The following is a 66,707-nucleotide window of genomic DNA, read 5'->3' as shown; positions in this document are numbered from 1 at the left end:
ACTCTGCTTTTTCTTTTTTTTTTTTTTTAACCTTGGGGTAGCTGATGTACATCAACTTCCTGAAGATAAAAGGAAAGGTAAAGAATACCTGCGGACACAAGAACAGTTGCAGTGGGACAGGAGAGAGATGCTGGCTGTGCATTAGAACCTTAGTGCAGTAGGACTTCATAATCTTAGGTACACCTAGGAGTTGGCTACCCTGTTATTTCATTCCTGCTGGCAGACCTGCTGGACAGGTGAGTTTGGGGATGAGACTGTGCAATGTGCACGAGAAACACTGATTTTTAAAATTTATATATTTATTTTAAATAATGATTTTGGAGGCCCGACTGTTCCATTTTGATCTATTAAAAAAATCAGTTCTCTACTTTTCACACTGTTTCACACACAGGTTAGTCTTTGTTTTCAACTACATTAAGGTCCTTCTGTACCTTCACCTTGATAATTTTATTGCATGATAGCACTTTTTTATTGACAGGGAAGTAGCTTGTTGTTGTTAATATTTTCAAGGTGGTGCACTGGAGAGGAATATTGACCGGAGAAGCATTAACTAGCTGTCCCAGAACCTGGAACAGAATCCCAAAACTTCACAGGCAGATATATAGGGCTGGTGTGGTCAGGCAGCTAAGTCCATCTGCAAGCCCTGAAACATTTGGCTACATTCCCCTAGCAAGACACAGAAAGAGGCTATTCTATGAGTTTCTTATGTAGATATTTAGATGTTTTTCTGTTCAAATCATATTCCCTCCTCATGGAAAATACTTGTCTCTTGAAAGCTAGGATTAATGCTAAACCTTTTGTTGTTCACATTACAAGGCGAGGTCTGCCAATTTAGCCAAGAATATATAATGATGATAATGATATACCTTCCTGTCTCAGAATTGGAAATGATGCCACCATGTTCAACGAAGGTAGAAGATTAAAGTATTTAATCTCCTTGGTTATATTAAATTATCTGATTGATGAAAGAGGCGGGGAAGGAAAATTAAGATCATGAAGCTGTCTGAAGCCATGCTAACGTTTTGCTTACTTGGTGTATTGACACTGCCAGAAGCTACATCCTCATTCCTAACTTTTTATGAGTCCACATTTTATAGGATAGTTTAACAGCTGGCTTTTTCAGCCTGCGTGTTTGCAGCTCTCTCCCTGACTTCAGTTTCACTTTGCATGCTCTCTTTCTCCCTTCCACGCCCTGCTCCTTCCCCTCAGTTAGAGATGCAAACACCAGATAACTGACAGTTCAAGAGCTTGTGATCACCACTGGCTTTCATGATTGGAGATCATTATTAAATGAGACATGTGAAATCCTTAGGCATGGAAAAAGTGTAGCTAGCTTAGAGTTCAGGGTTCTCCAGAGAATTTATGCCTGGAGACCTGAGATGGCTTAAATGCTGAAGTTCCTGTCATTTCTGAGTGTGAAGGTGACCTCAAAGTGATCACCACTCCTAACCTGCAGCTGGGCAAGTTTAAACAGTCCTGGTCAGAAGTGTGAGTTCTCTCTTTGATCTCTCTGAACAGTTAATTGTTTATCCTCAATTAAATATTTGCTTTGGACTTGTTTTCTAATCTAGGGCTTTATGCTGCACGATGCAGGTGGAGACTCTTGCCATTTTAAGACCACTGATATAATTTTCAAGATAAGCTTTAGTGTCTTAAAAAAAGTCTGAGGTTCTTGAACATGCAAGTAATTTCTAAAAGGAGTCTTGAACTTATAAGTCACTTTACAGAAAAGAAAACTATAATGATTAGACAGAATGCAGAATATATAGGAAGTTATGAGTAGATTTAAGGATTTAGCTTAAGTCAGTAGGCAGTTAACTAAAGCTAAATCAACATAGAAAATGCTATGTCTACTCAGATTATATCAGGTTAACATCAGTTTCTATACAAAATATAAGGCTTACTTTCCTAATACCTTTATAGCTGTGTGATTGCAACTTCACACAAGCAACTGCCCTGAGAAGCATGAACATGTCTTTCAGTGACATCATTGCTATAACACCATACTGCACCCTAAATTAGATAATGATTTGGTGTCATGCATTTAGATGAGAATACTGATGTGGTACAAGATAATCACCCATCTCTTCTGGGTATCCCGATGTTGTTCCCAGCAGAGTCCTCGTCACACGCAGACTCCCACGTTCCCAGCAATGGCACTCACAAGGAAACATTTGGACCACTGGTTTTGAAACAACCCATATGGCAAGGCAGGGCTGACAGCAGAGGATCTAGTGCCTTGGAGGATAAATGTGAGACACCAAGTCAGCTGTGTAGCACTGACACAGAACTATGGACTTGGAAGCTCAAGCTCTTGGTTATTTTCCACACCTAATGGCTGGACTCAGAACAAGCTGCACATCCCCAGTGGATCCAGCCTGCATTTTATCAGGAGTGCACTGAAAACATTGTGGTGGAACATTCTGGGGTTTATGAGTATTTGTTTTTTGATAAAACCCTTTTACATTGCAAGTTTCTCACTACTCTCTACTGTTCAATTTTCACAATCACCTTTTGTTATATTTACATAGTTTGTCCCAACATATTTGATTCGTTTGACTCTGACAGTGTTTGGAGACTGTCCCAAAATTCATTTGCAAGGAAAAATGACAAGAAAAAATTAGAAGTAACCTTCACAAATATTCTGAGGGCCTGAGTAGATAAAATTATGTATGTTAATGACACTCTTTCCTTCAACATCACATCACCTCACAGTGATTTTATGATTAAAATACTATTTTTCTCCTCATAGTTCTTGTTTTCTTTCTGTCTTTAGACAATTGCTTTTCCAAAACAAGCATACGCTTTTTATGAATTCTGTTCATCTAGCATGTGGGGGAAGACACTGTAATAATAGCATAATATATTATTAATACAATAAATATTTTAAAACATTTTCTATTTTATATTTGTGTGGTAGCATTTAACATATTTTCTGGTAAAAAAACATAGTATAATAATCATTGTACTGAAATATCAGTTGTTCTTGAGCTTGAGAATGTGTAATCTAAATAGAGGACTTCTAAAAAACATCTAGCTATTCATTTACTCACTGGGTTCTGATTCAGCATTTACCTTAATTCCTGTACAGTGAAGCATTTAATCTTAGATTAACTTAATGTTTAAATTCTTTTTTTTTTTCAAGAAAACACTTAAACTAAATGTACCCATTCTCAAACTGAATTGTAATTCCACATTAATCAGGACAGTCAACTGGGTTTAAAAAGAACCATGAAAGTCCTTTGGGCCATGTCTCCACCTAGAAACTGTACTTTTCTAATTATGTTCTTAATTGACGATGAAGACATATTGACAGTGAAGTGTTTATAGGAGAGCAGTTCATTACCTTAAGAGAAGCAGAACATTGTATCTGCTCTTTTTAGCTGCATCTTCCCTACAGGCTTTAGCTATATAGTTATGCTGACAAAAGTCATACCTCAGACCAAAATGCTAAACAGTCTCACTGAAAATGGCAAAGAAGTGAATAACATTATCTGTCAAAGACATCATGAGTTTGTGAAGATAGAGCTGGATGGAAAAATACTTGCTGTGCCTGAAAAAGCAATCCTACTGCTTAGTTAACCAAAAGGTTCCCAATTGATTAGGCTTTTTGGGGGGGTAAAGAAATCCAGCATATCGCTGTAACAAGATAAAATACATATGAGAATAGTAAAGTCTGAAGTAGGACACTAAAAGAGGTTACAGATTTATAACTCAATCTATATTGTCAATTTCTTTCATGCCTTGGTTTCTGTTTTCATTCACACGTTGCAAATGGCATGAACAGCAGACAGTAATTAAAGAAATGAGACAGGAACACGCTGCTAGGAAGCAGCACTGTAACACAGCAGCCTCACATGATAAAGCTGTATTCCTGCATCAGGTAAAAACCAGGGCATCAGCTAAAACCTAGCAAAGCACAGAGAATGCCTCTAACAGCACGTCTGCTGCAAAAGTTAGTAGACTGGATTAATATTATTTTTGAGAATTTCTCTTTTAGGGTTGAAATTTTCAAGTAACATCCCTTACGTTAAGGTGATTTACAAAGAGAAAATAATAATTTTTCTAATTCTTATGAGGCTCTGTAACTGAGAGGAATTCTCAGTGCTATATTTTTAACACTGGTTTACTTAAAGGACTCTGGATGTTTTATAGTACGATTTTTATTTCTATTTGATTACTGTAATCACTGGCTGATTAAATAATATGAGAGAATAGGAAAGAAGGAAACATGAAGTCTTTAACAAAGAATTTTTTCACCTTGTAAGTCTTTACGGGGCATTAGAATTATAAATTTGCATAGTAGAAAATGAGTTTTAAGTAGGCAGAAAAGAGTCCCCATCACTTCAGATCATCAGCTTCATTCTCCTAATTTGTTAACGTCCTATACCAGTGTCTGCTTACTGGTATGACACTTTTTCTAAAATGTTTATCATTCTTAAATTTCTATTAGTATTTTATTCCTAAAAAATAAACCAACAAGGTAGAGAATCCAGGTATTCAGAGGTATCCTTTTACTCTTTTTTTTTTCCAAGAAGAAGTGCTGAAATATTTTTTGTGTTAAGACTTAAGAAGAATATTGCAGGTTTTGGTTTGTTTGTTTGCTTTTTTTTTTTTTTTCCCTTGGCTTCCCAAAATTTCTTGGGAATCTTTGAAATTAAGACTTTAAAGGTGTTATGGAATTTAAGGTAAACATATTTCATTTAATCCAAAAGCAAATCAGTAAGAGGGAGATGTCCCCAGAGGATTAGTCTAGAGATTTATCAATTCCTAACAGATTAGTGTTCTTTTACCTGACAGGGAATATTCAAATATATAAACCTATAATACTATAACATAAATCTATGCCTACAGGCATATAGGAAAGTCACATTCATGGCTCTTAGTAGTAGCTCTGTGGTTCCTATGAGGAATTTGAAAAGTCTAAATATGCCATTACTGTCACCCAAACTTTAATCTAATACCTAAACACGAAGTATAGGATAACTTTTAAAATTACCTATCTTGGAATTCTCACCCATTTGGAAACTAAAAATCATGTTGGGAAACAGTTTTGTAAACTTGTGAGTGAGAGATGTTGTATTTTTAACATATGAATATCTGGAGGATGTTTCTGTTTTCATTGGAAATTGATGAAAATTGAATTCTCTACGGTTAGGTGAAGTACTGATCATTTCAACCCCTCAACTCTTCCCTGAACTGATCATGCAAAAATGTTTTTATTTTGTATTATACTACAGAAACTGATAATACTGACAGAGCTGTCAGTCTTAAAACCTTAAGCCACTTTATTTTTTTACCTCATTTGTGTAGGTCAGAACTGTTTTTGTCTTCTCTCTAAAGAAAAAAAGATATTAAAAAAGGTCAGTGCCAGAAACTGAGCACTCATACAACACTTTGCTAACAACTTGGTGCCAGTAAGTAGCCAGTGGGACTGGTGACACACTTCCTTTCTGAGCACTAATAAAGAATGTGAATAGCACATTGCATAACCTGGAGATTTGCATTCCAAAAAATAGAGCAAGAGTTGAAATTATTTACAAACTGAAATCCAAACACCCAGAGCACATGAAATCAGCTATTCTCAGAGGCCACTACAGGTTGAAAAAGAAGTGCAAGTCTTGCTGTCCTGCTCACTTTCTCAAAATGTGACAAGCAAAGACAGCTTTGTATGGATTCTGCCATCACATTATCAATTGGTTAAGCACTGTTACAGAAGTGAACACAGACAATATGCTATGTGCATATTTATATATAAATATATCTCAACATACAGATTTATAATTTGATGTGATAAAATCCCATTAGGGGAAATAAATACTGTAGAAAAGTTTTCAGATTCCACTCTTAACTGTCTATAATACACATAGGAATCCATCTGTGAATGCTAAATTGATTTAGACATGCAAATTGCATAACTGGTTGAACAGTTACCAGACGTGTGTGCTCAGGTGGGGGATTATTTTAACATCTACCTCAAATTGCGTGGATGCAGTGTAGGCGTTCTGCTGAGTTTATGACTAATATCCCTCAGGGGAGACCTATGAAAGAGGGAACATAATCTGTCGAGAACACACTTAATTTGATTAGTTTGAGCTTAAACATTTAAGCAGCCTTTGAACCTGAGCCGAGATAGTTCCAGGAACCTTCTTTAAGAAAAGCACCTCACTTTTGACTGCAAGTTCAGGATTGCCATCTCTTCCTTATTAAAGGAACATATTGTACATAAAAAGATATTATGCTGGATCTGGAAAATATTTTACAGGTGTGCACTAAGACTGTATTTAGGTACTTAAATACAACATACTCTACTTTCAGACAGTATTGTGTGCTTAGGGCATGACCCTGATTCAGGAGATTACATATGGCAGGGCTTGTTTGGTTTTCAGTTTCATTGCATTTTGTGTTTCTGCTCACCACTGTCTTATCTAATTGTTCCTCTTGCTTTACACATCCACTGACTGTGGGCTTCTTCTAAGAGAGTGTGGACAGTCCATCTCTATGCAAAGAAGTCCTAGTTGGTTTATTGGGTTTTCAGGGTTTTTCTAAAGCTGCTTCTCCCCATATGTTCCTTCTTTCTGTTTTAAAGTTGTTTCTCCCCATATGCTGGACCTTGAGAGAGGAACGTACCTCTGGAAGTAACCAGCACTCTTCAAATTCTTATCTAAAGGAATCCTACAGGAAACCTTGGAGCTCTTACAAAAATTTGGACTGTCTGTTATTTATCAGATTTACAAGGACACTAGTCTTTGGCTATCAAGCCCTCCTGAAGCCAACTGTTCTCTTCCTTCCTCCTTGCTTTTAACAATAAAGGTAAACATTGACTTAAGTTTGTTTTGTGCCATCTATCTGTAATAAAAAGGTTACCTATAAATGCTGACAAGATCTTAGCTCAGTATTAGTCCTGAATCCCTGACATCAGCGCCCGGTTATGTCAAGTTACAGGCTCTCTAGCAACTGACAACAAACATTTAGACCCAGCCTTTACTGGGTGGGGAAACTGCCAGAGCATCTTTCTCACAGTAACCAGTGATCTGCCATCATTTCCCTGGTTTGTTAGTCAGAGACTTTAATGGGAGCACATCTCCCAACATCTTCTCAGTTACAAAGTTCCCAGTATTAATTTTCTGTCACGTGAAAAGGCCCATACATTTTCTATATGGCTGGTTCTTGTGACAAGCCAGAAACTGAAGCAACCTCGCTTGAGTAACAACACAGAGTCATATTATAAAGCTATCTTTTTAGGTCTATTTCAATTGTGACATTGCAATTACATGCAGGTAAAGCACTGCACAAATATCCAATGCTTGAGAAAATTAAAAGGGATGGCCTGGCAGATACAGCTCATTCTAATGTTTGAGGAGCAGCTGGGTTTAAAAACTGTCCCAGGAGTACAATAATACAGTTTGGGCTTCTCTGAGGGTGGACTTTATCATCCCTCTCTGAGGAAACCTGGTAAGTGGTCAAAAAGGAAGTAAGTAAAAAATGTCAAAAATAACATTGCGTAGAATCATACAGTGTGTAACTTAACATTCTGTAGGTCAGATAGATTAGTGAGAATAATTATGACAGAGAATATATTCCAGCAGGAATAGGAGGCAAAACTTTCATTCCAATCTGGATTGATTCCCTGGCGCTTTTCTTGCTGCCCTATCCTTGCCTCCTTGTGTGTACTCTTGGTTTTTAAATTTTGTGAATCGGGGTAAATCACATGACCATATCACAGCTGCCTGTGAAAACACATTCCCACAACTGAGAGCTGTAGCTAGTGCTAAATAATACTTTAAAATTATTTGGAGACTATTAGGTAAAAGAAATATTCACCGTATTCTATTATTACATTAATTCAAAGAGCTTCTTTGAGTGCATTTTTGAGCTGAACTAATTTTTCTACATTTTCACCTAGAGTGATATCTTGCACACACTGTTTGGTAATAAACAACCACAACAACAGAGGATAAGTGAGTGGACAACAGAGATGGGTCTGCTCTAAAACTCCAGTTCTGAATGTATCTGAACTTCAGCAAATTCAAAGAGAAGTGAATGCAATGAAACTCAGCCCATTTTAGAATTTTTTTTTTCTGACTCCATGGGTTCCATTCATTTTCGGTGATACAAATTAGTTCTCACCTGGGGTATTTGCATTTGTTTCTCTGACAGACAATTTAAAATTGAAGCAGGGGCTGGGAGGAGCATCCTGCTAGCACAGAAAAGAGATCTGGTGGTTTAGAGACAGAACTGGTGGTTCCTCTTTTTCTTGCTGGTTGAAGGGGCACTCTTCATGCCACTGCTCCTCCTTCCTTCAGCTGGCGCCAGGAGACTTCCTCTCCTCTTCCACACTTCTGCAATTGCTGACACCCTCTGAGAGTACAGAGAGCCACAGTTTCTGTCCTTGAACAGAAGTGCTTTTCAGAACTTTGGCTGCAAAACACAGGAACCCAAAGAACTTGTATATTCTCTGACCTTCTTGCTGTAATTTTTTTTGTTGTTGTTCCTTAACATACGCCAATCCCTTGATAATTTCAATGTTTTTCTAGGGGAAAGGACACATTTGCTTTGTGAGGAAGCTACAAGGAGCTCTATACAAGAGATTCTCTTAACATAACCTCTCTAATCAAGCATGCACAAACCAATCTTTCAGCAATAAGATACAAGACACAGTATTTTTAGGCCTTGACCTGATCTGGTAGGAAGAAACTGAAGGCTGACAGGTTACAACCATTTGGCAAGTCAAATAATACCCAAGAAATACATAGTTCACTGGATGAAATTTCTCTGTTCTAATTTGAAAAGTCAGCCTTGGTCAGTATTTCTGCAGTTGTAAAGGCAATGCCATGATCCTTTGGTAATGCCAAGAGAAGTCCTGCTGAGGCTAAGGCAGTTTGAGTGAGATTCCCTCTGCTGCCACTCTCCCACTTCCAGCAGCATCCTCCTGCACCCATCCCTGCAGTAGCACCATCCTCCTGCACCCATCCCTGCAGTAGCACCATCCTCCTGTGCCATCCCTGCAGTAGCACCATCCTCCTCCTGTGCCTATCCCTGCAGTAGCACCATCCTCCTCCTGTGCCCATCCCTGCAGTAGCACCATCCTCCTGCGCCCATCCCTGCAGTAGCACCATCCTGCTGTGCCCATCCCTGCAGTAGCACCATCCTGCTGCGCCCATCCCTGCAGTAGCACCATCCTCCTGCACCCATCCCTGCAGTAGCACCATCCTGCTGTGCCATCCCTGCAGTAGCACCATCCGCCTCCTGTGCCATACCTGCAGTAGCACCATCCTCCTGCGCCCATCCCTGCAGTAGCACCATCCTCCTGCACCCATCCCTGCAGTAGCACCATTCTGCTGTGCCTATCCCTGCAGTAGCACCATCCTGCTGTGCCATCCCTGCAGTAGCACCATCCTCCTGTGCCCATCCCTGCAGTAGCACCATCCTCCTCCTGTGCCTATCCCTGCAGTAGCACCATTCTGCTGTGCCCATCCCTGCAGTAGCACCATTCTGCTGTGCCTATCCCTGCAGTAGCACCATCCTGCTGTGCCATCCCTGCAGTAGCACCATCCTCCTGTGCCCATCCCTGCAGTAGCACCATCCTCCTCCTGTGCCTATCCCTGCAGTAGCACCATTCTGCTGTGCCCATCCCTGCAGTAGCACCATCCTGCTGTGCCTATCCCTGCAGTAGCACCATCCTCCTCCTGTGCCCATCCCTGCAGTAGCACCATCCTCCTGTGCCCATCCCTGCCAGTAGCTAATCCCCAAGGCAGGAGCCGTTGCCAGCACTGTGGCTGTGGAGAGGAAGCTCTCCTGCCCGGGGCTGGAGCAGGTGGAGGAGAACCTGCAGGGGCCAGCATTCATTTGTTAGGCAGCACGCACCTGCCAGCAGGGGCATGCCCTGTGCATCTCCTCCGTGCATGCTCCGACATGCCCAGTGTCAGAGCAGGATTAGGAGCTGAGATGTGGGCATGCATTCTCAAGTGATGATTCCCTCTGACCTCCTCCCCTCTCACGTGGTGCAATCACTCGAGAGTCTCGCTGTTCCAGGCTTTTGACAGTCCAGAGGTCTGCAAAGGGTTGAGCCAGACTTGTTTTGTATTGCAGCTGAAATACATCTGGGACAATGGTTAAAAGGAGACCTGTCTGTCTGCAAGAGTTGGAGGATTTTAGAGGTATGGAGGGCTTCTGTCCATCTCCTATATAAATTGAATGTCTGAAAGAATAATTGGGCTGTCTCTTTTCCAATTCCAATTTCCAAAAGGCTTGTTTCTTTTTACTTGTCTCATTCCAATAACACTATTTTTTAAGCAATGTATTTGGTTCAGCAAGTGCACTTGGGAGCCTTCACCCATGTCCTCACAGCCCCTGTGCTCAGCTGAGCTCTTTCACAGCACAGCAATGCCCTGTGCCAGGCACCATCTGTGACACAATGCTCTATTAACCATCACTGCACGAGGCAGACACTCAAAACAGGAATATTTCTGAATAGAAACTGCACTGTCCAAGCATGAACAACATATAGAGATGGATCACTCAAACAGGACAAAGTGGTGGTATAAAACCTTTCTCTTTCCCCCACATTACTTGCAACCTTTATCTTTATAGTTCAGTAGACAGAAGGGCTTGGTGGTCTTTTCCAGAATGAGAAGAAGAAAAAAAAAATACCCTCACTTTTCCAAATGTAATCTTTCATTGTCTTTAATCAAAACTTGCCTATGTGTGCAGAAGTGTAACAAAAGTTATTTCTCACTTAGAGCCAACCTGAGCATTAAGTAGAAGCCAGGTGTTGTAGAAACCATGTGCTGGCTCTGTACACAGGGCTGAAATTCACTTAGTATTGTGCTGTGCACAATCTTTCAGGGAGAAAGTCAGTACAAGGAACAAAGAACATTCCAATTCTAGTAAATCTGTATTGTTGTATTACTATTGTTTTCCTATATATGTATCTGATTCAATTGTCTTCCCGTTTGGCCCAGCTAGTGTTGGTATCACAGCAGAGGCAGCTTACCCAGCTAGAAGGCAAGCTGGCTGCAGGACTAGCCACAGAGAAGATACCATGAGAAAAACCAGGATATGAGAAACTGCCAGAGCTCAATGGGAATAAGTGATGTGCCTAAAACTGCCCCCAGAAGAACAATAAATCTTTCAAATTTGGAGGACTTTCCATTATGGAGGACTTCATAACTCAGCTTTGAGAATGTGGCTGTTTCAGCTCTGGGCTTTGCATGTCACAGGTGGCCCATGTTGGTTTCAGCGGCTTTTTACAAGTGCCTAAAAGAGGATTTGTGAGTTCTGACATATTGTCTCCCTTATGTGAGACAGTACTTAGTGTTACAGAAAGATTCATCTTTTTTGTGCCATGCATTCCAGTTCATGTGTAACCGCCTACAATCACTTTTACCTACCTTACCAACATGGAATTAGCATAGTTTTAAGAAATAAAAATGTACTGGGAGCTATGGCTGTGTATTAGCTGCCTTTCTGTGGAGCTGAATTTTAAAGTCGGATCAGGTGTGCCAGAATCTCTTCTTCTACTCAGTCTGTTTAAAAGCAGGCATAAATGGTGTAAAGAGACTAACCAAAAAAGGCAGAGAACTGGATATGCAGCTTTGAAATCAGTTCAGGAGAATATCAGAGTAATTTTTTCCATTGTTATTTGAACACACTCATTACTGCACAGTACAGTGTATTCTTTGGAAAACGAGTGCATATGGGGGAACAGATTGGACAGTGTTACAGTCTGAAGTTATTTGCTATTCACTCTGCAAAGTACAACTGAAAACATAATTCACTGCAGGGGCTGACTGAAAGGTGCGTAGTGCTTGTGTGTGCATTGGCAAGCTGCCAAGATGCTCCTGTGAGCTCTTCCCTACCCTTGCTCCCTGGTCCTGAAGCGGGTGCTCAATTGTCCTGGAAAGCCTATGCTAACTGCAAAAGACACCTATGAAAAGACCACAAGATTATTTGATCTGCCTCCTTAGCAGTGCTAGATCCCATATTTTATATTATTCAAGGCCTTTTTCCCTTTTTTCTCTCTCTGCACCACTGTTTGAAGATATTCAATTCTTCTATCCACAGAGGACCAAATTCAAGCTTTATGTCTAAACCACGATCAATGTAAACTATATTAGATTTCTAACATGGAAAACTGCCAGACTCAGAGGAATGCTCCACACAGTGGGGACCATAAGGAAAGGTTCAGATTTGAATTGCATCTTAAAACTTGCAATCTCTGTTCAAAAACAGAGGACTTTGCATCAAGGTTAAATGGAGAAAAAACACTTTAGTTTAGTCACCCCAGACAGGAAAGCCAACTTTTTTCTGGAAAATAAAAATGATAGCTGGATTATGTGTGGCTGGAGTATCAGTGTGGCCCTGCTGCCCACAATAAGGCCAGCAAAGGCCTCCCATGGCAGCCAGCCTGTACAACACTTCCTGTAGGCTCCATCCCACCCTTTCTTCCAGTGGCAATAGCAGCCTCCCCACTGTGTCTTGCAGCTTCTACCATTGTTCTGTACTAATGACAGATATCAAAATCCCCTCTCTTCTTTACCTATGAACCCCAGCAATGTCCTTCTCACACTGCTCTGCTAACAGCTGGCAGATTTCCACAACATTATCATGATAATAGATATTCCAATTGTAATCTTCCCATGTTTTCCAAGCAGCCTGCCCTACAAACAGTCCAGGTATAAACAGAGGCAAAGGAATTTAATCTCTCTAAATGTCATACAAGGCATTTGTACACTCTGATAGCTGCAAAAAAAAACAACATACTTCCCACTGCCGAGAATAGATATTTGTTAGTCAAGGTATAATTGTGTAACTAGGGCTTTTCGCAGCATTAGAAGGAAATTGGGAGGCATGTCTTCAGTTGATACATGCAGGATTAATGATCTTGTCCAAAATGCTTGTAAAAGACTAGTGTTGAGACAAGCCCAGAACTAAATGAGGCCTCCTTTATTAAGCAAGGCTGCTGTATTTGCACTAGGCAGCACAGCAGAAGAAAGACTTCTCCAACAGCTCATTTATTTATCTGGCTTAGACATTACTTATATGCATGTTTTAATAGCTCTGTGTCGATTATCAGTTCCTTTAGACAAAATGGAAGTTGCATTGTCATTTGTTTATAACAGATACACACTGAAAAAACATACAACACAGTTAATGTCAACTGACAGGTTCTGGCCACTTCTCTCTAGTGAAAGCAGCAGTTTCTTCAACCCAGCTATGGAAAATGATGGTTTTGGTAGGGCAGAAGCAGATCTGTGATCTGTTGTAGACCTAGTACAATAATTTCAGTGAGACAGCCCAAGCTTGTCCATGTGGTTGTGACACAGCAGCAGCAATGCAAGATTGTAAGTTCCAGACTACTTTTAGACTTATCTTGGAAAAGGGGGAGTGAAGGGGTGGGGGAGTGTAGTTTCTGCAGGACACATTTCTGCACTCAGATATGGGCTGCGGTAATCAAATCTCTCTTAGGAAAATTAAGGGCTTCAGGCTTCTTGGTATATTGCCAGGGCAACCTTTACTTGGACAAAATGCTGCTGCTCCTCCTTCCCCTGTGAAAATTTCATCACAAAAGATGATGATGCAAATTGCTTTGTAGGATCACAGACACACCTTTATTAACTCTGATTGCCACTGAATTGCAAAAGTTAGGGGATAAGAGTGGGGAGCAGTGAAGCAAGGGTAGAATATGAAGCAGGCTCCCCAGCCTGGAGTCTTTATTGTTATAAGTACCCACAGTCAGTGAGAGTTCATGGCTGCTCAGCTGAATGAGCATTTGCAGATTGGTTCCATTATTTGCATACACTTCCTTGTTCCAAAGAAATCTTGCAAAAAAACACATGCGGGGAAAGCACTGAAATTTCTGTCTTGACTGAAGCAATGCCATTTGCAGAGTTCACCCATCTGCTTATTGACTTGATCTTATAAAATAAATGAACTAGCCCATTTAGTTTTTATTTCCTCCTCCTCCCCTTTTTCGCCTCTCTTTGGCAAAAGAAATAACTAATATTCAAAGGAAATGAGTTGTGAAACCTCTAACAGGCTGCTAACCATTAGTTTCTATAACCCATGTTGGCAATGCAGTATTCCCTGGGGATGTTCAGCCTCAGATGGTCCTCTTGAATGAACAAAAAGCTTGGGATGTCCACCTCAGTTTGGATGCCCTTAGAAAGCACCACAGCCTTTTATCTTGATGGGGTCAGTATTCCCTTCCTCATATTGTCTCTCTCCCAGCTGCTTCAGTGATTTTTGCAGATGCACAAGTGTAGTTATGAGTTGTGTATTCTTACACTCTGTGCCCTCCCTCAACCCTGCTTGTTGCCAGGCCTCCCCCAAACCTCATTGTTGGCACCATTGTGAGTCTGACCTGAGTTACCAGGACTTCCCCATGAGCTCCCAAAGGAGATCAGCAACATGGACAATTTGAGTCTGCTTCTATTCACTCGCTGCTTCTTCAGTTTCCCTGGACTGTGCTCCAGTTGTGAGACAGAATGAACAGAGCACTGCTGAGATGCTACACAACAAGAGGAAAACATCCAGCATCCAACTTGCTTTTCCACCTCAGTCATGGGTGATCTTGCACTTGGCTGTGACCATGCACACACATCCCTACGAAGTCACTGAGATCCATGAGCATGGTGCTCACCATGAGGCCTGGAAGTTAGGACTTGCAGGCAGCTTCTATGCTTAGAGCAATGACAGCACTCCTGTTGTTGACCGAAGCACCAGACCAGGTGAACGTTTTTCTGATGCTCTAACCCAGTCACCTTTGTGCCAAGTTACCTCCCAAGAGTCATATCTGCAAGTCACCTAGACTTCCTTGCTACTTTTACACTGAATTTTGGCATGTGGGAGGCACCACTGGAAGGCAGTAACACTGAAATCCAAGTTCCTCCAAAGTCTGTAAACACATCTCCTGATGACGGTCTAGGAGGGTACAAAGCTGAAGTTAAAAGCCACTAACAGCTTTGCAAGCCCTTCCCTTCCAGGACAGCTGTGGGAGTTAGTGCTCAGCCTTTGCTGTTTTCTTTCCCAATACCACATGGGACGGAGGAGAGATCACAAAGAACCATGTGACAGGGTAAGGGGCTGTGGAGACTGACTATGCCAGGAGCTCTTGTCTTCTTCCAAAATCCCTTTAAACACTTAAGGCAGAGGCTCATGCCTAGAGACTGCATGGGCCATGATCCTTCTTTCATTCCAGGACACCGAGCACAAAAGCAACTCGTGTCCACAGAAAACAAAAATCTTAAAAATCCGTATTCCTTTAACTGTATGGAGCCAGCTCTTTCACTTACTTACTCAATCTTTTCTTTCCCTAGATAAGACCCAATCTAACCTCACAAGCTGTTGCTGCAGGGTTTGGAACTGGAGAACAGATGATAAAAATATGATCCTTTTCAATGTTTTTTCAATGTATAGCTGTCTTCATTTGTTATCCACGAGGCTCTATTCACCCAAGAGGAGAAACAAAAAAGCCTTGAACCTTCCGTCTGCTTTCCCACTGCCAAAATTAATGTGCAGACTTTTTTTCTATAAAGGGAAGAGTTAGGTGGGAACAGCTCTTCTGACATGTTGACTAACAAAACGTGAGTGCTACACACCGTGCATGGAAGGGAGCCCAGTTTGGATTTGGGAGCTGCTCAGTCACATACAGGGCCCTTCATTGCACAACCTGGCACACAGACACACAGCTGTGCAACCCAGCTGCGAGACGGGGGAGGCCAACAGCTCCTTGAATTCCCCCCTGTAATCCAGCACTGCCACATTCAGGCAGTAACACTGGGGAAGGTATGCACTGCATGCACTGCATGACACCAGACTGATAAGAGTTAAAATAAACTGGTTTGAGAAACAAGTCTCAGGACGGTAGGCAAACATTCATCCATATTACTACACACAAATAAAATTTAATTCCTTCTTAATAACCCAAAAATAAGACTTGACAGTGATGTTTTATTTAACAAAATAACAGATTGTTGCATATTCAGTGACTGTTACCATGGTGCTCAGCTATCCTTGAGCATATTATCTAGAAGAGTAATGTCCTCCGGGTATCATGGTGGTAAAAGCCAGCCCAGGACTGACATTGTACAAGTCTGTCTTTTTTTGTAGAGCTGTATTCTGAAATGCTTGGATCACTGACATGAATGTCAGCATGAAGGACTGCCATAAAGCTTCTGGCACTACCAGTGAGGTCATGATGGAACAGAAAGAGAAGGCCAGAGTATTTCTTTTTAAAATATTTTGAAGGAAAAATGTTTAGTGACTGCTATGGATGGCTGAGGAACAAGGCAGTCAAAGAAACAGATGCAGAAAAACAGCTGAAATACCTAGGCTTCTTCCTGATACCGAGGCTTCTTCCTGATGAAGACATTTCTCTCGAGCACGGCAGGTACCTCAGTGAAAAACAGATGATCCAAATGCATACTTTTCTTTGAACATATTACAGCCATTCCACACAGGTATTGTACTCATCACCAGTTATTCATTAAGCGGCATGACTAACATCTGTCATGTGGTGTTTGTTCACTCATTATCTGCCCATGGGTAAAGAAGTCTGCTGCAGTGGTATGCAGGTTGTTTTGGTAAAGGTTTTTATTATGATTTACTATGTGTTACTGTACATTCAGAGGATAAAATGTGCTTTTGTAAATACTTAAGCCAAAAGGTATGAACAATCCCATGGAGAATTTTTGAACTTTCCACAAATGCCTCATATAAAATTCTGCATCATCTGCAAACCACCCTTACCCTCTCTGTGTGCACTGGACTGCATCAAAGAAGCAAAACTGCTCACAATAGTCACGACAGGGCACCCCTCAACTTAGTTAAACCACCCATGGCTTGATGCATAATACTTGAAGGAAACGTTGGAGGTGTCTAAATTTCAACAGTTAAAAAATAAATTAAAGATGCAGAGTTGACAGGCATTGAGAACAGTCATCAACCAGCCAAAAATAGGCTTCTAAGTGAAAAATGGCAGAGGCTTGAAGAGAGGCCCATAGTTCATACCCGGTATAACATGCAGTCTTTGCCACTACATGACAGGTTTCTTTTACCCAAATAATGTCTTTTACTTGCTCCATCTAAAACATTTTCTGACATTTATTCATTCATTCCAGGCTGCCCTAGGAAACATCTGTACAGCAAATGTGTCTTAGACATACAGCTTGGATGAAAGAGATTTCCTTTTGGACTGGACAGCCTGAAATAATGTCCTATGCAAATAATACAAATGATTGATATGTGTGGTATTGCTCACCACAGTGCTTTCTGCTGTTTCTCCCTTGATTTTTAATGAGATTTAAAAGCCTGTGAGTGAATAACCCCAGCCTTTTGATTAACTTAGCTAGCATGAAAAGCTGTGGGGCCTATGTGGCAGGTGCTGTGGGTTGACAATAGGGGTACTGTTTAATCCAAGGGAAACAAAGAGGAGAAAAGGGCCATGAATAAAAGGATATAGGATCTTTTCTGAGGTCAGGACAAGCATTTTAGATCAGGAGGTGCAAAGAGAGGCCAGCTACACAAAACATTCCTTCTTGCCACACTACTTGGCCAGCAACATGAAAGTGTAACTTGTAATTTGTTCTGCAAAAGACAATGGAATCAAAGTGAAATATCTAAGTGCCTGAAGTTTGTTGGTACTCAGTGGATCACCTCTACTTGCAAGAGTAGCCGGTTATGGTTCCTCAGGGAATAAACTATTCTTCTGGATGTTGCTCCTTACCAGGCTCACCTCTTTTAAACCCAGAGAAACACAAGGAGACAGTCTAACAAGTGCAATAGCATTTCAACACAGGGAAAAACGGTATGTGATTTACAGGCTTGTTTGTTTTTAAATATGGACTGACTCAGTTACTGGGAGTACTAATTATGCAATCAGTGATTGGGAGTTTAGAGTGGAAAGTAGAAATGTTGAATCAAAATCACAAACAAACTTTCTGTAAAATGCCTGAAATTGTTTTTGCTCTTGTCTGCGCTCTGCAACTGCAGTGGGTTCAGGGTCATTCGTGTCATTCCTTGTGCCTTTAAGATATTGTTTCAATGTATAAATGGGCCTTTAGAGACTTAAAGACAGATGGAGAAGAGTACAGTTTCAAAATTTAATCAAATACCTTCCAGTTACGAAGCACAGATGTTCAGGGTCAGGAACACACAAGCACAGCATTGCTGTAATGTACTGCTGCGGCTGTCGGAGTAACCTAACCACTTACAGGTGACTCAGAACAAGGTGCAAGAGCACCAAAAGGAAAATTATATCATAATTTGCCTACTGAAAGCTCTTCAATTCTTTCAGTCACTTGCCATAAGTACTTACATACAATTTTTTAAAATCGGCGAGTGAGACAATGATAGATGCTCACATTATTCATTTGTGGCCAATGGCTTTTCAAGTTTTGCAAAGGTCTTGGGCCAAGTGATAACACCTGGGAATAATTTTCATGTGGTAATTGTGCATCTTGAAATTCTTTTCCTTTTAATTAAAAGGAAATTACAGCCTTTCAACTTCATGAAGCATCCCCCATTTTTCCCTTAATAAAAAAATTAGCATAATTTATGACATTTAAAAAATGTTTATTGATGTTTTTTCCTGCTATTCCCTCTAATACATATAAATTATTTTTTTTAACTACTGCAGTTTGAAAATCTTTTTTTCTTTTTAATGCTTCCTTTAAACAACTGGAAAATCTTTTTTTCTTTTTAATGCTTCCTTTAAACAACTGGAAAATCCCATGCAAAGACTGATCACTTGATGTGCTTGTGGATTTCGTAGTTTCTCCAGTCCTGCTTTTAGGCTGCTAGGAACTTCTTGCAGATGTATTTTTATTGACCACTATATACATTAGTGAAAGGACTGCTTAAGGACCATGTGATTTTTTGGGGGCAATATCACATGAGTATACATTGTGCCTGATTGTTTTATATAGGTATCTCTAACCAGTGCATGTTCCTCTGCCTTATACTCTCCTTTTTGTTCTGTTATACTCTCTTGCATATTTTCTACCTCTCTCCTTTGTCTTTCCCATTCTCATCCATTCCCCCACTTCCCATTTCAACTATATCTGCACAGGTTTATCTCAGCCTTTTGATTTCTGTACTCCAACTGAGTACCTATACACCCCAAATCTCTTAGTGTTGATGCAGTTGGCATGAACTACTCTACTTCTTGAGTGTTTACTTCCTGTTGTGGGGGCTGAAGGAGAAGCAGAACAAGTTACCCTCACAAAAATGATGTTTGTAAGTCCACACCAGAAGCACTTTGCCAGTGTGTTAACACATCACTGTATCTCTCCCTGACCCATTTAAATTCGAACACAGAAGGGCAAGGGCTTGTGCGTGGCTGTAAGTGGCCCCAGAAGAGGGTTTCACAAACAGGATGAGCTTCAAGAGAGCTTCAGCTTGGAAGATATTTTGAGCATCTTATGGAAAATCACTACCCAGTGTTTCCCCTCCCTCCCAAACACACAGACAGGGACATAGCGATATTTATTGAGGGTACCAAAGGCATGTAAGAAATGGAGATGCAGTTTCTGCTCCTAGTGAACTGTAATGCCCACGTGTGGTCGTCTCAGGAAGGGTGAAATCTGCCGACGAACATCTTTTCTCCTCAAAGCTCCTGCTCAGCTTCCCCTCATGCTTCCACACATCCAGGAAAGCCACAGGTCTCATTTCACAGCCTCCCGGCGTCGAAAACGAGAAATTCCGCTGAACCTGCCGGCATGAGGGAACAAGTAAAATAAAACTGAGCGACGTTACTCCTTCTTACCCTGACTCTGGGGAAAAGACAGAGAGAGACGCACGGACAGCTGCGGGCGCAGGGACCAAGCGCGCTGAGGGAGAAGAGGCCGGGGCCGGGCTGCCCTCCCGGCCCCACACCGGCTCCCGGCAGGCAGGGCGGGAAAAACGGAGGTCGCGGCCCCGCTCCCCTTCCCCCAGGCGGCCCCTCGGGGGCTGGCGATGGCGATGGCCGGAGCCCACCGCCTCCCTCCTGCGCCGCGCGGATCGCCCGCCCCCGGCCGGGCCGCGGGCCGGGTCCCGCCGCGCCCCGGCGGCCGCTCCCCGGCGGCAGCGCCGCATGCGCGGGCGGGGGTAAGAGAGGAAGCGGGAGAGCCCCAGATTCAAATCGCTATTCTGGAGGGAGGAGAAAACTAGGAGAAGGAGACAGCCCGGGGGGAGTGGAGGGAGGAGGAGAGAGTGGGAGGGGAGTGTGGAAGGGGAGTGTGGAAGACTCTAAGGGAACGCGGCAGAAGTCGGGAGTGGAAGCACGGCAGACGGCCGGGGTAGGAAGAGGTGTCAGGGGAAGGACAGGGCGGCTTTGGGCACCCACGGCCGCAGCGCGGGGCACACGCTCCGGCTCGCCCACCCGCCGCACTCCGCCCGCCCGCCCTCCTTGCCCGCCGCCAGCACCATGGTGGACAGGGGCCCCTTGTTGACCTCGGCCATCATCTTCTACCTGTCCATTGGGGCGGCGATCTTCGAGGTGCTGGAGGAGCCCCACTGGCGCTCGGCTACCGACAACTACAAGCGGCAGAAGACGGAGCTGCTCAAGCAGTTCCCTTGCCTGGGCCAAGAGGGTCTGGACAGGATCCTGCAGGTAGGTACAGCGGGCGCCGCCGGGGCGGGAACCGGGGTTAGGGCCGGGGGTGCCGGAGGCAGCAGCAGCAGCAGGTGCTGGCGGGCGCCCTGGAGCGGAAAACCCCGCGCCCGTGGGCGAGCGGGCTGAGGAAGCAGCCGGGACCCGGCACAGCTCAACCGTGTCTATGCCTTCACAAAGCCCGGTGCCGAAAACCTGTCCCTGGAGCGGGAGCGTAGGGAAACCTCTTAATCGTTCCTAACTACTTAATGACAGAGCTTGCTCTTTCCCTCTGAGTCCTGAAGGAGCTGGGGGTTGATTTTCAGCGGGCCGGCCCAGAGGTGCCGCCCGGAGCGTGCTCCCGCCCGCTGCTCAACCCGGCGCCCGTGAATGCGACTCTTGTTTAACACCCACGGTGGCTCCTTCTGCCTCAATGGGTGTTGTGTTAAGAGGAAGGGAAGGTGAAGCCAAGCGTCTCGATCCTCTTGTGTTTGGTCTGATTTTCTTCCCTTTCGCTTTTTTAATTTCTTCCCGTACTAAATGCTGGAGAGGTGCCTGGGGGTCCCGCGGGTCAGTCGGGGTAACGGGAGGAAAGGGTGCCCGGCTCGCACGGAGGGATGCTCGCAACTCCTGCGCTGTTATACTCTAGGAGACTGACTTTTTCCCAAGCCATAAGGAGTTGATAATGGTCCTGTCTCGCTCATCCGGCAGAATGCTCTTCAAACCTAATTCTTAATCGATAGCGTGTATTAAATCCGAGAGCTATATAAACTTACTGCCTTCTTATGGATGTGGAATCTGTTAAAATGTCGTGATAAGCAGTAGTGAACGATGAAACACAGACTGCCCAGATGTGTGGGGCTCCAGTGGTGAGAGTGAGCCATTTGGGACTTTTATTTCAGAAATGTTTATACCGAGTAATATTTTCTGTTCATTATGTTTGGATTTTTAATAAAATTATTTTATTTTCAAATTCACTAAAAGTCGATTAAAATGCTCAAATACAGAAGAATGGCGAAGTGGCTCATTAGTTTTCTTGGTGTAATCGATACTATGCAAGCTTGGAAGAGTATAGATTCTTTATCCTAAAAGTTTGTGGTTAAAGTTCTCTTTCTTCGGTTGGTGGCTTCCTTCTGTCTGCTTCAGATAGCAGAGCGTTCTGGTGGCAATGACCTTATTGTTCCCGTCTTAGTGCCCTGCTAAGTGTCCGTGGTATTTTGTGGAACAGGTGGATAGAGGCTTGAAACTATAAGGAGATGCTGGAAAATGAAAGACATGTTATGTGTTTGGAGTAGGTTTTTGCTGTTTTGGAGTCTTAATGAAATCTTACTCTAGGTTATATCCCAAACCTGTTTTAATGTCCTCAGGGAAAAAAGCATTGTTTGGATTGAGATGTGCCTGGCACACTTAACTTGCTGCAGACATAATGCAGGATCTACATTCTGCCTTAATTTATTATGAAAATTATGTTGGTATGAGGGAATCATTAACAGTGTTTTATGTTTTGTTGTTTTTTCCCTTTATGAGTATCACAATGAATCCTGAAGTGGTAGCAAGTTGGGGGTCTTTTGGTTTTGTTTTTTTTTTTCTTAAAATACAAATGATAATGAAAAAGTGTGGAGGGCCTTTCCTCTCCAATGCATTAGCTCCTGCTGATAATATCATACATGGTTTGAGGTTTCCCTCTGCACTTCTTCCAATCCTATCCTACTTTCCATGTCTAGTCTTGTTAGTCTGATGATCCCACATAGATATTCTGTTGTCATCCTAAATTCAGGTTTGCTCAAATGTAAATGCCTTTATTTCATAGTTATTGGTAACTGCAAACTTTACTGCCTGCTGTCTTTTAGAGTTGTAGTTTTGTGCCTGTTCATATTCAAGTTCTATATAAGAAGTGATGGTAAAGAGGGGAGTGTGTCATATTTGCCAGAGGACAATGGTAGGGTGAAATCTAACCTAGCTGAAGCTAACTGATTGCGGGGGAGGGGGGAATCATGTAAGGACATCAGGATTCTGTCCTAAATAAGCTGTAAAGAATATCAGAAATAGTCTTTGTAGTTGTCCTTTCTCAGCCACTCACTGCTGCTTCTCTTGGGTTCTGCCGAATCTTTAAAACATTGCTTGCATCTCTTTCACAAAACCTGATCATCCTCTTCTATTATTAAACCTCCAAATTTATTCTCTATTCACAACCAGAACATGTTGATTTGAAAAATGGGCTTTTAACACCTCCCCACTCATCCTCATCCCCACTGCTATCTTGTTCCTCTGAGCCTCCTCTTCTAGCTTCTTCCAAAGACTCCCTAAACTTGTGCTTGGGATTTTGCGTGGTTTAACTAATTTTTCTGCTGTTGTCTCTTTTTTAATAGGTAATTTCATCTTGAAGCCTTTTATTTCACTCTGATGTTGGTCCCCACTGATACTCTTGTGACTTTGCTGTTACTTCTCTGATGTTCTATTTAAGACCCCCATTTAAAACATACTGGATAAAGTTCTTCAGCAAATATCACCAGCTGTAGGATTTTAAATGGATGTTGGTAAAATGAAAGATGCCAAGAAATGTTCAAGTTGGACTAACAATGCCAATTTTGTTTCCAGAAGCAGCCTGAAAGGTGACAAGGACTGACTTATTCAGAGACCGGTCTCTCTGCTGCCCTTGTTCCCCACCCAGGTTAGCTCGTGTGTTCTTTGAGCCTAATGCTAGCTGTAAGTGCAATGGAAACTGTGTGGAATGGCTACAAAGCCAGATCTGTAGCGTTGATCTTGAGCACTTAAAAAGACAAATAGGTTATCAGCACAGATTCTCAGCTCACGTACAGACCAGCACCTCTGTACCAAGAGTTTGACTGATTATTAAGTAGGCTGTATTTAGTCAAATACTGTCTAAAGTTTATATTCTGTAATAAAAATTTCACAATGTATTACAGTAGAAATACACCACAATAAATGTTTATTGAAATGTGTTTAACACACTTGCAAAAATTTACAAGCTAAGTATTGTAGGATATGCTAAAAAGAAAGCCTTTTCCCTCCATCCTGAGAAATGCCTAAAAATGAACTTGCTTAAAAGCAACTTTTAGGAGTCTCTTGTGTGAAGAATCCATTTGCTTTTGATTGTTGAAAGTACCATACTATTTATCATAACTGTAAGAGGTAAAGTACTTAAACACTTCTCAGAGTAACGTTATGTGGACCCTGATTTTAAAGGTAACCGACCCTGGGCAGTGTATAGGCTGGTTTCTGCTTGTCCATGTTCTTCTGGGTAGAGCTGATTGCTCAGATATAAATGTGGCTGAGATGCCACATTATTCACATTATTTAAGCCTCCAAAGACCCTCAACCACAACTGTGTATTGACACAAGGAGCTGTGTAATCTCCCATCTCTATGTACAATTACTTTGGAAGAGAAATGTCTCATAACTCTTTGGAATGTGTGCAGAAATTAAAATTGTTAGTATTAATGTCACTATATCGTATTTATCTTCATTGTAGGATCTTAAAAGTAGTGTAACACCTTTGTCTGTTGATACAATTCTGTGGCTTGTCATTGCCACTTGTTTCAGTGGCCCTAAGTCCTGGGACTCTTTAGGATGGGCAGCAAAGCAGGGATCCAGCGATGACACTTTTATCTACCCTGCTGTTAGGAGGGAGTTTGGAAGACTGAGCCAAATATAAGGTGATTTGGTCATTTCCCTCTCCTCCAGTTCCTTACTTTTACTCTTTATTGCTCCATCCTGGTTGTGAAACATCAGCTTTAATGATAAAGGAGCTATTCATGCAAGGAGGTGCCCTCTTGACCCTCAATTTTGTCTACTCACATGTGCAAAGGTTTGCCTACCCTGGGCCACGTCTTATTTACCAGGAAATCTTCTACTTGCCCACCAGAGTCATTGAAAAATGATACCGGTCCCACTGATAAACATCAAGGCTGGTGAAAAGAAAGGGAATCATTTGCAGATGAGTGAAAATGGTTGCTTTCAAAACAGTAATAAAATGAAAAGAGAAACTGCTGCCTGTGTTTAGGGGAAGCAGACAAACATACTGAGTATGAGAACAAATAGTTGGAGTCTTTATTTGAGAAGCGTGTAAGACTCTAAGCAGGCCTGAGATACAACTTTAGAAACCAAAATGTTTAGACTTAAAGCCCAGTGCTGTGAACAAACATTTTAAAAAACTTTTAAGGAGGGCTGCTGTAATATACATGGCACATGGTTTATGCTAAAGAAAATAACAGTTAAGTGGATTAATACTGGTTTCTCCCTTGGTTTTTAAAGCGTCTTCACTTTTCACAAGTACCTGCAGGTGTATTTCCAGGATTTTTGTTTGTGTTTGAAGATGGTGAAGCTTGCTTGAATATTCTTGGAATTTATCTTAAATTGTTAAGAATATTCTCTCATTCCAAATGTTGTTTCCCACGTTGCTTTAATTTCAAGCTGCTTTATCTAAACTTCAAGGTTTAAATCTATGTGCAACACTTTTGAGAGAGTCTGCAAACTAGAAAAACTAAAGTTTTCTTAAAAACTTGAACTATGTCTTCAATGGTTTATTCAACATGTAACAGAGATGATGGCTTTTGCTTAGGCTTTATAGAGTGATTTGTTTTTCAATGTAAAGTTAATAGGGGCATCTTTTTCATAATATTTTCCCTTTTTTGTGCTCTTCAGGAGATGGATAAATGAGATTCTAGACTTACTTGAGTTTGTTTGTTTGCTCTTTACCATCCTGATCCCTTCCATTGGAGATATTGAAGGTGGGGTGGATAAATAAGGAACTGAGAGAACTCTGTTCTCTCTCTAAGCTGAGCATCTTTCAAAGAAGGACAAGTGACTGCCAATGAAACAAAGTTGTTAACTACTTCTAATACCTTTCATATAAAAACTTGACAGTGTAAATTAAGGTTTATGCATGTGAGGAAGGTATTCCTAGATTGTTCAAATTTATATCTTAATTATGCATAGTCCAAATTCAGCAGCTATGAACTGAGATGAAAATGTAGGACTACTGTTCACTGAGGTGCCTCAGAGTGTGACTTAGGGATACTGCCACTGCAACATTAGAGAAGAATTGAGGACAGGCAGCACAGAATTGTTAGGGTTGGAGAAAACCTCTGAGATCATTGAGTCCAACCTTTGACCAAACACCAACTTGTCAAATGGACTCTGGCACTGGGTGCCATGTCCAGTTGTTTCTTGAATGCCTCCAGTGATGGTGACTCCAGCACCTTCCTGGGTAGTCCATTCCAATGCTTAACAGCCCTTTCTGCAAAGAAGTTCCTGCTGCTGTCCAGCTGTGTTACCCCCCAGCTTTTCTCTGTGTGTTTCTACAAGGCAACCAAATGTAAGCAGGCATGCTTTTCTGTTGTGTTTTCTTTTTTTTTTTTTCCTTTTTCCCTGTTTAACCATTAAATTGTTTGAACTTTCTTGGAACATAGTTAAACAAAGCTGATAGTGCATACACTGCAACTCTGCTGATGGAGCAATAGCAATCGATCAGAAGCCATAATTTTTTTGCTATGGGCTTTTCCTTTTTCCTGTTATGACCTTAATCTTTGAGTGTTCCTAGTATGCTGTCCTTCTGTTACCATAGAATTGAATGTTTGTGTTACCTTGCATGTTACCTTCTGCTACTAGGTGTGTTTTTGGCAAGCTCTGCTCCAGAGACCATGGCATGCAAGTAGTTTTGCAAGTTATCAACAGCTTGTTCAATGCTTTGGTTCATACTCTATATATGGTTTTTGCAAGATACCTTCTGTAACCAGTGAAGATACAGTGTAAGGATGAGTTAGTACAGATTTCCTTCTTAAAAACAAATAGTTGTTTTTGCTGTGTATTAATAATTAAACACAATGAATTGTTTTGCTTTTCTCTGAATGCTGTTGACTTTCAGAACAGTTGTTTTCCTTGCTGGTAGTGCAATTAGATGCTGACATAATAATACACAACCCAGAAACAAGCTGGATTGCAAGTGAGAGTAAATAATCTGATCAGCTGGAGAGCAAAGGAGAATGCTTGTGCACTTTGGTGCTGTGGATCTGCTGATCACAGTGCCTGTGATTTGCAGAGGTTTTATTTTGTCCTGGCACTTGTTTGATTCTATGGATTGAATGCATAGGAACATGTAGTTAAATTTCTTCCTGGAGTAGGCTGGAAGATTAGTATGTCCTTGGGCTTTGTTTAGTCCAAACTGAGCTCATCACAAACTGAATCTGCTCTGTAGTATGTAACAGAACACGGTAACAGGATGAGTGGAAGAGTTGCACTCTTCAGTTAAATTAAAATCCAGAAGCATCACCTGTGGTGCTACTGACATCCTCAGGAGAGCCACACGTTGAGGATTGAATTTTCAAAATAAGCATGTAATATGTACTCTGCATTTTTGCTAGCTCTGTCTGCTGAGGGGATGCCTTGGGCTTGAAGGAGCTTTATCTTCCTTTTTTTTCCTGTCTTGACTCTGTCAGGTCCGTCGTCATCATCCCTGCTGGTTCTAGTATTGGTAGATCTTTTCTTTAAATCACCAGGTTCTTGAATTGTAGGCAGGAGAGATTATTCCTAGGCATGTATCACCCTAGTAGCTCTATTTACAGTCAAAACAGTAGGGAAGTGATTCCTTTTTTTTTCCCCCTGCATTGTGTTGTGTGAACTCAAGTGGATCAAATACACTCTTGGGTGCAGAATAGCTTCTGAAAAATCAAACCTCATACACAGATTTTCTTAAGAGAAAGAAATGTGAGTGATAAAATTGAAGTAGGAAACAAATAATACGTTGTGTTTCTTTTTCTAACCATATGTGTATCTGTAGAGTTTCTTAACGATGGACCTATGTTTTTTAACTTCTGTTGTGGGGTCGATTGCTACAGATCAGCCTGTCTGTAGCACTGTATTTCTGCTTTAATGAAACAGATTGTGATTGAGCAAACTGACAAATACTAAACCGACTTTGTTCTGTGTTGGCATCTTGGAAATACTGTGCAAGCAGTTTCCAGCTGCTGAGAAACAAAACCTCCAGACCTGTATATCTCTTTGAGACTGCAAGAGGTGCAAAAATGTTCCAGTTGGACCTATCACAGGTCTCTGTATTCTGATACTTCCTAACAACAGTGACAGCTAACATTCAGTTGGACTGCAAATTAAGTCACAAGATTGTCAGATAATGGCAGTGAGTGAGTAATAGCTGATGGAACTTGAAAATAATTCTGCAAAGGGTTGTGAAGGTCCCGAGGTAGAAAGCAAAGCCAGATATGATACAGTGTTTTTGATGGCCTGGCTAAAATATCCAATTATCAGTGATGACTTCTCTGTGTGACCTCCAAATGCACATATTGCTGCTCTTCTTTGCTACTCCCAGCCTACTCCAAATGAGAAAAAAAGCTGTGGAGAAAAGTTGCTCAAGAGTCATGTTTGGTCCCTCGCTAGAGAAACGGCAGTTTGTGAGTAGATTGGTTCTGGCCTGTAATGGAAGTGAGGTTGATGAGTCTCCTCCCGGCACCAAAGAAACAGAGGAGATGTTTGGAGCCAAGCAGCTGAACAAAGAGAAGGGTTTAATCAAGCTCATTGTGATACCAACTTCTCCCTTAGCCTCTCTTGCATTTGTCTGGCTGGAACGCTCAACCTGCCACATGCTTGGCTCTTACAGTGGCTGTTAACCAGCTACAGACTGTAATGCAAATATTTTAAAATCAAGTTAAATAGTTGATCTATGATAACCTGCCAGTTAAGGCTTCAGGCCGGTCTAAGTGGTGTGTACGTGACTGCAGAATGACAGAGGGCAATCAGTGCTTGCCTTGTTGGCACAAGGGTTTTTGAAGGGCACTGGAGTTTATGCTTCACTCTTTCTTATTTTTATCAGTGCACTCTGAAAATTTTTCACCTGTGTCACTATCAATTGCCCTTTTAAACTACCACTTGCCTGTTTCCAACTTTTTTCATGGCTTTTCAGGTAGAAGGCAAGGAAAGGGAGAGAGCAAAAATTTTGAAGTTGCTTCTGTTTAGCAGCAAACCCATCATCATAGTCATCTTTATTGTGTGTCTGTGTTATTTGTTACAGTAATACTAGATTTTCTGGTAGTGTCTTAACTGGATTGTGACTATAGGATAACAGTGCTTTTTCATGAAGTTATTACATAGTCTCTGCAAGGTCCTAAAGCTGTCAACTTGATTAATGAAATGAGAATAGATGTCTTTATTTTATATTTAGGGGAAGTAAAGTATAGTTCAGACTTTGAAAGTACCTTGGCATTATTTGCATGTTTTAATAAATAATGCTTGTTTAGCTCTGCTACAATTAGACAATTGGTTATTTGGACGGATGTTCTCACAGCTGGCTACTTCTTGTCTCCTAGTGGAGAATCACTGTCATAGTTTCATGCTAGATATTGAGTAGGTGTTTTTAGCTGAATTCTGTGCATCTTGGAAAAACTGTCTCACTTACTTGAGACTACTGCAGCTTTTCTGTGGTTTTGTTGACTTCCTTAGCATCTTGTATGTGAGCAGCTTTTAAGCTTGAGAGTTCTCTACTTAGAAATGTATGAGTGCTTGCTCTGTCTCAGCTTCAGAGAAGGTACTCGATGCTGCTGAACAGTCACAGATGTCAGTGGCAGGAAGAAGAGTAGCAGAAGGCAACAACTGTGGTACTTCTGCCACTTGATCCCTCTTGCCTTCAATACAGTAGCAAGAAGGTGACAGAGTGGTTTGGCTTGGTCAGGGATGGGATGGTTGAGAAGTGATGGAGCACAGAGTCTGCGAATAACCTACCACACTTCAATGCTGTACATTGCTCTTTGCCTGCAATTTGTCTTGTGTTAGCTGTTCAGGGGAAACCTGCAAATGGATGGGAAATTTTCTGAGTGAATCTGAAAGTGTGCATGGTAGTTTAAAAGTGGAAAGATTTTTCAGTCGACTAGGCTTACCTTTTCACTTAGTTAAAATTCTTTCTACAAGATATTTGCAATTTCTAGTTTACCTGGGGATTTGAACAGGAACTAGATGTGGTGGATGTGGTGCAGGACTGAGAAGATGATTGGAGAATGACTGAAGCAGTATCTGTTCTGCTTTCTATCAGTTAGTGATTGGAAGCTCCCTTGGTAAGAAAGCCCCTTCTGTGTACTTACTAGTGTAGTGCCAAATGTATTAAAATAGCAGAAGATTGTGTTCTCATGCATATGTTGTGTATATGGTTTTTAATGTTATGTTATTTTTACTGTTATACAACTACTGCAAAAAAAAAGGGGACACAACCGTGTTTAAGAAATATTCTAATGCACAGCAAGTTTTTAGCAGCAAACTGATGTAATTGCCAGTATAATACACTCACCCAGCACTAGGCAAACCAAGCTATTACAGGTCTGAGAGTGTCTAGGTCAGACTGTTTCCTAGGCTGTTATCTCAGTTACTGATCACACTTCTTTCTGTATGCCGGCAGATCTCTGTATTTGAAAACATTTGTTCAGAGCAGCCTCCACTCTTTCCCCAGTCCTCCTCAAAGATCAGTCTTCAGTTAATCTAGTGTTGAAGAGATTTATAGTAAGTAACATAAAAACATTTTATTTCAGGTTAAGCCCTGGATAATAACAGAAGTCTCAAAGCTAAGAGCCTTTCTGTGGCAGGTTTTTGCCCTTGTAAGATCCCTTAAGATAAACCCATCACCTTGCTAGTCATACAGAGCATCCTGTCCCTGTTGACATTGGAAGCATGCCTTGCCTTGCCTCCTCCTCCTGGTGCCTGATACAGGAATGATATAGGGATATAGACTGGTGTGGTTGAAGTTACAAAAAGTGTTTGGTTGACCCTGGAAACCTAGTTGGTTGTTTGGCTTAACAAGGTGGCTTAAGCAAAGGCACTACCCTAAAGAGTTAATAGCCAACAGTGTGTCTTTTTCTTGTGTCTTTTCCTGTTCTGTAGTTCAAAAGTCTACCTGATTAAAAATGTTATTACAAGCAGTACTCTGCTCCGCCCAAGTCTGATCACTTTCAGTTTTTTTTTATTTGATGCTGTTGGGACAAACAAGATTTTTATTCTAGCATGTGTAAGCTCACTGAATTGTCAGACAAGTCAGTTGTTAGGATAGGTTGTTAAATAGGAAATGAGGTGTGTGGTGCTACTAGCTTGCTTCAGCAGCAGCCTCTAGCATGTGTTCAGAGAAACAGGACCTTTAAAGTTGTGTTGAAATTTGGGGATGCAATACAAAAGTGCAGAAAGTGGTTTTGTGAAACCAAAAGTTTATGGCATTTTCCTCCTGGTGCCTAAGAAACCAAATAGTTTTTAGAGTGTTCTTAACAAGTAGCTTTCTGTAAATTTCTAAACCTGAAGCATATTTTAATGCATGGCTATAAATGGGAGCGAATATAGTATGCAGTGTTACTTTATGCTTCAGTTCACCCACTGAGTTGAGAAGTTTATTGGGCCTCTGTAAGCAAAGCTGTCAAGTTTAGATCACTTGTGTTTTGACTTGTTCTAATTAACTGTTCTTATACACTGAGAGCATGGCAGGTTAGGGGGTGTTGGGAAGCTTCATTTTAAACGCAGTATCCTCTTCTACTTCTCCTGTGTAATATTGACATTTTCTGTCCAACCCCTCTGCATCTTATAAATTCATCTCAATAAACTGTGTTTTTATTGACAATAGGACTGTTTTGGTTTCATTTAAATCTACTTAAATCAATTGCTACTGAACTGAAATGTATTATTTTGGAAACAGACTGCTCCATGGGTTACCATCTGCTTATGCAATCGGTCCCAGCTCTGTTGCAAGAGTCTCATGCAAACACTGTCTGGTTCTAGCCCTGCCTACCACAGGTCACCAGCTGGTGTGAGGGCTTGATTAAACTCTTGACTCTTCTGCTTCCACTTTCTTATCTCTGAAATGGGGACAACAGCATTTTCCAAAGCCCTTCTAAAGGGGAGTTGGCTACATTAGTCACCATGTATGTATTCAGATAGGAAGGAAGCCTAATCTGGTATTACAGATTATTCCCGTGTCTAAATTTCAGCTGATGCAACATAAAAGTTGTCAAAATACTTTTTATTTTTCTTTTCTCCATCCAAGGCAAAGTGTGTTATAAGCATTTTGAAACAGAAGTCTACCAAATTAAGCTATACTAATGAAACCTATGACATAGTCTGATAGGTTTTATTTCTCAATGAGAATGTTGGTAAGTCAATGAAAATTAGGGACACTCAGCATCTGCAGAACAGCTGCAGTTCTCATGCAGCAATAACCTTTGGCTAATTTGTCTTCAGAACATGTCTATGTGGAACTTGGGAAAGTGAAAAGGAAACATTTCTATTACTGCATTAATCAAAAGAGCAAGGGAATGCTGGTAAAGCACTGAATATGCTTTTCATCAAAATAGTTTATTAAGTAGTTCATAAAACTGGACTCTAGTCCTGAAATTAATAGGGGAAAAATATAAACTGCTAAATTCTGTAGTCATGGTCTGTCAAAAAAGCCAGATGCCTCTTGAAAACAGTTGGTATTTACATCCATTGCACAGAAATCAAAAGGGGAAATAAAATTAGGCAACATTAGTTTGCTGAAGCATAGGATCTGCAAGTATCACAAATAGGGAAGCTTCAGTATTCAATTCTGCAATGACAAAATAGTTCCAGTTAACTTATTTGCTGAATTAAGAGTTTCACGTATTATTTAACTGTGCAGAAAGTCACAAAAGGAAATAACCTTGTTGATCTCTTTCCATTAATATCCCTCACATTGTTTGTCCTATGAATTATGACTTATGGGAAAATTAACTGTCCATACTATACATCATACACAAGCAAGTCTTAAACAGTGTATGCTGTAAAAATATTGACATGCCTCCAAGAGGTTAATTTCCCTACACATTAGACCTTTTTTTCCAAAGGAAACAGTAACACCTATTTGAACTGCATAATAGAAATAGAACTCCAGTTGTTGAAATTGGTTTTTTATGGACTCATACCACCTAAATCTCAATGACTTCATGTTTCACTCTGAAATAGAAACTGCTCCAAAACTTGGGGGTTATTGCAGAATTAATTAATTCTCTCATCATAGTAATTTACCCCATCTATTTTATTCATCTGGGCCAGGAGGTCTCTAATCAAGTATGTTGTTAGCTAGTTGTTATGTCAAAGCAAAATTAGCAGCAGGACATTAGAGGTTGGTAGTGAGGGATTATTCATTCAACTGTAATCATTCAATTTGCCAAAACCCCTCAAAATTCACCATGTAGCATCTTAAAACTGCTTGGTTTCTGATCAGTGGTGTTACATTCACTTTCTCTTCAAGGCTTGTTTGCATGCTTGATTTCATGGTGTAGAAAGAGCAATAAATATTTTCAAAGGCCTGACTACTCTGTTTTTCTATCATTTCACGTGGTGGCTTGGCCTCAATTTGCCTTAGAGAGGATCTGTGCTTAGGTCCAGCCCTGTTTGGGCTGAACATCCTTCTGTGATTTTATTCTTGAATTTTACTGCATGAAAAATGAAGCCTCAGATTTAGGACATTCCTTTCAGTTAGAGGTAGTGTGGGAAAGCAATGGGAAGTTTCCATGAGGATGGAGAAAAGCAAAACATAGAACTCATTGCAGACCATGAAATCAATAAGCATTATCTAAATCATGTCTGGGCAGACTATAACAGGTTTCCACAAACACTCCTGTACACCATATGAGGACTTTTTAGAAAACATGTGTGTGTGTTTTGACTGAAAATGTCTTATACTGCCTATTTTTAAAGCACTGTTTTGTAAAATAGATGCTTATGATGGAAAGCTGCAAAGACAAATGTAACTCTTGCATTGCTTCTTACAAAGTGAAAGAAAAAAAAATACAATGGTTTGTGTTGGAAGGAGCCTTAAAGATAATGCCCTTGCCATGGGCAGGGATACCTTTCACTGGACCATGTTGCTGAGATTCCATGTTGCTGTGTTCTGTTTCCATTGTCCGATGGAATATTTCCATGCAAAATGTGCTTAATCCGAAGAGGACAGCTCTTGTGTTATGTCTGTAGCTGTAGACGCAACAGCCATCTGTAAACCTTCAGTAGGATAGCACTTGGTACAAATAAGGAGTGCAAATTATCATTACAAAATCAGTGATCTTGACTTGTACTTCTTTTCCATGTGGCCTTAAGATAAGGCTTCACAAAGTCAATAGGGTAATGCATCCACTTTGTAGAACTGCTAGTATATTCAGTAAAGGAAATTATATGTATTCTATATGGCTCAAACCTTGCTTAAAGTCCTTCTTGTTAGAAGAAGAAGGAGAAAAAATTAATCAAGCTTGTGCTGCAAAAGTATTAGTCTTCTATTTATCAGTAGAGTTGTTTATTTCCAGGTAATTTGTTTTGCTGTTCACCATTTATCTCTTGGGCACTCGGCCTTGTGTCCATCCTTGAGGAAGAGCTCCTGCACACCTTTAAATGGAGCCACAGAAGATGGTAGAAGAATAAACACTTTCTCCCAACATCTCTCTGAAGAACTCCTCTCCTACTAAGAGGATTTTACTAAGGACAAAAATATGCTCCTCAGTGCACTATAGTAGTAATAAGGATCCAAGTTCCAAAATCTTACCTCTAACACCACATTGCAGAAATATTTACATTAGCTAAACTAATCACTGTTAATCTGGACCTTGGTTTGGGCACAGAGGTTCTTATACACTACCACGCTGAATGCTTTGATTAACAGCTACTGCCTGGTTGAGAGCCTGTTTTAATTTGCAGCTTAGTTCCATTCAGACTTATTTTTTTGTTGTTTATTCCTATACCAAACTGGATTTTTGTTTAAATGGTTTTTGTTTGTGTTCTTGCTTTATAGTTTCTGATACAGTAAAAAGAAAGCAGCGCTATCTCCTCTCACCCTTTATTTTTTGCAGTACAACTTGCTTATCTTCGCTAAATAAAATTGATGACAAAACCTATGTTGTTCTCAAGGGCAGTGAGGTCCAGTTTCAAGATACGGAAGTTTTGGAGTTCTCCTCTTACTGCAGGCTAATTCGAGGAGAATTTAAGTTTACAGCCTAGACTGAAGTAGGAAATTAAAGAAACTAGATGAGTTTCAAATGGTATTTTGCTAGTCTGTTGTCCCTATAATCGAACTAAGTCAAATGGTTTTCCATGGTTCTCTTCTACAGGCAGGCACCTTCTGTTATTAAATGGAGAACCTTTCCTGGAACTACTGTTTTTCTAATATTTTTCAGATATTGCAGAAGTTGGGAAGCTAGGAGGGCTAAGTTTGATCTCCACCCATTTGTTTGTCCCACAGGAGATAATTCTCTCATCATTTCAATCAGGATTGTTTGCCAAGATATTTTCCACTAACTTTAAAACCCTCTCTAAGTCTTTGTTCTCCATGCCAAGTGGCACAAAAAAAATGTGCACTTGCATCTTGGGAAGCATCATATCCTCAGGAAAGCTGTCTTGATTAGGTTTATTACTCAGCTGTAACTTTCCCTGCAAAACTCAAGCATATCAATACGCTTTGTGATGTTTGTGTCCACCAGGGAAGGAAAAGGTGGTGGTGCTAGTTACCAGCACTGATTGAGCAGCTAATCTTGCAGAACATTACACAATACTAAGACTGTTTCTCCAAGTAGAAGCAATCCTATAGACTTTTTGTAGATAGAGTAGAATTCATTGCAGTGATCGGCACTTACACCTATATGAATTACTAAAATGGCCAGCACATGAATGTCTGGTTTTATTTGGGGGGTAGGATGTGGTGAGTGGAGTGTGTGCAGGGGAAAATAAGGAAAAAAATATTCAATATAGCAAATGCTGGTACTATAGAGTGCCATAAAATTTTTATCATCAGGTCTTATGTATGCTGTTTGATGCTGCTGATGCTTTGTCTAATTTTGATTATCCATTCAAGCAGGGAATAGCTGCCAGGATTATTTACCTTTTCTGTTTCTAAACAATGATGTGGAATTAATTTATCTGTAAACTCACAATTTGTTTCCACTGGACTGTGTCCTGAAGTTTCCAGGCTCATAAATATTATATTTAAGCCACAATTAGAGTTTTATGTGTCTTTCAGGTTCAGGCATGTAAAGAGATGGTTCTTTACATCTCCTCCAAATTCATGATTTATTGCTTGGCCTTCAGATAACAAGCTAAAACCAGAGCAGGGCATATATCTTCTAAATTTGTATGTAAAATCTTTCCCCCCTTCTTGTCTCTGACTAATGAGAGCTATTTCTGGATAATAAATTGAGATTGTACTTGAAGAGCATGATTTCTGCTGTCTAATATGGGTTAATTAACAGATTGCCTTTCTAAAGGATCACTTAGTCTGATTAAATTTTAATTGAAAAACAAGAAAAACAGATGAGCACTTAAAAGACTGAAATAAGGAGTGTTTCTGCCTGTGACAAATGTGCATTCTCTACTCTCATTCATTTTACCAACTAGGAAGCAGAAGAGTAAGAGGATACAAAGAGAGGTGCTTGTGCATGTATTGCTGTCTTCAATGAGACTGCCCTTTGCATGTTAAATCAATTTCTTCCTCTCTTCACTGGGTTGTCAGCAGTTATGGATTAACTAAGCCAAGTGCCCGGTCTCTGTTACAAATTCATCATTTTAGCATTGTTCCCACAGACACTCTGCACTTGCAAAAACAAAAAACCCAGAAGGAAAAAATCCTGAAATACCCAGATTGAAATTTGTCACTCTGTTTCTTTTGAGACTCAGTCCACTGAAGAACTTTCTGCATTGTTTAACATGTGTAATTGCTGCTGTGTTAAAATAGTGGTGCTAAAGATAAAGGGTGGAAAAATACTATCTATCATCAGTGCCTGGGAGAAGGTGTGGGAAAACTATTTTCCACTTGGCAGAATGGTTAGAAAGCAGGTCTGTTCTGCAAAGTCAGGACAAATTCTTAAGCTACTAGTCTTAATAAAGGTAGGGCGGTGTGACAATATTATCTCTTATGTTTTATTTATAATGGCATTGTATCTAAACACAGATTCTTCTGAAAAACTTCATTTTTGGAAGGTCCTGGAGACTGTATGCACTAGTAAAATGTGGTGGGTTGACACTGGCTGGATGCCAGGCACTCCCCTCTGCAATGGGACAGGAGAGAGAAAATACAGGGAAAGGTTTGTGAGTTGAGATAAGGACAGGAAGAGATCACTCACCAGTTACCATCACAGGCAAAACAGTTTCAACTTGGGGATATTAATTGAATTTATTACTAACAAAATCAGAGCAGGATGATGAGAAGTAAAATAAATCTTAAAAAAATCTTCCCCTTAAACCCCTCCCTCCTTCACAGGCTCTACCTCCTCCCACTCAGTGGCTCAGGGAGACGGGGAATGGGGGTGTTATGGTCAGCTCATCACACTGCTGGCGCTGCTCAGGGAGAGGAGCTGTTCCCCTGCCTGCCATGGAATCCCTCCCACAGGAGACAGCTCTCCATGAACTGCTCCAGCCCGAGTCTGTCCCATGGACAGCAGCTCTCTCTGAATGCTGCATGGAGGTCACTCTTCATGTGTTTCAGTCCTTCAGGCACAGTAGCTCTCTCTGAACTGCTGCATGTGGGTCACTCTTCATGGGGTTCAATCCTTCAGGCACAGCCTGCTCCAGCATGGGTCCCCCACAGGTCCTACCAGGAAACCTGCTCCAGAGTGAGCTCTCTCCATGGGTCTGCACATTCCTGCCAGGGCCCTGCTCCAGCACAGGCCTCCCTGGGGTCACAGCCTCCTTTGGGCACCCAGCTGCTCTGCTGTGGGGCTGCTCCGTGGGCTGCAGGTGGATCTCTGCATCCCCAGGGACCTCCAAGGGCTGCAGGGGCACAGCTGCTCCACCATGGTCTGCACCAGGGGCTGCAGGGGAACCTCAGCTTCAGAGCCTGGAGCGTCTCTGCCCCTCCTTCTGCACTGACCTTGGTGTCTTCAGAGCTGTTCCTCCCACATTCTCACTCCTCTCTGCTCTGGCTGCAGTTTCATTGGAGCAATAACATTTTTTTTTCCTTTTTAACTGCATTATTATAGAGATGTTGCCATCATTTCTGATAGGTCCAGCCTTGGCCAGTGGCACATCCATCTTGGAACTGGCTGGCATTGGCTCTGCTGGACATGGAGGAAGCTTCAAGCAGATTATCACAGAAGCCACCCCTGCAGCCCCCCAAGCTACCAAAGTGTGGCAACAAAAACACAATGGATTCACAAACTTGTAGCAAGGATGCTGTTGTTTAAATACTTTTTGCATTTACAAAAAGGGATTGGGTAGTGTGAATTTTTAGAACAGCTAATGTTATAGAGCTTCAGATGCTAATAAGAGTTCACTGGCATAACCAGCAAACTCTTTTGCAGAGAGATTTTGGAGCTCATGTTGAGCAGTTCCAGTTTGCTTTGGGGAATGTCAGTGTTCTTCCTTGGTTCTGAGCATGTAAATGAACCTTATAGAAGCTTCCTCAGAATTACACTAAATAGTGAATATTCTCAAGTGTAAAGGTAGGTGTGTAAGATTAAGATGTCAGTGTTTTCTAATCCCTCTTCAAACTCAGTTGTGCCCTTTGAAGGACATATACAGGGCTTCTTTACATGCAGTTGTTTCGTCAAGCATATTTTCTCTCTGGTAAAGACCATTTCCATGTTTCTCTGTGTTTGATACTATCTTGTTTGGTAGTTTCTTGTCTTTGGTGTTCTTACTGGACAGCCTGTTCTGTACTGGTTTATCAGTAAATTAAAAGAGATGTTGAGCTCTAATCCACAGTTTTCTTCATAGCATGTACTTAAGTACTTTCATTGGACTCTGCTTTCATAGTCCAGTAAAGGACAAGGTATCCCACTCTGTGCTTTTTCCACCTAAATGGAAATAATAAAATATTGCAATAAAACTAGCAAGGCTGCTTAAAAAAAAAAGTGCCAGCCACATCTAAGTCTCAGAACAGGAGGTTTCCCACTTAAAAACAAATCAAAAATGAATTGTGACAAAATGACTTAAATAAGAAATCAAGAACAAGACGTGTAAAGAAATCTGGGTATTCTGTGTTCTAAACTAACAGCCAAAAATGATGCCTAATTTGCTGTCTGTTGTATCACAAAACTATGCAGAGTGAAAACTAGGCATGTATTTACATGCATTTTTAACTATCAGGCTTAGATGTAGGGACAGCTTTGTATGAAGTGGCATGTGCTGGAGGCTCAGTTAGGTAAGAAAAAATCTGCTTAGGTGAAGGCACAAGTTCCTAACAGACAAAGTAAAGCATAATGAAGGGAAAGCAATAGTGAGTCTTGGTTTTGTAATTAATTTATGCATTGAGAAGCACTGTTGCATGAACAGAATGAAACACTAAGAAGTTGGCTGGGTAAATGAAGAATCAACAAGATTAGCCAAACTCTCTCTGCAGAGCAAGTTCAATCTTGTTATATAACCTTTTGGGTAAAGTGTGTTATATACAATGTGTTCAAACTCTGTATATACCCTTCTGGTTTGTATGCTGTAAGATACTGGTGGATCATTTAAAGTCACTTGTAGCAAATGTAAATAACTTTCATAATTGTCATATTAAAAGCACACAAGTAAACAAAAAACACTGACATGTTGAAACAGTTTTAAAAAGCCAGCAAAACTTGAGTTCTTCTTTTTCCCAAGACTGTGGAAAAGTGAGAAGATAATATTCTATTTGCTGTATTGATAGAAGTGTGAAAATATCATCTCATTCTGGATTAAATCTTACTATTGTTGGAAAAAAATTCCTCCCTTGAAGTATGTTAATCCATGTTTTGCCAGGATTTTTTCCCCCCCCCTGGGAATTTTAAAAACTTTGTCTTTTGATAAGAGAGCTATATTTTAAGACTAAACTGTTGATTGAAAAATGCAAAATATGTATGCACTTGCTATAGCACTTGCGCTGCATTTATAAAGTGATTGGTTATGACAGCAAGGGGAAAACATTTCCCCTGCTATTTGTAGTTGATCTACATAGGAATGTAAACCTGAGGAATAACACTTGCTTTCCAGGGTTTGTTTTTATTTTTTTCTTCTATTTCAATTCATACATAAAGGAGAAGGAATCCTATATAGTCTTAGTCATCTCTCTAGTTTTTTGCATAAACTTCATGTATTCTTTTGGATATGTGTGTTATTTACATCTGTCAACATCAAGCATGAAGCTTGTGGAGTTTCTGTTCTTCTAGAAGTGAAAGTTAATATTATTCCCTCAATGATTACTTCCTACTTTTTGTTTCAGTTTCAACTTTGACCTTGTGGTAGGCGGCTACTGTCCACAACCCCATTGTCCTGTTAGAAACAAGATATTTCTGCCTTGGATTTTGTTTGTTAAAACAGACTATACAAGTTCTAGGATTATCGAGAGTCTTGCAGAACCTCGTTTAACATAGGCCAGCTGGGTATTCACTCCTTTATGCTTAGCTGATCCGGAACCAAACTTGTGTAGTCAACCAATGTCCTCTTCACTTAATGTGGAACTTATTAATTCCCACCATCCTCCTATACTGCAGGTGCTGCTGACTCATATCCTGCACCTCTTGCTTCCAGCTCAACTCTCTGCATAGGTCAGTAAAGGACAGTAAACCTTTCACAGGTTAGCAAGACACAAGGGTGTTGCCTGTCAGACTGAGACAATGTGGTTCATTTGTCTTATTTTTCTTTCTCAAAAAAGGTCGCAAACCATTCCCCACAGAAGAGAAGTAGGAAATCCAGGACTCAGCTAAAAGACTTCTTTTACATCTGGCATGGTTCTTGCCCTGACAAACATGAAATTCATACTGCAAACACAGATAATGCTGAGAGGGAAATGAGAGGTCAGCTATCCTAAGTCCTGCTGGTTTGTGTAATCCTGCAGAGACTGTCAAGTGGCAAAGGCAGCCTCAAGGGCTTGTCCACTTGGCTCCGTGTGCTGGCCCTGCTCATGTTGCCAGTGTGATTCCGATGGGAACGCGAGCAGTTAGGGTAGGTCTGTCATTACACTAGAGATGGCAGTGAAAAAAGATGGCAGGAACCACAATTTTCTGCTTTTCTGGTGGCTTTGAGCTGCTCAGAAGGGGAGGATGGTAACTACCATGCTTTCCTGAGAACTCTTGCCTCGAGCAGATCACATATGAAATATGCCAGGTGCCAAGTGGCAGAAACATGTCCAGAGAGGGTGCTGCTGTTTTGTATTCTAGGCTGTGTGAGGTTTTTGTATTCTAATCCTTAAAGAATTTTTTTTCCTTTCCAAGAAGTGATGAGCTTCCATTTCTGTGCACTGACACGTGTATAGCAGCCGTTCTAAAGATGACATGGGAATAGCTGATCTTTCTGCTGCCTCAGTGAAATCATTTCACCGTATGGGAATTCTCTCAGCTTTCTGCAGCTCTGCCACGTTTTGTCTCTGGCTACCAAAGTAAGCAGCGTGGCACAGCAAGATTTTCTTAGCAGTACTGCATCTGTCTTTGAGGTTGGGAAGAGAGATGAAAATATATATAGGTTAATATGAAGTCTTTGAAGAACTCAAACAGGAATTTTTAATAAAACATTACTTGTGTACACCTCATAGATCTAGACATGAAAAGTAATTGGGGAGAAAGAGTTTTTTATTCATTGGTAAAATCATTAGTTGCATAGTTGGCTTCACTTTCCCCTTCCTTACCCAAAACCCAAGCTGCCAAGGTATTCCGGAGAGGAAAATATTTTCTCTGATGGACAGTATCTTCCATTCAGTGGGGGCACATTGGGGGTGCAGAGTGAAAGCCAATCACCTTCAATATCTGCCGTGTTTGTTTGTTGTTTTCTCTTTCTCCAGTGACTATAACTCAAAATAATAAATTATGCTGTTTAGTATTACATTAGATATATATTTGTTGTTTAACAACTAAATACAGAAACTTACACAGTAGTTGAGCTATGACAGCTGTAAGCCAGGATTAATATATTCTAGTTTGACTGCGAATTTACAGCTTGATCTAGCTATAAAGTACTTAAAAAATTCAGACTGTGCCTGTGCCTGTGAAATAGCTTCTGCTACTTTTAATGTGTAAGCAGACATCAAAGTAAAGTATGCCAACAGGACAGGAAACTTCCACCCATGGCCACTGTGCTGCCTGTCTGCATAATGAGTCTGAGGATGCTGTCCTGTCAATTTAGCTGTGACCACCCACAGGCCTTTTTCCTTCAAAAGGGTTACTGGCTGAGAGGGTTTCTTTTCTCTTTATATACATGTACTCAATCCTGGGGCAATATTATCCAGGTCAGCAGAACTTCATAATATATATCTGATCTGGGAGTCTTCACATGTGACTCAGGTTTTTTTTTATTACTGGAAAGATAATCCATTAACAATTAAATATGTTTTTATTGCGTCTAAAAATAAGATTATTATAAACAGCTGACTGCTACTGTAACTTTATAGCTGGAGCCAGGAAACCTAAATCACTGTAAAAGCCATGTGGGACAAGTAAAAGGGTGTGCAATTAGCATGGCACGGATTTTAACTGTTTATGTAGTTTTAAAGTCACTATGAATTCTTTTAGGCTTTTTGTTCATACAGTTGCTTGTACCACCTCACCTATCTGTTTAGCCCTGCTGCTGCTGGATTTGGTTAAAAACTGACATCTTGTTAAAGATGAACAGCAGTATACTGTTCATCTGATAGTTTTAATTTAAAATTTATTACCCTGGACAATTTTATTGTGATTGGCTAATTGTCAGTATTATACATACCTATGATTAGATAGCTACTGCACTTCTCTGGTTTCTTCAAATTGTATTTAGATGTCAGCGTGAAAAAAGATTACCGTTAAAGCTTTTTCATTTCTTGTAGGAAAGTCTCTAAAGTACTTGGTAGATTCTAAATTCAGTGTTTTTCAGTGCACTAAATCTTTACATCCATGTTATTAAAACAACTTAAGAAAGAAGCAAAATTACTCCTATGTTCTCTTGGAGTCAGAAGTGAGGGCAAAGCCTAGGGAGTCCTCAAAGGATGCATCAGTTCTTGCTTTAATGGATTCAGCTTTCAGAAGCTGTGATTGTCCATTATTACATTGTAATACTCTTGGGAGTAGAATGAAAGCCATTGGGTGTAATTTCAGGCTTAATAGTTCAATTACATCTCCTTTCTTGTGGAAAAACAGCATTTCAAAAGACAATTGTTCATACCGCTGGGAGAACCTTATAGCTGCCATTAGACCTGGATGTGATATCCCAGGGAATGCTTTGAATAACACCAAAAGAGACCTGGCTCTGAGCAGTATCTGGCTCTTCTTCCTCTATGTAATAGGGTGCCTGTGGGGCAGGATCTGTTGCTCTAGTTTACATACAGTCAGTTTATTGTCTTCTGTCTCCAGTCTGGTGTGTCTGTCTATCTGGCCACAAGTACCCCAGGAGTACTTTTTTCTTCCTACTGCTTATTGTCGTCAGACCCAACTGTTCCTTACTAGAGTCTCTTAAGATTTTCTTGCACTCCTTAACTCTTAGAATAAAATCAGTAACAGTGTGTGACCTATATGGGCCAAGATTTCTCTTTGCTATTTTTAAATATGTTTTAAGAGCTTTCCAGCCATACTTTTACTCATATGGGGGAAATTCAAGTGGCAGGTGCCTAAAACACTCCTGCCTTTGTCAGTATGAACTTTCTTGAGGTGAGACCTGAGGCGATGTATAAATTATAAGTTAGTTATTTTCAGCTTTTGCATTTGGGCATACTTGAAAAAGTATTTTAAAATTACATCTTTCAAGAGTTCTAACACTTGCACCATCTACCCTCTTCTTCCTCTTCTTCCTTGCTTTGTTTTTTACAATCCAAAGACTTTTTGGTGGAAGTTTTCTGTATTTTAGGAAATCAAGCACAGCCAACCTGGGGCATTCTATATCCTTGCATATGAAAACAAAGGCATCTCTGACATTTGAGCCTAACAGATTTGCCAAGCAAAAAAACACAACCATGTTTGCTGTTCAGTTGTATAGTGTCCACGTACTTTTTTTTTTTTTTTTAAGCCAGAACCTTTAATTATTTCAGTATGGTCAAAAGTTAAGCTGCTTGGAAAGCAGCTACATATTTCCCACAGCACCAAAGCTATATAAGCATGTTTTGTGACTGTCTTTGTTCCTGCAGCTGGGATGCATATAGTACATTCAGACTTATTGGAGGCATGAAGTAACTTAGAAGACTGGGCTATAGATCTTATATAATTGTGTGCTAATAGTCCATAGCTGTGTGCAAATAGGGACAGGAAGAGGGTGTCAGTTGTGTCTGGAGAATTATCTCTGTTTCACCACACCAAGGGTTCATATAACTTGTGGAGCTGGCCATCTCCCCCAGAATGTTAGCTGCCTGGCTGCAAAGGGCAGCTGTGTGCCACTCGGTCCAGCAGCTTCTTCCCTTCAGATCTGGGACCTCGTCAGACCTCCAGACCTCAAATCCTGGCAGGTCTTGACATACTTGTATGTACTGGGAAGCTGAGCTCATGAGGTCAGGCCAAGGTGGATTAATGCAATGAGATAATGGGAGTGGATAGTTCACTGGGTCTCTTGGAGATCGCTTGCTTTGTGAGGAAACAAAAACTATAAAGTATCCAAGTCTGATTATGGAATGGAGAATGACTGGAAAACTGGCTCTTAGTGTAACATTTAGGCAATGGAAGAAGTCAGGGCATCTTTTCAAGAATAATAGATAACAGATTGTGTTTTTTAGGTGATTTGGATGTCCTTTGGGACTTTCAGGAAGTTCCTCTGCAGACCATGGCAGAAATGAGTGATTGTACTTTGATTGGTTTCTTCTCAGATGAGCTCTTGTGATACTTTTTTTTTTTTTTTTTTTGGAAGAGGGTTTGTGTGTTTTACTTGCCTGCTCTCAAAACATTGTGTGTTTTACTTGCCTGCCCTCAACCTGCCTGTTTTAGGGCTGCTTCTTATTTGTACACCACTTTCTCATGATAAATGAGTGCCTTGGTGAGAACTCTGTCCCTTTTCTATCCAGAGCCTGTAGGCTGTGGAAAGACACTGCATCCAGTTTTACACACACTTTGACTTTACCAGGAGAAAAAAAAATCGAGTTCTTTACCTTCATTCACTTTCAATGCTTCTCCTTTTATCTTCTGGAACAGCCTGGAACAACACATAACAGTGTGTTGAAAGTGCATTTTTAATTAAATCATGTGCATCTTGTATATGTACAATACATTCACTTTGAGGGCATTTTTATTACAGTAGGAGGGTGGTAATATGTAATAAGTCTCAAGAATAATTAAAACTTGTGTTAACTTGTGTATGTTTGTATGTAGTGATTGAACTTTGTGTTCTCTGCTGGGTCCAAGATCAGATCTTAATCAAGTAGAAAGGAAGGAAAGGGTGATGGGGGAAGGAAGAGTTGGTTGTTACCTTTAAAAGTTCTTGCCAGTTTAATATAAACATCACCTGTCATGTTTATTTCTAAAAAAAAATTTTTTAAAGTATATTGCTTCCAGTTTTTTAAATATTTAGCTGCAGATAGTTTTTTATGTTCAACACTTACTGAGGGAGAAATGCATACAGGTAACATTATAAATCAACATTTGGAAATATCTTCACCTTTTCTGTCTGTTGATGTTGCCTCAGAGTTTTGTTCGGTGTTTACACTGAAGGGAAAAAAGCAGAGTAACGTGGTAAGGTTTTAACCTGCATCATGATGCTACAGGGCAAACATTTAAATAACTTGAGATTTCTCAGAGGGAATGTGGTATATCTGTTTGGTTTTTTCCTTTGACTTTGGGGAGGTAGAAATGCACTCCAGAATCAGCGAGATGCAAGGTTTTGGTCTGAAACTTGCAATTTCTGCACAAAATAAGAATTACTGCTTTGCATTTATCACGGCATACCAGATTCCAGCGTGGGAGAAGAAAAGGGCCTGATTCAAGGACAATGATTCGAATCCTGTTGCATGAAATGCTTTGAAAAAAATGTTAATTTCTCTGTCTTTGAAAAGTACAGTTTTAAGTGTTTGCTTTTAGATGGTTTGACTTCGTTAGAGACAGCAGGTGAATTAACATGAATCACATGAGCTTTGCCAAGGATTCTATGACATTCATACCCAAGTCAAGCTGAGGCATGTAACAGTGTTTTGAAATGGATAGTAGTTCTGAAGACGTCCCTAATATTAAACCAAATTCAAGATCTGCACTGGAGGTTAAATGCTAGTTCAGTTTGCAGGAGTGTTATTAGATCTCTGGAAGACATCTGTTTGTTTTAAACTTGTAAGTCAAGTAAAAGTTTATCTAATTGAAACTCCCTATTGAAATGTCAGAGCACCTGAATTAATTTTTCTTATGTGAAGAAAGTTTTTAGTATTTCATAAAATTATTGTTATTGAATATACTAGGGCAGCCTTCACAAAAAACTCAAGAGGTTATTTTGAAAGTATGAGCTAAGGGGGAAAACCTGAGAGGGACAGACACATTTTTTTTTTTAGACTGCCAGGATTTTACAAGATTGCTTGTTACTTTTTCCTTACAGATTGTGTCAGACGCTGCTGGACAGGGTGTTGCCATCACTGGGAACAATACTTTTAACAACTGGAATTGGCCTAATGCTGTGATCTTTGCTGCTACTGTGATCACGACAATCGGTAAATATTTACTATGTCAACCTTGCTGTCTGTAGTTCTCTGTAGGCTCTGCTGTTTTTTTAGTTTCCCATTTCTGTGTCAAGGTAGCCACCGAATAAAGTCCCCTGGCTGGAGCTGTCTAAAGTGTGTGTTCACCTGCAGATTCATGGAGGAAAAAACCAAGGGTTTTGGCACCCTCTCCATGTGTGTACAGAAGAGAGAAGTGTGCCTTTCCAATAAGTAATGGACTAAAGGTGCTGTTGGGGTTGGCTGGTGTCATTCCAGTTCCATTGATTTATGCACTTAAATTTCCAAATCATAAAATTCCAAAACAAAAGTGTGACAAAGCATTCCGTTAAATGAATACCTAAAGCAAGTGCATATGAGGTTTTTGGATTGCTGTCTTGTTACACACACGCATTCTCTTGAGCTACTGCTAAATTATCAGTGTTCCTGGCTTGCAGAACTAACTATATTTTTTATCCACCTCTTAAAAAAAGGTGAAGCGGAGCAACTGTTGCTTTTTAAATATCACTACTGATTTGTCCTTATAAGATCCTCTGCACTGGAAGACGTCTTTCTCCTGTGATATACAAGTTTTCAGAACTCAACATCATTTGCCTTCTGCTTTTGCAGAAAAATCTTTGCTACATGGTGCTGTTACACACTTGTTGCACAATTTAAAAAAAAGGGAATGCAAAATAACCAGAGAAGACCGAATGTAGAAGTCTTACTGTTAAACCATATGCAGTACTGTGGTTTTCTTTATTATTTAAAATTCACAATATCCAGTTTTTATTATAACTTATGAAAAATGTTGAAGTCAATAACACTCCTAAATAAGAAGACTATCAGAAGTTCAGAATATAGGCTGCTGATTTTAGAGCCTGAATCTGCAACGCCCTCTTGGGTTCTATGACCAGCAAAGAACTAAATTAATTTGAAATATCTTGCATTTACTTGCCTTGCACTTAACTCACAAGCTGCAAAGGTACTGGGTCACAAGTTAGATGTGTATAGTGTATCTTTCACCTGGGACCTAGCTTCAGGATGAATTTTGAGTTTCACACTGTAAAATTAAATCAGTCAAGTTTTAACAATGCTGCTTAAGATTGGGACATCGCATTAGAAGTTTTGAGATGAGCTTTATTTTCTATTTGTCCCATCTTGTCCAGAAAAAGATTCACAAAATCTAGGGAACACAAAGTACAGTAATGGAATATGTGTTTGTTAGAGTGGAGTAGATTTGGAATGCATCCAGTTTCAGAAGATGGGCAGCTGAAGTAAAGTAAATCCCTTTTAGATGGTGAAGTAAGGAGTGCCCAACACAGTAGGAGCCCACACAGCATTGTTTTGTGCACAGCCTTGGATTCTCTTCAGCCAGAACAGACAGAGGACATGCTTATCTCTTCCAGGTTACGGAAATGTTTCCCCAAAGACACATGCTGGGCGTCTCTTCTGCATATTTTATGGGCTTTTTGGAGTCCCTCTCTGCTTGACGTGGATCAGTGCTCTGGGGAAATTCTTTGGAGGACGTGCCAAGAGGCTGGGCCAGTTTCTGACGAAAAGAGGAGTCAGCCTGGTAAGCCCTTACTTGTTTACCCTTGAACTGTGTAGTTTTGATGCATGAATTAAGCTTGCATTTCATAACTTGCCTGCTTATCTCGTAGTAAATGAACACTTGCACAAATTTTCTCAAATGGTGTGCATTGAAAGAACTAAAAGAGGAATGGTATCTGATGTGTTAGTTCTGCAAGAAGTTTAGCAAAATGAGATCTCACAAAAACCTTTGGTACTACTTCTTATGTTAAAGACCTTTAGAACAAATGTACATGAGGCTCCATTTCACAGACATTTCATTCAAGCTCCTCAGGCACAGGAATGATAATATGCTGTCCTGCTTGGCTCCCACCTGCCTGCATGCTAGCACAAATATTTCCTGCTGTGCAGTGAACCTACTGCAAAACAATATTTTGTTCTGTTACTGGCTTTTGCTTTTTTGTTTGTGGCATGTTGTTGGCTTTTTGGTGATGGTTTGTTTGGGTTTCTTTCTCCTCCCTTCCCCACTGCAAGTGAATTCTCAGTTCTAACTCTGCATAAAAATGGGAGGCAGTGCAGGGTCAGAGTGCCTGGAGGGCACTGGGACTGCTTTAGGTCCTGCTTTCAGAATCAGAGCAAGAAATTTCTTGGGTTTGCACCTGAGAAGAGTGCAGAAAATAATGCACCTGAAAGTACAGGGTTTGCACCAGAAAATAATAGTGAAATATGTGTGTATGTGGAGGTTTGTACAGAGGCTGGCATGAGGGACAAAGAGAAAGAAACAGAAATGGGAGAGAAACAACTTTAAATGCTTATTATCTTCTGTCTTCAAATGAGTAAGAGGAAAATTAGAGGTACTGATGGCTTTTTAGACTAGAGTGCTATGTCCATATCCCATTCCAATTTATAAAATTTTTGGGACTCCTTAAACTCTTCCAAGAGCATGAAACAAAACTATGACCAAATAATCCTTTTTGAGCAAGCAGTTGCAAGAATAGGGAGTTCTACATAAAGGAAAAAAAAAAAAGTGTGTTTACTTCAGTCACTTATAGGGACTTTTAATTATGGTAGCTAAATTGTTAGCACAAAACTGAGATATCTGGTATTGTCAGATGATTCTTGGTGCCATGGGTAGGAAAAAAAATTGAGATCATTCCCTGACTTTTGCATTTTCTTTGCAGAGGAAAGCCCAAATTACATGCACGGCTATATTCATTGTTTGGGGTGTCTTGGTCCATCTGGTTATTCCTCCCTTTGTCTTCATGGTGACTGAAGGATGGAATTACATTGAAGGCCTCTATTTCTCATTCATCACTATCACCACTATAGGATTTGGAGATTTTGTTGCTGGTCAGTAATTGTATTTTATGTATTATTTTATTACATGCACAGTGTCGCAATTCTGCTTCCAAAGTCTTAATTTGAAAATATGTTTTCTAAGTTTTTACAGCACATTTTGCAGGATAGAATATTCTGTTAAGTCTGGCTACTGATCCAGTGGATTAGATCTGGCTCTTCAGTGTTGGTGTAGACACCTAAGGCCTTTATTGAGTTATTTTTGCAGCCAAGTTCTAGAGTCCATAAGTCTTTCTGGTACCCCAGGTCTGTATTTCAGGCAGGGAACTACCCTGCTCACCATGTTAGTTGTGCACCTTTGAATGGGATCTAAGCAGGATGTGTAGGCATTGGGCCTACACCTGCCTAGACCTAGTCAGTGGGGAATGCTGAACATATTCCTCTCTCCTCATAAACCTCTTCTTTCTCTAAAAGCCACTGCTTCATTCAGCACTTTGGTCCTCATACCTTGAACTCTGAATCTTTTTCTCAAGGAAGGTACCTATATGTGCATGCTTCAGTGGCAGGAAGAAGACTGGTAATTTTTAAGCAGGAAAATGTTTATATCTTACAAGGAGAGGATAAATATACTTCATTCTTATTTGGTTAGTCCAGTGGTCAGAATACATGTAGCCAACAAGTGGAAGATGTGGGATCAATTTTTCTTTCATTTCCCCACTTGCTACCTTTCTGAGTGATGTTCAAATAACCAGGCTCTTTTAGTGAGGAAGAGAGCAGTTCTCAGGGTAACAACTTCAAGGTTTATCAGCTGTGAGTCTTCTTACAGTAATGTTTTTGTTTTTAATTTCCTGTAGGTGTAAATCCAGATGCAAACTATCATGCGCTTTACAGATACTTTGTGGAGTTATGGATCTATCTGGGACTAGCTTGGCTCTCACTCTTTGTTAACTGGAAGGTCAGTATGTTTGTGGAAGTCCACAAAGCAATCAAGAAACGGAGGAAAAAAAGAAAAGAGTCATTTGAGAACCACCCTCGGCCTAAAAAACCCCTTCAAATGGGTACCTCAAAGGATGTCAACATTTTCAGCTTTCTTTCAAAGAAGGAAGAGACCTACAATGACCTTATAAAGCAAATTGGGAAGAAGGCCCTGAAGACAAGCAATGACAAAATGATTATAGTGGAAAATGCCAAACAAATGAACGCCAGTATAGATGTTCAGGTGACTTACACAAAAACAGAGTCATTTGAGTATGATGAGACTTCCCTGGACATTCAAAATGGTCACGTACTGAGACCCCTCCATGACAAAAATGTTGCAGACAGCCCTCTAGAAGGAACCATGTTTGTGAACCAGCTGGACAGGATTAGTGAAGAAGAAGGTGAAGTGTGGGATTCCAGAGACTATCGGCCCTTAATATTTGAGAATGCCAATATAACATTTGTAAATGAAGATGATGATGAAGAGGAAGATATCTCAGATGATGAGGAAACGTCAAAATCCTCTATGGATGATAATCTTGCAGAGGAATCTGAAACTGCAAAAAAATTAGTCAAATTCCCATCCTCTGATGAATCTACCTTTACCAATAATGAGCTAGAACTTTCTGTGCCTTATGAACAGCTGATGAATGAATATAATACAGTAAGCAATGTGAAGGCTGCCACGTGAAGCGTGCTGGACAATGGTTTTCTGAAAGGGGTCAGTGCATATTGAACATAGAGCAAGGAGAAAAGTGTGTTTGCAGCTTCTCCTGTCTCTTTGAAAACAAAAGCAAGTCCCAGACTAAGAAACTCCAGTCTCCTTTTCCCATCCTAAGTTGGCTTCTGAACCTGTCAGCTTTGCTTTTCTGAAAGACTTGTAAAATAACAGTTGAATTTGGAGTCCCACTCCTTTAGATTTTATGGTTCTTGAACAAAATAGAAAAGACTAGTTAATACACTGGATCTGCTCTGAGTTCATGCATTTCATTGAGGAAATAGTTTGGGATTGTAACTATACTGTTGCAAGACTGTTTTGGGCATCAAACATGTTCGGTTACTCCATTAGCCTTTCACCTCTGAAAACCTGGATTTGAATCCAGCATTTATCACAAATGAAATCTAGGGGGTTGCTCTTTGTTAAGTTGTTACTGCCAAAAATATGGCACTGTGCTTAAAGAGAAACTTTGGATGAAATGCCAGGGCACACAGATCTGAGCTGAGCTGTGCTGGTAGACTGAGAAGGAAGCTCTGAAACATCTCTGTAGAAAATGTCAGTGCTTGTCAAATTATAGTGAATTCTAATTTCATAAATAAAATACTAAAATTAAGAGTTCCAAAGGAATGGATCAAGAAGGAGGCCTCTAACAAGGAAAGATCTGGGATGAAGCTCGCCAGTTGGGCTGCTGAGATACACATCAGCCCCGGAACTGTCAAAGAGTAAAGTGACTGGAAGACTTATTGATCAAAGCATGTATGGGCACAAGCAGGATGCAATGAACTTTTTTAGTGTTGAAAGTGTCCTTCCACTGTCCATTTCCTAAAGGAAATACTTGAATGAACCTCATACAATATCTGTGTACAGGTGAAGTTTTATTGACACTGTTCTTCTTAGGAAAAAATCACCTTGGGAAGCACAGATATTCTCCGAATGCCCTAATGCCTGTCAGAGGGGACCTGTAGCACTGCTGCTGATCTGGGCAGTGTGTTAGTCAGTATTGTTGTTTGATGTTCCTCCCTGCCTTGGTACTTCAGACATGACTTGAATGGGAGATGATTTTTGAAACAGTTGATTACACTTCATATATTGTTTTGTTTTGTTTTTAGAGTTTGACCTATGTGCGTATACAATGGTTATTCTATCTCACTCGATAGAAGTTTGGGCAATATCAAACCTTGGGCAAACTGAAATGTGATCAAATGACTTTGGGCCATAAGGCACTTTTTTTTAGAAGGAACTTTGGCTCTAAGCTTCTGAAAGTATTATTTTTTGACTTGGAGATGGGCTACTCACTAGAAGGAAGCATGTCTGTTCATAGCATGTATGCCCAAATTGTTTTGGCTACAAAGAAATTTTACCATGGTTTTCTTTTTCTTTCTTTTTCTATGTCTGTGCATTAACCCTGACAACTCTTTCACATGAGGCTCTTGATTACATGCTGGCAAGAGGTATTGGCTTCAGATTTATCCAATACACTTGGAACAGAAGATAGCCAAGGCCTTTAAACCTTAACATGTCAGGTTCTGCTGACCTGTTTGGTTTTAGAGTATTTAAGCCATTCTGGTATGTCTGAAAGTTTCCAAAGTTCAGTGAACAGTTAAAAGTTTTCCCAGTCTCATTTTCAGTGTAATGCTGGCAGACTCACCAGCTCTGTAAGAAGACCTTTTGGAACCTTGCAATGCTAATCTTAAATTACTGGCTGTTTCTGATAACTACAAATGTTGGCTGCAGCTTCAGTTGCTGGCCTGTCCCATGGAAGAAGGAAGATATATGGGAAGCTAGCACTGCTTGGATAGCCTTTAGATGGGAAGTTTTGAAGTTATCTACTGTGAAACAAGGGACTCTTTACTATTCTGTTTTCTTTCCTAGAATTTTCCACACATATGACATTTTTTCAAATCAAGTGTGAACACAATGGCCAAATTGTGGCCAACTCGTGTCCACCTGTCATACTGAACAACTGTGGAGTCAACATCATTTGATTTGTATTTAATCTGCAATTTATGGTAGTATTGTTGAAGAGAGAGTCTCATTTGTAATCAAATTTTATTATATTTACGCTATTTGGAGCAATGGTGGCTGGATGAATTTGACTTGTATCTGACAGGAAAGAAGGAGAAGCCGTATCAAGATTATTCTTATTTGCTTCTAGTAAGATACCTTAATCTCCACTCTTCTAAAATTACTCCAAGCCCTTCAAGATTTTGTATCTGAAGGGCTGTGGCTGTACTTAATAACTGTAAGAAATGTTAGGTAGGATTATGTGCATATGCGCAGGATGCTTGTGTAGTCAGTTTAGCCTTCTCTTTTTTTTAAAATATTTTTTGTTTAAAAAAGTCCACACTAACTTAAAATAAAATGAGAAAGCACTCCATATAGTTTTTGTTGTCCTCCAACTTGTCTTCCATTATTGATGGAAAGATCAAAGTTTTAGTAACAGTTAGAGAGCTACAGGACAACGAGGAGAGAAAAGACTTTCAGCAAGTGCATGAAATGGAAAAGCATAGTCCAATCTTCATTTTAAAAACAAGAAAAAAAGAAAAATTCTCTTGAATACTGAAATAATACAACCCAGACACTTGGCTGGGCTGCTTTGATTGGGAGGGGATGTTGCACACTGGAACCCAGACTCTGTTCTGTGTAGCAAAGTGCACTTGTATGCCAGAGCTGAGAATAGATGGGATCTGTTTCATATTATCAAGCTAGATGTGGCTCTCTGGCCTTTCCCAGTGTAGTCAGCATAGACTATAAGTCTGCATAATAAGTATCATGGGATTTAAAGTAATAGTTTAAATTTATTAAAACAAAGTACAATATTCCCAGTTTTTCGGGGAAACATGATCACACCTCACAAAACTGTTCTCAAGATATCCCACCATGTGCCTTAATGTAATCTTAACACTGGGAAAAAATTCCTCTTTACACAGGGGCCAATAGAATTGGTCTCGTTAAGCCCTACATGTTTCAGAGTTTTGGAGGGGTTTAGTTGGTGCATAGCTTTCATAATGGCTCTCTCCAAAAAGCTGAACCATTCCCAGGGTTTTTAAAATTATGGTGCCATCTCAGAAGTGCCGAAGAGCTAAACAGGACAGCTTTTTGCCTGCCTGTCTTCCACGTCTTGAGAAAAGAAGCTGCCTGGGGGATCTAAACTAATATCTTTCTGCCTTCAGATTTACCTGTAATTACTTAGAGGGGTGTCCAGGCTGGATTTTGTTCTATTCAGTTCCAAAAGTGTCTCTGCATGAATTCCCCAGTGCTACCTGGTTATGTCTTGTAGTTCTTTCAATTATTTGGTCAATCTGGAAACATTTTCTTTGGATACCTATTGATTTCATTTGGCTAACTAATAATATTAGCAGTTTTCTTGAAGCTGTGGAGTTGGTTTTATAGGTGAGACAGATCTCTTCCTGGAAAGGGAGGAAAGGGGGATATTTAAGGAAGGAAAAAAGCTTAAAAGCATGTATAAGGAAGGGATGGAATAGCAGTGAAAACTCTTCTTTCTAGCTGTTGCCTACAAGTAGATTTTATTTCCAGTCACATTATGTGAAGGATGGATTCACTTATTAATTTTGCCAAGATGAGCCAGTACTTTCAATTTTACTCTTTTTTCAAAAATTAAATCCTGAAATGTGACCATGGAAGTCTGTTCCTACAGAAGGCCTTTTAAGTGCTATAAGACTACATTATCCCATTCTTCATGACATCGTTGTGATGCTTCTTGGGTTTGTACTGTGTTACTGAAGCCTGTTTTTGCCAGAAGGGCATCACTTTCAGATACCTGTCTCACATCAGGCAGCCTCACACATCTGATACACTGGTACGAAGTCACCGAGGAAATACAAAATCAGAGTGTTTAATTTTTCTGAACTAATGATTCGTGAATCTGTTGCTGGCAATGGATATCACAAAGCACACAGAATGAAAACCAGACTGATAACAGATCCATGGTAACACAGCTGTATGTGTGAAGATTTTATTTTTCCTCCAGTTGATCTGGGAGAGTGTGCGGAGACAGACGAGGAGAGCAAAAAGCAATATGTCTGTTGACTAAACAAAAGAACTTTGTAGACATGTCATTTTTGTGCCTCGTAGGATTCATTCCATTTGTGATGGATTTAACTTTTAAAAATTTGCTTGTCTTTCAGTATGGCTTTTGACATTTGTGCAGTTCTGACTCTTATCACTCCATAATATGCCTGTCTGTCTGTTCTTTGTTGCTGATTGTCACTGGAATCACACTGTATGTAAATATTTGCTAAGTCTTTGTAAAATGTAATTTATTTTAATATTTTGCAATAAAAAATTTACAATTTATCCTCTCTGTCATGAGAAGAATGGCAATCAGTATTTCTTTTTACAACTACCTACACTTGTAATGCACCTTACAGATGAGACTTGGTCCTGGCCCAAAGGTAAAGAGCCAAAAAAGCAGGCTGTTTATGCAAGCAGATGCCTTAACTTGTACAGGGTATTGATGACTTCAGTTCAATGGCATCTGGTCTTCAATTAGATACAGCATAGCAAAGTATTATTCAGTGTGGATTTTGGACAGCTGTTGAAAAATAAACTGAAGTTTATTTTAAGGGCTGTGTTTTATCACAGTTATCACAGTGGGCTGCTTTTAAAGAAGATGCACAGAGATGGGAAATGTTAGAATTAATCAGTACTGTGATAAAATAAAATGGACATTTATGACTGGTATCTGAATCTCATGCCAGAGCTATTAAAATAGTAGCTGTTTATGAATTTTTGCAGTATTTCTAGTAGCAGTGCTCACCATTTTTCAGGCTAGAACTATTTGCAGTCCTTCAGCTCCAGCAGTTTCCTTGGCAACACGCTGGAAAATAGCTAACTACCTGCCTTAATGGGCAGCAAAGTGGGACTTGGTGATACCCATGGTACAGATGGAGCCATCTGAAGAAATTGAGACGACCTCAGCCTGAGAGAGAAGAGACTGAACCTATTTTAGACAAATAAGTGGAATTGCTGAGGCACAAGCTGGGAAAGTGGGGAGATGCATGGGCATGGCAGCAGAGGGTGGATGCTCCAGGATTTGAGTGAGAGTAGCCAATCTGTGCTTTTCCTCCAGCCACACAACATGAGCGGTGAAGGAAGAAGTGCCTGACTGGTGACTGGTGCCAAAAACAGCCAAAGAGGGAGGTGGCAGCTCCTCATGGAGCTCAGAGCAGCACAGAGCATGGAGTCTGGAAAGCACCCAGTAATATTTCTATCAGCTCCCAGCAGGCTGGAGACTATTGTTCACCTTCTGCCCTCGGAATTTTAGTAGTGTCATTAATTTACTGGGGGGAGGGTGGCAAGAAGTAGGAAAACAGGACAAACCTGTATGTGTTACACGCCTGTTCTAATGGTCCATGCCTGGCTGCAGGTTCTCTGAACACAATAGCTTAATAGATAGATAAAATCACAGAGCAGCTGACACTTAAAAGCCTGGAATGTTTTCACTGAATGTGTATCCTAGGCCTTTACCAGTACCTGGTGCAACATGAAACCAGCAACCTGCAGCTCATGGGCACAAACCTTTCTTTCTGAGAGATGAAGACAGTAAGAAATCCGGATGAGCTGCAGTTCAGGACCATTTTAAACAGGGAAATGCTACTCCATTCAGAGCAATTCCCTGTAGCTAGACCCAGGTCCTGAAGGACCCATGAAATACCTGTCTCAATCTTATGCAAGGAGGTGGTGGAGCTCTGTTACCTATAGTTTAAAGAGGAAGGGTTTTCTTTTTAAATTTGTGACTTGTACCTTGTGTCTGTCAGCAAGGGTTGGCTGGTTTTTGGCGTTTTTTTGGTTGGTTGATTTTTACTTTTTTTTTGGTTTTTTTATATACTTTTAGCCTCAACCTGCCCTTAGTAAGATAACTAATACTGTGATATATAAGAATAGAAGTATGAGAATAAAAGGTTGTGCTGAGTACAACATTCCTTAGATTTTTACTTCTTTTTGTTTCTTGGGAAATTCCCTTGACCTGTGCCCAATCTGGACCTCCTCCACATAACCTGCCTGGCCTTACTCCCTGATTCTGGGTTGTGGCTTCATCCCTGAGGAAAAGGGGGAAGTGATGGGTGAATGGGGGTAAACCCAGCCCTGACCAGAGTTGCCTATCTCACTGAGAGCAAAGCCGTGGCATTGCCTCCTCCTGGCAGGCCCTTAGCTCTCCACTCAGACTTGTTCAGCACCAGGTCTTGTGCAGCTTGGGTTACTTGAAGGGGTTGGTGAGGGATATTCACTTTATTTTGGGCAAATATCTGCTTTTGCATGCAGCTGATGCAACTCTGCTGACTCGTGGCATGAGGGCAAAGACTCAGGGGAAAAGGGGTGCAAAGCTGCCCTTAACTGCCTTGATTTTCTTCCCAGCTCCCAAGGAAATACTCATAAGGGGTTGGGGGTTTGTGGACAAGAGGTGTCTAAGCAGGTATTGTGCATCCTGGGGTGAACAAAGCAGCAGCCAGTGGTTATCTTGGACTACACAGCCAGCCCAGCACAGGGAGGGGTACCACGACTGATGGGAGCATAGAGATCCAAAACAGAACACCCACAAATACTCATCTAACTGACCAGGGGAATTTGCTGTTTCACACCAGCATGGCTTCTCTGGAAAGGGAGAGTTCATGTGGACTGGGATGCTGGAAGCATTATGCTCCCTGAAACCAGGTATCACGTTGTAGATGGGAGGGCTTCCTCTGATAGCCAAAATTCCAAGTACAGCCCATAGCCAGAACTCCTCCTAATTAATAAAAAAATGAGTAAATATATGAAAAATATATTAACATCTTCTGATTATCATTTTTGATTTTACAAGTTAAACTGAAAAAACTGTGAAGTCAAAGAGTTCTGGTTTTCTGTTTTCAGAATATTTTTTATGGGATGCCAAAATTTCTCTCCCTCTTGTGACTCCTTGCTGGTCATAGGAAAGAGCAAAGTCATAACTCACTCTTCATATTTTGATAATTGTATTGTTTCCTACATGGAGAAAGCTGTAGAAAATATACCCTGTTTCTTCTTTTCTCCTTACTGGGGTGGGGCTGGGAAAGACAAAGAAAGAGGAAAAAAGAAATTGAAAATATGAACTCTGAAAAATTGAAAATCTCTGAAATTATGCATTTCTCCACTGTGAGGAGGTTAAACCACAAAATATCTTAAGTACAATCAGGGTTTTTTCCTTTAGAATTTTTCAAATTCTTTGAAATTTCCCATGCTATCTTTTAATAACATTCTTTTGGCTACTCTCCTATATATGCTAAACAAAAGCACTCATGTTTTCAAATTACTTCTATGCATTATTAATTCAGATAAAATGTAAATACTTTGACACTTTTAATCTAATTAGATATAAAAATATAATGTGGCACCATAATATGCTTCTAATTGTAAGAATTAATGCACTCAGTATGAATGACCAAGAGCAAAAAATTCCTGTTTAAGGCCTGTCAACAGCTTTGCAGTGTTCTGTGGACTTTTGGCTTTGGAAACTTGTTGATCACATTTCTGTTTATCTAGCTGAGCTTTTGGGTGTATGAGGAAGTATCCTAATTCCTAATGCCGCTGAGATCAGAGACAAAAATCCTCTTCTGTGCTGATTTGTGGGCTGGGCGCTATCCATACTGATCAAAATAAACTCTGCAGAGGAGCACTTGTTCCTACACACTCCTGGTTGCTGGGCAGAACTGCAAAATATGTGCACACCAATGTGAAATAAATCTGTGTTCACATTGAAATGGAAGTCACAAGCTCCTGAAGCTGAAGTGTGTTTATTCATAAAGCTCTGTTGTCCTTCTCTGGCAACCTTCACATTTGTGGTTTATGGGTTGTTGGCCAGCAGCAAAAAGTAAAGGAACAAATTAACACTTCAGATGCAGACAATCTCTATTGATCTACTCTATTCCTCTCATCCTGGGGCTTTTGCCAACTCATCTCAGGCACAGCTGGAAAGGAAGGAAAAATAGTAAGCTAATTGGCCTGCTTTTTAACTGCTGATTAGAATGGGAAATTAATACAAAAGCAGGAGTAAGCAACACACCTTGGACACCTGAGGGGGACACTGCACACTTAGGCTGTTTTTGTGGCTGTTAGTTTTTAATAAATGGTAGAAAATTGGCCACTTAAAATGAGAAAGGCTTGCAAGGATGGCTTTTTTTCATACAATGAAGACTCAAATTTTAAGGGTTTTTTCTGTGCTGCTTATCTTCAGAAAGTGAAATTCACTGATGTAAAATGTAAGACTAGGTTTTGAGATATATGATAGAGATCAGGTGAAGGCAAGAAGTTAAAGCAAATACCTGCTTTTAAAATTTAACCTTCAAGCTATCTGTAGCTGTGGGGTGTAAATTCTCTATCCTTCACAGCTGCTCAAATGGAGAGACCCTGGCATTTAACCCCAGCTCTGGTAATCCCAGCATGTCAGTCAGGCAAAGTTAAAGGGATGGGGTGTTGAATTAAGAAGTTTTTTTTTAGGGCAAGATATAAAATTTGTATCAAGTACAGGAAGAAATCAGAACTGCAATAGCTGAGGAATCTGTTAATTGCTCTAAACCACCAAGAAATTAGTGGCAAATAATTTCATGCAGTTTTCTGAATATGTTGTCAGGCCAAGTCTCTGGGGGAGTTTTACTCTATGATGTTTGTCAGTAGATGCAAAGTATAATCTTATGGAGGCTTAACAGCTGAAAGGTGCAAAATCTGCAGGAAAGAACTGGCAGCCTTTTAAAATGTGTAGGCTTGAGACAGGCTTCTTTCAAAGAATGCAAGGAAAATTAAAAAAAAAAAAGGTGGAGATGGATTGTAGCTCTAACTGGCTCTTATTTAAAAGCTTCTGCCTCCAGATATTACTGTGCCTTCAAGTGCTGTGTGGTTTTGGAAATGCTTGGGATAAACTTGGCACAGAGAGGGAGGAAGAGACTTTGGGCTTGTCAGAGTGTATTTACTGTAAAATGACCATTCTTGAAAGCAATATCAACAAGACTCAGGGTGGGGAGAACTGTGGTTTCAAATACACATTGTGGTCAGACCTATGCAGTAATGACCCAACCAGTTTTTTAAGGAAGGATGCCACTTCCAACCCTTTGCTCTCTATCTTCTGGTTCCCATCACTTGTCTTCTTGCTTATATGTCTTAATTTCCCCTTCCCTCAGCTGTGTTGCATGTGTCCCATGCCTCCTAGAAGCCCCACAGCTGCCTGCAGGCAGGGCACAGCTGCCTCCTGGCATTTGAGGCAGGGCACAGCAGCTCTTGGCACTTGGGTCTGATAGCCAGAAGATAGACTTGGCTTCTCCCCTCAAACAATGTCAGTCTGAACTGCTTCAGCTACAGGAAGCAGACACTGAACAGACAAGGCACCCAGCTGAGCGCTCATGGCTTCCTTCAGTGAAAAACTCAAGCTTTTGCACTTTCAGCCATGCTATTTTTACCTGCTGGGGACTAGGATTTGCATGGATCTAGTTCAGTAAAGGGCAAGGGTAGCACTTCACTAGGGGGCAATGGATTGGGCAAGCCTATTGAAATACAGGGATTTGTTAGCGAGGCTTCAGTTCAAAACAGGTTTTGAAAGAGGCCATGCCTATTGTGAATTTTAGTTGCACCTTTTCTAGCTGCATGTTCCTCCTCCCCTTCTTCCCACTCCAGTTCCCACTCACTGCCACTCCTACGTTCCTCCACCCCACTTCATAACCACAGTGGTCCCTGCTGCTGCAGCCTCTGAACTGGGAGGATAAAGCTTAGCTCTTTCTAGTCTGGAATTCTCCAGAAGGCTTCCACACCTTAGATACACTTTAGTTTGTTGTTGTGTGTTCAGATCTCTTGGCATGACTACGTTTGTCTTTGTAGATGTGACCTAAAATCATGTTACCAATGCACCAAGTAAGCAGCAAAGCTGTCACCTGTTTAAATAAGCCTTTGGCTCCTAATCAACAATTCACCAGAAGAAAAGAAATTGAATAGAACAAAATATGTTTGATTATTTACTAAAGGCATAATGGCCTGGAGACTGAAAATAAAGAGTGGGACTGAAAACCAGATGGCAACCAATATAATCTAGACAGCCTACATATCAAATCTTTAGGGTACAGAAAACTCCCACAGTGGAATCTTTTTAAGCAGTAGAGAAATGTGCTACTTACCCAGTTACAATAATTCCAAATTAATGCCAAAGCTGTAACTTTAAAATACCATAGATCAATGTCAGGAGCCATTTATGTGTAACACTTGACTCCAAGTGGCTTCAGAATGCCAGGGAGAGGGGAGGAGTGGGAATGGGGTCTCACATCACCACCTCTGTGCAGAAGATTTGCCACTTGGGTTATGAAGGAGTCTACAGAAAGCTGATAATGCATGAGGGCACAAGTTCATAGGATGGATGCTGCTGGTGCCACGTGCCATAGATGAATTCTAGGGTGTTGTGGTGCCAGGGAGTGTACAGGGACCATTTCAGGGGCAATCGGCTGGTTACAGGCACAGAAGGACAGACTATGAATAGCAGCTGCCAGTGGTCCCAGGCAGAACTATCAGAGATATTTTTATAGTTTGCATTGCTCTTGGATGGTTAGTCTTGAACTGAGGTAGAGGAGTTTTCTTCAAGTATCAGGGATGTCTAGCAGCACCAAAGCCATTGTACACAAAAATTAAGCCCTAGGAATGAGAAACAGGACTAGATGGAGACTGTCAGTCACCTTCTAGAACTTCTAAAAGGAGTAGGAAAAGGGAACAACCCTCGCTCCAGGGCACCTGCACACAGCAGGTACTCTGCATGAGGGTCAATAAGAAACCATGCCAACTATAGGTGAGAAAGATTCCTCTCCCCATGTCCTGTTAAACTGACCTTTACTTGGGCTTATGTTTAGGCTGGGCTAGTATTTGGAGTGGGAAGGATAAGAGCATGAGTATGGGTGGATTTAACAGCTTTAGAACACTGTATTTTGTATTTCTTGTTGCAGCTGAAGGCCCTGAAACATCCCTGTGCACTGGGACTCTGGGATGGGACTTGTTCCCTTAATAGAAGTCCACAGGCAAGGAGGGCAGGGCATGTGCCACCATATGCCACCTGCTGGGAAAGGACTTGGAAGAAGCAAAAATTGTCATCACTTCACCAGAAAGAGTTGTTTCCTCCCTCCCACTGATTCACCACAGTGATCCTCAGGGTTAAAAAGAGGTAAACGTATATCTTCATACTAAAGGTCTCCATTATATGACCTTTCAATGAAAAATGATGTCCATATGCTTCATGAGAAGTGTACAACCCTCTCTTGTTGAGAAGACTCTCCAGGAGGGCAGCTGATAATTCTTGGAGTGATAACCTTGTTCCCCGTTGTTACAGACCATGAGGTGTCTCATGTCTTGCTGCTGCTCCATTTACCCATCTTCTCACAAGGGAGACAGTGGTGCTGTTTCCCTCAGGATCAGACCAGAGCCTAGGTGGGTCTCCTTTGCAGAATCCCTCATGCAAGGTTCGTTTGGTCTTGCCCATTTTTGATGCTATTAAAGCCTTGGGAGGCCACGGAGTGTGAGCAGACTTTTTTCCTTACAAATCTGTGACTCTTTGCAGTGAGCAAACCCATATGACACTGCTCTGACAACAAGTGGCTGTTTGGTTGTAGCTTTGGCAACATCTACTGGTGCTGTTTCCACCACCTCCTCAGCACCAGTAGATCTTTTTACAGCTAATGTAGTAATTTTTCTTACGCATAACATGCAACTCTCCAAAGTTTAATTTTGTGATCATTTTATGTTCCCATTAGCAAGTAGAAATAATTGGTTCCTGTTCTCATCTTCATTTTAATTTTTCACTGTCTGTCCTGGGTGGAGAGGCCTCTGGGCAGCAAAACAGGAAGAAACTAAAAACAGAATTAATGAGAAAGAAATCAACATGCACCAGTATAGAGCCTGTATCGGGAAATTCTTAAAATCCCACCCTCCCACCTCAAGAAAGTAATTTCAAATACTTTAGACATAATTACAATCAAATGAAATATCTAGAATAGCATCAGAATTACTACTGTATGAAAAGGTCTGGGAGGTGTCAAAGATCCCCCACCAATAACATCAGATGGCTTCCAAAGCCATAATTCCTGAGATGTATGAGAAAAATTAGAACATGAGAGATGAGAAAGAAGTATTGTTCCACTCCCTAGGATGGTGGGGTTAATATAGACTTTTGCATGGAATCAGATCATCAGATTTTAAGGAAGGTGCAGGTAAACTGAGAACAGTCTGTATTATAGCAACAAGAAAATGTTTTAGGAAAGGATGACATTTGAGAAATTCATTAGAAAAGGCTGAAAATTTGTTTATTCAGACTAAAAAAGAAAACAAACGAGCCAGTACACATAAGTTTTCTGATGGGTAAAAGACTGGTGAAGACTGCTAAGCAGGAGATAAACTGTTCTTTTGTAGGCCTTGGAGAAAATAATAAAAGAAATATGTCAACATTGCAATAAACATGACGAGCTTAGTGCTACAACAAAGCGATTTCCAACTGTAAGAGCAATAAACTCCTAGGCAGACATGGACTTTAAATTCTTGGAGAATTTGCAAATGGTTTAGGCAAACAGATGAACTGTCAGAGATAGTCTTGCTACATGCAGGGACACCCAGTACAGAAGGGCATATTTGGTTATCTCTAGAGGTCCCTTTCAGCTGTAGTTTGGGTCCATCCATTCTAAGAGGTCTGATCTGTTTTTATCACTCTCTAAATTATTGCTCTTATGTATTAGGGTTACTCAGACTAATGAGACTCTGCTGTAAATTAGATGCAATATTTCATATGCATTGTAGAAATGACTCTTCTACTTACTTGACTGGCTGCCCCCAACATGGTTAGAATGTACTAACATTAAAAGGTAAATAATAAAAAGACAAGGAGACTTCATATCTTTTCTATTCCCTGCACTTCCTTAGTTGTCAAGACCACTGGAATATGGTGCTGTGTGGAATCTTCTAGTTCATTGTCTGGCTCTCCTTCCCAGTGTCAAGTGTTTGGATATAATAGTGTTGAGGCAAAGACTGCTATGTCTACGTCAGTGTACCCCATCTGCTTTTCCCCTTGAAAGAAGGAAATTATTCTTTTTCTTTTCCATCAGCTTCTCCTTGAACAGTATGTTCTCCTTGCCTACCTTTCCCTCCCACTCCTTAGTCATCTTCCATTGCTTTTCAGCCACATGTATGGATTTGTGTGACTCGGATGAAGTGGTTGTTCTGTACATCAGTTGTCACGCATGTAAAGTTACAAAAGTTATCTCTTGATTACAGTTCTCCAGAAGTTCTACAGTTCTACATTTGGTGGCCTTTCACTGCTGTGTAACAAATCCCTGTTCATTCACCTCACTGCCTAATTGAAGGGATGGAAAAGAGGTAAGAAATTCTGTGAAAGGTTTTGCCTTCCAGAGTAGCACAGATGCTTTGCACAGTCATAGCTAAAGAGCAGCAACTGGTGTCTCAGAGGAACATCACTCCCTTCGTGGGTGAGAGAACTGGCAAAACCTCTGACTATTGGGAAGTCTTATGAAAAAAGTTCTTTCAGGAAAAAAAGCAAGAACCTTATTTACAATTCACTTCCATTTTTATCACTGGTTTGGTTTTCTTTTTGGTTTTGTTTTGTTTTTTTTTTCCCCTTTGAAAGGTTTTATATCAGCTCCTGAGAGAGACTCAGACAAATTTACAAAATGTTATGCTATTTCTGTTTCTGGAGCAGAGGAATTAACAATCTTCTCAGACACCTACAATGTGCTTGTAGAGAAGGGAAGCATATGAACTTATATGAATGAACTTATAAATCAGCTGGACAGAGGACTTGAAATTGCAGTGAAAAGAGAAAACAATGCTTTACTAAGGTATATTAGAGACTATCTGAAGTACTTACTGACATAAATGATGTTTTATTCAGCTCAGAGAAAGTACCTAAGTAAGAGCTGCCTTTCTTATTCTTAATTTATTAAGTTATTTGGATTACAAAACCTTTTAAGTTTAATTATACTACAGCTAATTCCATTTCCCCAGAATAGAGCCAAAAAAACTTCTTTACCCTTGTATTTAAAATTTTCTAACAGAGAAAAGGGGAATGAGGTCCCATGTGATATCAGTGGAAGACCCTTCCTTGTAGCTCATGTTGAGCAGCAGTTCAAGGAAGACAGTGGGAAAGCTGATGAAGAACTGGGGGTTGGACCAGTGTAACAGAGCAACCTCTGTTCACAGCAGATCCAGCAGCCAGGCCCAGGCTTAGAGGGGACCGACAGCACCTCAGGCAGGCAGGGCCACGTCTGTCCCGCTGAGGACAGACAGACTCCTGTGCCTCAGCCCTGCAAGGCTCCTGTCGCAGCGTGGGCTCACCACCATGGTCCACAGCACTTGCCTGTCTCACAGACGGGAGAAGGAGCCAAGAGAGAGGTCCTGGGGCACTCTTTTTCCCAGACTCCCATACATTTTTGCCTTTTCCCTTAGCTCATGCAATTTTTCTGCTCTGCCGGGCAACCTGTGGGATTGCTCACATCAAGCCTAAAGCCATCCTTGCCCTCTACTGGCACCCTGTAGAAACACAGGAACACATCAAGCAACAGCTCCATCTCTTCAGCTAGTCCCAATCCCTGGACAGGAGGAGAGGGAGGACACACTGACTCCCTGCAGTCCCTCGTGGGGTGGGGAGCAGACCTGTGCAAACACTCTGTTGGCAGATTCCTACAGCACCTGTACCAGCAGCATCCTGGTGAGACAGGGCAGGCAACCCTTCTGCTCGTTCTGTCCTGATGTTTGCAAGGAGAAAATCTGTCACTTATTAAAGTGGAATCTGATTTCAGGTTATTTATGAACAAACCAGTTCATAGAGAGCAAGAAGCAGCTCTGCCAATTGCTGTTCACAGTGTTTCTTTCCTTCATTTCCAAGGAAAGCACAGCCCAGTTGGTTTGCAAGCTCAGGGAACATGAGTAAGAGTGGTCAAAGGAAATTGCTTCCATGGGTACCATGGGTGTGCCAGCAGGCTGGTAATGTTAGGTGGCACTTTCAACTATGAAGGGTCACACAGTGCTTGAACACACTGAAGGCTTGAAATGTTACACTGAATCCTGCTGGAAAGCCTGTGTTGGGGTTGGGTGCAGCGGCAGCACCAACAGTATGTAGAAATCTGAGACAATGTAGAAAAATAATTGTATTCACTTGAAGGACATGTATGTGACGCATTAGCTTGGCGACAGATTACTGGATAAATGGAGTAGCACACCAACACCACTGAAAATGTAGACCACAGTTTCAGTGTTCAGGCTGACCTATTCACAGAATCACAGAAACATAGAATGGTCGGGGTTGGAGGGATCCTTAAAGATTTATTTAGTTCCAACCCACGCTGCCATGGGCAGGGACAACTCCCCCTAGACCAGGTTGCTCAATGCCTCATCCAACCTGGCCTTGAACACTATCAGGGACGAAGCACTCACAACACAATCCTGTCTTGCAAGGTTTGGATGTATCTTTCATATCAACTGCAGCTGTAATACCCAATAGATTCAACTCCTGGTAAAATACACCATGCAGAGATTCACAGACTAGCAACAGCCATCTAACTACTGCAAACTATTTTATATTAACTTGTTAAATAAGCTACTGTTGGTCACTATAATTTTCTAAAATTCAAAGTATTGAAAATAAATATGAAACTCTATACAAATAATAATTTTCACAAAATAACTGTTCTCTTCCCTTTGTTTGCTTGTCCATAATAACAAATAGCAATGTACACCTCTAGCAATGGCACAAATAGAAAGCAACGATTCTTTTGTTGGAGAAGAAATGTTCAAATGGCAACTGTAATTCAAAACTTGTGATGCCATTTGTTTTCTTTAACTTTATATGTTTAGATCAAATTTATCAAAATAACTTATTTTTATAAATTTTGATCTTATCTTAGAATGGCAATTGGAAAACCTGGATTATTCTTTGAGACAGTGTCAATGTGCACATGACTGGGAATGTATGTGCGTGCCATCTGCCAAGATCAGACATTTCTCCTTGCCCAAATCCATACAATAATGCTATTGGGGTTCTTGTCTCATTAGCCATTCCCAGTTTCTCTTCTAGTGTGCTTTTCTGCAAGACATTTTGA

General features: G+C 40.6%; 1 protein-coding gene and 1 long non-coding RNA gene across 2 annotated transcripts; one reads left to right on the top strand and one right to left on the bottom strand.

Annotated features, from left to right (window-relative positions):
• Positions 1 to 19,471: 19,471 nt before the first annotated feature.
• On the bottom strand, positions 19,472 to 20,039 carry LOC135444963 (uncharacterized). Its single transcript, XR_010439385.1, has 2 exons — positions 19,803 to 20,039; positions 19,472 to 19,713 (listed from the first exon to the last, which is right to left on the bottom strand). It is a non-coding gene; the product is annotated as an uncharacterized LOC135444963 (long non-coding RNA).
• A 213-nt stretch (positions 20,040 to 20,252) lies between these two features.
• KCNK5 (potassium two pore domain channel subfamily K member 5) lies at positions 20,253 to 54,840 on the top strand. Its single transcript, XM_064708905.1, has 5 exons — positions 20,253 to 20,596; positions 45,986 to 46,097; positions 47,492 to 47,658; positions 48,797 to 48,965; positions 49,766 to 54,840. Exons 1-5 carry the CDS (start codon positions 20,411 to 20,413, stop codon positions 50,578 to 50,580), a joined length of 1,449 nt encoding a protein of 482 aa, XP_064564975.1. The 5' UTR covers positions 20,253 to 20,410; the 3' UTR covers positions 50,581 to 54,840.
• Positions 54,841 to 66,707: the final 11,867 nt, after the last annotated feature.

This window comes from Zonotrichia leucophrys, chromosome 3 (assembly GCF_028769735.1).
Source record: "Zonotrichia leucophrys gambelii isolate GWCS_2022_RI chromosome 3, RI_Zleu_2.0, whole genome shotgun sequence".
Taxonomy (NCBI): Eukaryota; Metazoa; Chordata; class Aves; order Passeriformes; family Passerellidae; genus Zonotrichia; species Zonotrichia leucophrys.
The sequence above is the reverse complement of the archived record's forward strand: the minus strand, read 5'-3'. Positions and strand labels throughout refer to the sequence as shown.

What these genes read in the sequence shown, in the direction of transcription:
- KCNK5 (XM_064708905.1), top strand. Translation starts at nt 20,411, where the DNA reads ATGGTGGACAGGGGCCCCTTGTTGACCTCGGCCATCATCTTCTACCTG. An exon ending in GTCTGGACAGGATCCTGCAG is followed by an intron (nt 20,597 to 45,985) that starts GTAGGTACAGCG and finishes TTTTCCTTACAG; the next exon opens with ATTGTGTCAGACGCTGCTGG. An exon ending in CGAAAAGAGGAGTCAGCCTG is followed by an intron (nt 47,659 to 48,796) that starts GTAAGCCCTTAC and finishes TTTTCTTTGCAG; the next exon opens with AGGAAAGCCCAAATTACATG.